At 44.2% G+C, this 63808-nt stretch overlaps 1 protein-coding gene across 3 annotated transcripts; it reads left to right on the top strand.

The window, feature by feature from the left end:
* The first annotated feature begins 27585 nt into the window (after nucleotides 1–27585).
* On the top strand, nucleotides 27586–60714 carry NRBF2 (nuclear receptor binding factor 2). 3 transcript variants are annotated; one of them, XM_036737047.1, is made up of 4 exons: nucleotides 27586–27790; nucleotides 51513–51597; nucleotides 57282–57322; nucleotides 59197–60714. In XM_036737047.1, exons 1-4 carry the CDS (start codon nucleotides 27761–27763, stop codon nucleotides 59884–59886), a joined length of 846 nt encoding a protein of 281 aa, XP_036592942.1. In that variant the 5' UTR covers nucleotides 27586–27760; the 3' UTR covers nucleotides 59887–60714. The 3 variants fall into 3 exon arrangements, with proteins under 3 accessions (XP_036592942.1, XP_036592943.1, XP_036592944.1); XM_036737048.1 differs by lacking the exon at nucleotides 27586–27790 and adding an exon at nucleotides 49363–49544; XM_036737049.1 differs by lacking the exons at nucleotides 27586–27790; nucleotides 51513–51597 and adding an exon at nucleotides 52515–52573.
* The last annotated feature ends 3094 nt before the right edge of the window (nucleotides 60715–63808 follow it).

A 63808-nucleotide genomic window follows, 5' to 3' on the forward strand; every position in this document is an offset into this window, starting at 1 on the left:
AAATCTAAAGAAGGAGAATAGGATAAGGGGAGGGGGAGACCCTCTCCATTCTTCTGCAGTACATTTACAGTAAAGGAAAGCAGGTCACGATGACCCTGTTCTTACTGAGCAAATCTTTAAACCAGAACCAGAAGAAAGAACAAAAAGCTTCAGGGTGAACTTTCCCAGAGGCTGAGCCATCAGACTCTCACGGTCTCAGCACAATTTTCCACTTCCCTCTTTCCCTATTTTTTGATTTTTAAACATTTCTTAGTATAGATATAGATGTATATTTATTCGTATCTTCCCTGTGAAGTCTTCACATTTTCTTTACCTCACACATAAGGGATCGTTAGCATTACTGTGAAGAATAATGATATAATGATTATATCTTCACTGCATTGTAATAATTATATTCTTGTAGTAATTACAATAATAGCCAGCATTTAAAGGAACTTCTGGTTTTACTTTATATATATTATCTCATTTGATCTTCACTACTATGTTGGGGGCTAAGTGCTATTACTACCCCAATTTTACAGATGAGAAAACTGAGGCTGAGGGAGGTTAGGTGATTTGCCTGGGGTCAGTCGTGCTGATAAGTAAGTGCCTTAGGCAAGATTTGAACTCAAGTCTTCCTGACTTCAGGTCCAGCCCTCCTGTAGAGCAGGGTCTGAGGGCTTCTCCAGACAAGGCTGCCTAAGTCCAAGATCCTGCAGTTCAGTGACTGTGGTCATCAAAGACTGGCCAGCAGAGATGATCCAAACCTGGAGCTGAGGCACGGAACTGGGTGTGAGGAGGAGAAGGGAGGACCAAGGGTCCCCAAACAGGCAGCTACCTACCAGTTCAATGATCCCGGCAGGAAGATGGTTTTCTCTCACCAGTGTTCCCTCGAACTGGGGCTGCAGAAAGACACATCTCCGTCATCTTTCTCGGATCAGTGGGTACGTGTGGTTCAGGAATTCCCGGGCCTCAGCAGAGCTGGGAGGGCACCAGCAAAGAAGCTGGGGACATGGCCAGAAGCGGTGCCTTTATGGAAAGGTGCTTTACTTTCTTCCTTCCATTTTTTTTTTTTTGCTATGTTCAATAAACTATACCAACAGTATACATTGCAAATCTCAGTCATAGGAATGCAGAGAATTGCAATAGAAGGGAGGGTCCAGGTACAGGGTGGAAGCTCCAGACCTGTAGTTTTCATTTTTAAAAATATATTTTGAGCAATATTCCATATCATCTCCTAGCTCAGGTTCTTCATGCGTTTTGTCTTGTGAACACCTTTGTTTGGTGAAGCTTATGAACTCCTCAGAATCATGTTTCTAAATGCATAAAATAAAATTTACTGGATTACAAAGGAAATCAATTATACTGAAATACAGTTATCAAAATATCTTCTAAAACAAGTTCACAGAGGCCAAGTTAAGAATGCCTGTTCCAGCTCAATTCCAAACCTAGCCAACGTATGTTACGGCCAATGGCTCAGCACAGTTTTTGAAAGCTACACACTACGACAATGAGGGAGCAGCCCAGGAGTTTGCAGGCCGAGCACCTCCTTGTGGTCAGAATGGATATTTCAGACTTTGGGGAGGCTATCTCATGCTTGCATTAGGGAGAAACCGAGTTGGCTCTTGGGCAAGTGGTTCAAGGAAAATGTCACCTGATTGAAGACTTGGATATTATAATCCATGGCTGGATAATTAAGAGAGTGGCATGATGGCACCATGTAGGATTAAGGAAGGCCAATCTGAACTGCTGCCACTCCTACAGAGCTGCAAGCATCACATGTGGGACTCCTAGGCAACACAAAAAGAACCAGCTCCAGCCTTGGAGAGAGGTGAGTTTGAATCCTGCCTTAGACACTAGCCGTATGACCCTGAGTGAGTCATTTAACCTCTGTAGACTTAGCTTCCTCCACTGTAAAATGAGGATAATAATAGTGCCTCTCCTAGGATTGCCATATGGATCAAATAAGAAAATATATGTAAAGTACTTTTCAAAGCTTAAAGAGCTTTATGAGTCAGCTATTGTTATTTTAAAGTCTTAGAGAGTTGCCCAAGGCACTGAGAAGTAGTGATTCACCCAGTTTCAGTTTATTTGTGTCATTAGTGGGACTTGAACCCAAGTCCTCCTGATTGGAAGGCCAGCTATCTATCCACTTTGCCTATCTTTGCTGCTTTAACTAGGGGTGATTTTTTAAATAGATTTTTTTACATTAAAATGAGTTCTTTACACACTCTTCTGCCTAACCTCCCTTCCCCCCCAACTCTCTTGAGTCAAAGAAAAATAAACAAAGCTACTTTAGCAACTATGAAGATGGTGTATCCAAACTTAGCTGACCTGTGCCTTTAGTGATGGCCTTCATTGTTTAAGAATGGGGGGGGGGGGGGCGGGGCATAGCTAGGTGGCATAGGGAGTAGAGCACCAGCCCTGAAGACAGGAGGACTTGAGTTCAAATCTGCATCAGACACTTGACACACTTACTAGCTGTGTGACCTTGCACAAGTCACTTAGCCCCAAATGCCTGCCTTCCCCCATCCAAAAAAAATATAAATAAAAAATAAGAATAGTGGGTGAATCTGCTCCTTTCTGCTCCTTCACCCCAACTCTCAGGCCTCTAACCTTAGGTCTCTCTCTCGTCTCTGATGGGGTACTTGGACCTTAATTCTAACATCACATTTCTCCTTAGCCTCTGCTTGGGTGCCTGTGCCTGGACCCCAACTCCCAAACCACATCCAGTTCTAAAATCACATCTTTCCCTAGCCTCAAAACACTATCCCTAGCAGTTTTTCTCTGGCAAAACAGAACAGCATGCCCTAGCAAAATGCTTATCTCTCCTCCTGACACAGTGGACATCTGCACCTATATACTCACTATATACATGCTGAACTGTCTGTGTACTGGATCATAGAGATATTCACTACTCACTGGCCTATCATGTGCATGTTAGACCTAGACAATGTATACTCCCTTACATTCATCTTGTCTAACAAGACATTGATGGAAGCAGCCTGGATATTTCCAGGTGGTCAGTCGGCCCTGACCGTTAGTTGACTTAGTGACATTTCAGGCCTAAAACCACACCTCCTGGGCTATTTCCCAGTGAACTCTGGGTAAGATACCTGCGCAGTAGATACAAAAAGTGCATGTTCCTTTAAGAACTGACCACCCCTTAACCACTCCCTAATCCCACCCCAAAACAACTAATTAACATATTTGGTAGGTTTTACTATCAGATATCCTATAAAAACTTTACCTGCACCCCTGTAAGATTGCAAGTTCCCTAAGAACTCTTGCCTGCTGAAAAAACATAATAAATCTTTGCTACCTTGATTTAAAGAGTCCACGAATTCATTCCAGATGGCCCCAACCCTCCCCAGTACTCGGGTCCTTGAGGGGTACTCCCCCTCAACTACCCTGTCTGGGAACTCCAGTTTTGGGGTTCCTGGACCTCATCCCCCAACCCCCAACTGCTCCACTCTGGTACCCTTCCTTTTTCATATCAAGAACTATAACACACCTTGTTATAAGAAAAAACTCACTTGCAATATTGTGACCCTCTGCTTTACATCCCCTCCTGGATTACTGCCTAGTCCTAGAGGAGAGGCTTTCATAGCTCAATGAAACTGAGCTATGCCATGCACAGGTTATAGTGGAGAGTTCTGACAAAAAGTGACCCAGTGGAGAAGAAAATGGCAAACCCTTCTAGTATCTTTGCCAAAAAACCCCATGGACAGTACTAAAATGATAGAAGTGACAGGAGAAGATGAGACCCTTGGATCAGAAGGTGTCTATCATGCTCCTGGGGAAGAGTGAAGGACAAGTAACTCCAGTACTAATGAAGCTTTAAAGGAAGCTCAACTGTGGATATGTCTGGTGAGGAAAAGAAAGTTCAAAGCTGCAACATATGCAGAGTACAGCATTCAAAATGCCCCCTGGATAAATCGAAAGCCAGAATTAAGGCTGCAGGGAGAAATATCACCAATTTCTAATAGAGAGATAATACCATTCTAATGGCAGAAAGTAAAGAAGAGTTAAGAAACCTCTTGATGAGGGTGAAAGAGGAGAGTGTAAAAGCTGGCTTGAAGCTTAACATTAAAAAAAAGCCCTGAGATCTTGGCAGGTGGTCCCATCACTCCCTGGCAAATAGAAGAATGGAAAAAATTGGTCCCTACCCATTTGCAGGCATGCCTGTTTTTTCCCACAACCCCAACAACATTTAGCATTTTCCTTTTCTATCTTTGCAAATTTAGTGGGTGTGAGGTAGAATTTGAGAACTGCTTTAATTGGCACTTCTCTAATTAGTGACTTAGACAAAAATGAACAATTTTGAAGACTTTTCTGAACTGATGAAGCATGAAATGAGCAAGACCAGGAGGAAATCTACCCCCCAAAAAAACCAATATTGTGAAGAGAAATGACTGAAAGTAGTAATGACCATTGACCATCCATAATTCCAGAGTAACAATGATGAAACATACAATCTACCTCCTGACAGAGAAGTGATGGATTTAGGGAGCACCATGAGACTTGCATTGTTTTCTTGACTATCCATGTTTGTTACAAGAAATTCTTCTTTTCTCCTTTTTTCAGTGGGGTGGAAGAAAAAGTGAATATTGTTAAACAGATGTTCATTTTTAAAAATCACTTTAAAATGGAGAAGTTGAGAGACACTATAGATGTGGAATGTTGCATGAGCTTTCAGATGAGATCACCGCACTGTGACTTTTTTGTTAATTGTTTTACTTTGTTATAAGAGAACTCTTAGGGAGTGGGAGTAATATGTAAATGTTTATAATATAAAAACAAAATTTGTTGATAAAATGTTTAAAATGTCAGTCCCTGCTCTCTGGACCTCACATTCTAATTGAAGAAACAATATGCAAAAAGCTATGAACACAATATATATGAGATTAATTGAAAATAATCTCAGAGGGAAGGTACTAGCATTAAGGGGGAATCAGGAAAGGTTTCTTGCAGAAGGTGGGATTTTAGCTGAGACCTGAGGGAAGCCAGGAGGTGGAGATGAGGAGATAATGCATTTCAGGTATAGGGTACAGCTACTTCCCCCCGCAGAATGAGTCTATGTGAACAATTTGTTCTAATGGCCTTGGCCATAAAGGTGGCTGAAGCAGGCATTTTGCTTAGAGCTTGATCAGACATCAAAGATGCCAAGGTCATTCACCGTATCACCAATCATGGCCAGTTGTCCTGACTTTTGTCCTGCCACTGGACTTCGATGGCTCTGGAAGAGAGAGTGAGGCTGTTGACTTTTTACAAGTCTGCCTCACTTAAATCCAATTTATGTACAAATCAAGATATCACCCCATGATATCACTGGTCCCCTTCAGAAATGAAGGATGAACAGAAACAGCTCCTGAAAATGCCCAGAGTTGAGAGATGGAGAGTTGAGTTTAAGACACAACAAGGAGACTGGTGTCACTGGAAAAGGGTTTGTTGAGTGGAGTGAGGGCTAGGAAGACTGGAAAAATAAGAAGGAGCCAAGTTATGGAGGACTTTAAAAGCTGGAGGATTTTATATTTGATACTAGACATTATAAGGAGCCCCTAAAGTTAACTGACTAGTTTATTTAATTTACACAACAAAATATGTTCAACCATGTTCCAATCAACGGACGCCCTGTTTCAATAATCCAGCTAGCAGCTGTTGTGGGGGTGAAAGCCCAACAACAAGAACACTACCAGCACACTGCAAAAGCACAGGTTCTTTTAATCTGCTTAACCAAGGAAAGCCACGTGAAGGGTTTGACAAGCTTAGTTCAACCCAGCATACAAACATCATTCACTTAGTTCAGGGAAAGAGCCAGTACCTTGAACTTCAGAGCAAATTACAAACAAATTACAAACAGACCAAATACAGATTCATAGTTACCAACATCTAGGTTCAGCCCGGGAGCTCAGAACAAGGGCTGGCCCAGAGTCACTCATGCCACCACTGCTGTGGGAAAGAGCTCCGAAGAAGAAAAATCCAACCCCTGGTTTTATATCTTTTTCAGTGTCAGGGGTGAGTCACACATGCAAATCACCCACGTTACCTAAAATCATCACAAAGAGGCGACTTAAACCCATGTGGTCTAAGAGCCTCTGATGTCCCAAACCTATCACTCAAACTCATGTGTAAAACTAGGCCCTCCCCTGAGTTAGCCCCACCTTGGGCCCCACTTAGTTACCACATAGGTTTTACACCTAATAGGGGTTTGGGCCTGGGGCTTAGTATCTAGTAAGGCTCAATGAAATACACTGAATTACTCAAAGGAAACAAAGGCCAACTAAGTGCTAAGAGCCCATTTTGCTTACCAACACACACCCACACCACTTCCAGTTTTTTGCTGCCATAATAAGTGCTTTTAAGGCTGTTTTTTAAAAAAAAAATGCTACTTATCTATTCTTCAAGAAGAAGATTCATTGCTTTCTTCACGAAGACTCCAGAAAGAAGTAACTTCCATTTTTAGCTATCATATGACATCTGATTTTTTTTTTGATCCAAACATGATTTCATTGGTCTAGGAGAATCACTCTCACTTTCTTGTTCACTTCACTCTTTATATTCTAATTTTTTGAAACAAGGCAGTTGGATGGATTAGACCTGTAAGACCTTTGGCCCTGGGGCTTCAAGTGAGGGGGAGAAGAAAACATTCATTTCATAGACCAACCCTTCAATATGCACACCCAGTGTACATGTCATTTTCCCCCACTTCCTTTAATAGGCCAACAGGAAGCAGGAAGACATACAGCCCACTCAGGGAAAACAGGAGGCTGGCAACCTCTCTAGCAGGTTCCATTCACCCAGAATGGTGGAGAAACTCCTTTTCCCAATGGGAATCCATTCAGGGGCAAAACTTGAAGTCTTGACTCTGAGGCCCAATTATCTTCTACATCACATTGACTCTCACCAAAAATATATATTTGTGTTATAGTTAATTATCGATCTACCACCTCCCCATCTAGACCATAAGCTTCTTGACAAGGAATGAGGGCTATATCTTATATATCTTTATGTTCCCCCACAAAGTCAAGTCTTAAGCGCACAATGCTACAGACCAGCATATTGGGTAGATGCCTTACAGTGGGTTTATAAGAGGATATAGAGGAGTCCTCTAGGATGAGAGTTCATAGAAGGGTGCCAAGCAGCACACTTAGAGGGACTGTACACCCTGGTGACATCATTTCTCACCAGATTATTACAACAGCCCTAACTGGTCTTCCTGCCTTGGGTCTCTCCAATCCATCCTACACACTCCTATAAAAGTAATTTTCTTTAAGCTCACTGCTCTACTCAACCAATTCCAGTGATTTCTTATTGCTTCTAGGATAAAAGATAAACTCCTCTGTTCGCTTTTAAAGCCATTTACAACATGGCTCCATCCTCTGCCACACTGGGAAGCTGGCCTTCTCTCCGTTCCTCACTCATGACACTTCATCTTCCATCTTTGTGTCTTTGTGCTGCGTGTCCCTCACATTCGGAATGTTCTCCCTCCTTACCTCTGCGTGGCAAAGCCTTTTTCTTCTTTTAAGATGCAGTTCAGGCCTCATCTTCTGCATGAAGCCTTTCTTGATTCCCAAATGCGACACTCTCCCAAACTACCTTGGATCTAACTACTCTGAGTGTGTCTGTCTGTGTCTATGTGTGCATAGCATTTGGGAGGATTCAAACCTAGATCTTTCTGGCTCCAACTCCATTGTAGCACAGAGCCTCATATAGAGTAAACACCTAACCAATGATGATCGGATTGAATAGAATCCTCTTTCCAAAGTTGGAAGGGTATCTTTGCCGTTTAGTAATTTTTCAATCGTGTCCAACTGATCATGACCCCATTTGGGGTTTTCTTGGCAGAGATACTAGGGTCGTTTGCCATTTCCTTCTCCAGCTCATTTTACAGATGAGGAAATTGAGGCAAACAGGATTAAGTGACTTGCCCAGGGTCACACAGCTAGTGAGGCCAGATTTGAACTCAGGTATTCCTGACCCCAGGCCCAGCACTACATCCACTGAGCCATCTGGTTGCTCCTGGGCAGCTGTGACCTGGGGCGAGATATTTAATCTCTCCCTGGATCTCAGTAAAATGTGGGGGGGTGGAGCTCATGATCCCTAAGGTCCCTTCCAACATGAACACCTGGAAAATTAGAGAAGGCTTCAGGAGAGCTGAGCTTTGAAGGAAAGTAAGGATTCCAAAAAGCTGAGTTTCTGAGGGTGAATATTATAAGCATAGGGGATGGTTTATGCAAATGTACAGAGGCGGGAAATTGAATGCCAAAGTCGGTGAATAGCAAATAGTCTGTTGAGTTTGGCTAGAACAACGAGGTAATTAAAAATAATAATTTGAAACAAGTGGAGCCTGACTGTGGAGGGTCTTACGTAGCAATGGCTAACATCTGCATAGCACTTTGATGTTTACAAAGCACTTTATCCTGAGCCATAGCTAGCACAAGTGTTTATCATTCCCATTTCACAGGTAAGGAAATGGAGGCTCAGAATCACGTAGAGAGTAATAGCTCAGGGTCATGAAGTAAGTAAATTTCTGAGGGAAGTTTCAAGCCCAAATCCCTTGTCGTTCACACTCTTCCCACTACATTAAGCCATCTCTCAAAATGCCAGGCTGGGTGGGGTGTTTGGATTCAAGCTTGGCAGCAACAGGGAGCCACCAACAATTTGTGACACCGTCAGATTTGGGCATTAGGAAAATGATTCTGGGAACAGTGTTCAGGGTCAATCGAAGACAGGAGGGACTGGAATCAGGGCAATTAAAAACAAACACAAATGGAGAAGCTGTTGCAATAGTCCAGACAATAGGGTTCAAATTAGAGTAGGAACATTGAGAGAAGAGAACAAACATAAGAAATGTTGTGGAGTTAGAATCCAAAGGACTCAAAACTGACTGGCTATGGTTGGGGAGGGGGAAAGTCAAGGCTGGTCCTCCAACTTTAAAAGCCTGGATAACTGGAAAAGGAGATGAAAGTGCTGGAGAAAACACAGACCACACCCCTCCTCAAAGTAACTGAAGGCAAGTGAGAGAGAGAGAGAGAGAGAGTATTCTAAAACTCTAAACTTAGGTTTCTACACTTGTCAAATTCCCAGTGTCTTAAGCGGAGGAGCAAGATCATGGCATGTTTTCTCTCAAATCACTCAGGGCAGACTTGGAATGGATTTTTCCAGCTTCGACGTCTCAATGCTGGCTGTCTTATAACAGTAACAGGAGTTGAAAGATAGGGGCCCTGGAATTTGCCATGGGGCAGTTACACAATCCTGGGTGTGAATTTTCTGAGTGTGAAATCTCACTCAGAGTCAGATGAGATTTCACAGGAGTTACTGAGGCTAAGTGTCTCTGAATTACCAGTAAATTTCAACCCAACCCAGTGTCAACATTAACTACATTCATTGGCCAAGTCTGCCACCATCTCAGAAAGCCAACAATTCACTGGTTAGTGGTTTCGCCCAACTTTCAGCTGCTTGGTTAATGTTAATATCATGCAATTGATACTCAAAACAGATCTTTTCCCACATTGTTTCAGGTTTTAACTGGTGGGTCTGATTAATGTTTGGTGTTAGTCAGTCCCAGACTTTGGCTAGAGTTGCTGGAATTTTTTCAGCACAGGCTGGATCACCATCTGTCAGGGAAAATGTCCGGAGTGGGAGATCGGACCAGATGACTTCTAAGGTTCCTTCCAGCTCTTAGGCTATATGACTCTATAATACATACAGCTGCCTGCTCTTGCCGACTGTTGAAATAATCCAGTAGACACCACGAGTCAACATCAGCATACTAGGTCAGGCAGGGATGTATGAACTTCCCTCTTTTCCCTCTAACCATCTCCAACTGCCTTGCTGCCTTCTCCAAAATCCACGCCCTTGAGGTTTTAACCCTTTCATGTTTGGAACCTGCACCGGGTCCTGATGACTGTCTCTCCAGATCCACCACTTCAGGAAAGCTCCTGCCATGATTCCCCTCACTTCTCGCTCTCTAACCATTTCTTCAATAGCCTTACCACCATCTTGCCCCCCAGCCCCACCCCACCTGCTCTCAAATGGATTTCTGGAACTGGGATCAAAATCATCTTTGTCACTGGTCCTGGATAGAGTGTGTCAAGCTACTCCCTCATAGCCCTACTAAATATCCCTGTAACTTTCAAGAACACTGGGCCCCTACCTGGCCACCACTCTGCTATATGTCCCCCTATGTATATGTAAGTTCTTGGAGGTTAGAGACTGTCTTTGCTTTTTTTAAAAAAAAAAGATTTGTATCCTCAGCACTTGACAAATGCTTGCTGTATAGTCTGAGCATAATGAATTCTTTTTTATACATCAGTCAGTCAGGCAAACATAAGCAGCATCTCATCGACTTGGGCTTAGAAGAAGAAGCACTGGTCTAGCAATCAGGAAACCTGGGTTTGGGTCTCAGCTCTACCACCAATGAGCTACATGGTTGGGCCTTTCTTTGCTGGATTTGGGACATCTTCTTGCACTGGTACACAGCCTCCCCCAGGCAAGAATGCTCTGTGGGGCCAGTAGACCTCGGTATCCTCCTGAACAAAGTGTCTGCAAACCTTTCCGTCTCCCTATGCTGTCTTGGGCTAGAAAATGGCTCATTGTGGTTTTATTTTCTTGGATTTCCCAATCTTTCTTATAAATCTCTCAGTTTGGTGTGTTTCCTAAATTTGTTTGGAGGTGTTGTGAGGGACAGCCCAGCTTCGTTCTTCTACTCTGCCATCTTGGCCCCACTTTGTGTATATCCAGTGACTTTGGAGGACTTTTTGGCACTTAGTCTAAAGCCTTTGATTGACTGACTGAAGGAAATGTGTTCCTACCTGATAAATGTGCTAAATGAGGTGTTTTACCCACCTTTACAAATACAAAAGGCCCTTATGATTCACCTTTGTTTTCTTTCTAACTTGGCTAAATTCAGAAAAGAGATGAGCATAACCATAAGCCTTAGGGTGGAAAGAGACCAGGATCCCAAGGGCTCTGCTTTGCTTCTATTCCTCCTTGTCTATTCTTTCCTGTCTTCAGTGAAGGAGTACTGTAATAGACCAACCTGCAACAATACTGCAAGCTTCAGTTATTTGGAAGAATAAGTGAGCAGAATTCCAGTAAGGGAGCCCATGCAGGAGGTTACGAGCAGTCCGGCCCAGTGAGGAGTGAAGCCCCCATGTGACTTGTCTGACCCAGCCCAGCAGGAGATTTAAGGCAGTCCAAAGAGAGTAGTTCATACATTGGCAGTGAATTTTGTTGTGAATACTTTGTACCAACTGCTTTGAGTTCAAGCCGACCTTCCCCTGGGACTGTGGTATGGAGAAGACTATTGCCCCAAGGTGTTGAGGTGGGGGTGGGAAGAGAGGATGTTGTGCTTCTGTTCTTGCTATATCTTATCATTAAATATCCCTTGGTAAAAGTTAATTGATGTTAACTAGTTAAATGATAGATACTGGAGCACTAATTACTGGGTCAATTTCTTAAAGGTGATACTGGAGATAAAACACCAGAATGGAGGCTTGAGCCAATGGCATTAGAAAAATACCCTAACACCTCAGGAGCACCCCTAGAATCCAGAGGGGAAGATGTCGTCCTGATCTGACAAGCAGTCTTTTTAGCGTGAGTAGTAGTTAGGCCATATTCAATTTGGAAGCTTTTTTTTTTAATGTATATTTACTGATCACAACAATCTTGTGAGATAAGAAGTAGAAATATTTTTATTCTTATTTTGTAATTAAAGAAACTGAGACCTGAAAAGGTTAAATGACTTCCCCAAGCTTCATACAAGGAGTATGAGGTGGTGCTGGGATTCAACAGATGCACATTAAATAAAAGGGGGTGATTTAGAGTCAGAGGTTTGTTGATCTGAGAGTTTGGTTAAAGTAGGCAAACAAGCTAGGTGGTAGAAAAATTTATATTACTTATTCATTTACTCCCCTATGCCAGCGATTACGTACATGTATGGAGCCAGACAAAGTCTGACTGCCTGAACAAAGGAATGAGAAAGCTTATATACATTATTTTTAGCAGACTCGGCATGCCTGCATTACTTTACTTTTATGATCTCCATATATGTTTAACCATGACACAAGAAAAGGATTTTCCTTAATGGAATAGGTTGTAAATACAATAAGTCAGGATAGTTGACAAAGTGTCAATCGGAATTACAACCCAAGATCTCTGTGTTTAATTTACCATTAACATTCCATAACACAATATATGCCCATAAAATATTAAGAAAAAGTCACATAATTCAAGATACTGTCTGGGGTCAAGGCTCTCACCCTTAATGGCCATGGACAGAGGAAAGAATGCTCCTAAGTCAGCCCCATCTGAGCTTGTTAACACAAGAAGAGGCATTTTCTGAGTTACTCAGAGAACAAAGAAGCTGTTAGGTCCAAACTCTTCTGTTTGATTAATTCAGGCTCTGGTTCTTATTGGGGTTTCAAATTTAACATAAAATGATTATCAGGTTTTAGGTTCAGACCCTAGTCCTGATGCTCACTAGCTTAATGACCTTGGGCAAGTCACTTAGTATCTTTGGCCTCAGACTAATCACCTGTAAAATAGCGAGGTTGGACTCCTCTAAATGCTTTCCACTACACAAGGCTGCCTCTCTGCTAAGTCTGTTAGGAAAGTAGTTTTCACAGACATCCTTGCTTCCGCAGGCAGGAATTAGCCAGAACAAGTGGGGCAGATGGGATGGAAATCTTCTGATTGGGAAAATACAATCTTGGGGGACACGCACCCCTGTAAGCTCTTGATTCTGATTTAATGACAAGGGCAAAGGTCTGCTTGGGCACAGAAGCAAATTGTCTCTGTAAAAATGGCACAGAAGAGAGAGATAGGAACTTCTATGAACTTTTAATGAGGGAAGTGCAGACGGCTGAATGGAGCGTTGGAAAAGTGGGTTGGAGCCAAGTTGGGAAGGGCCCAAACAAGGCTGGGGACCAGAATGGGAGCGCTCCCAGGTATTGAAACTCCCCCTACAGAGGTAGGCTGTTATCTTCTTTGAAACATTATCTTAGAGAATTGTCTAGAGCACTGAGAAGTTAAGTGACCTCTCCAAGGTCACCTCATAGCCAGCGCATAGCCGAAGCAGGAGTTTCCAAGTGAAAACTTATCAGAGAGCAGTAGAAGTAGGAAGGTGTCAACCTCAAAAGAACCTGACTTAGAGTGAACAGCCTTCACTAACAACTGATGCTTAGTTTTGATGGAAATGTCTCTATATTTTTTTCAAATCCTACTCTCTTGTATCTTTTTAAAAATCTATTTCAGAAGGGCTAATAGTGAATCTTAGCTAAGTTATTTTTTTAACAAAGAATTCATTATTACAGAAAACACATAATTTTGTGGAATCGTGCTATTATTTAAGTGAGGAATGGCTAAACAACCTGCCCACGAGACCATAAGTAGGAGCCACCATTAGTCACATGACTGCTGTGTTTGATGCCAGGGGACAGAACGAGGGACAAAGGGGAGAATCTGAAGGGACTCATTTCTGCTTTTTCTAAGTGTAATGAAGTTACTAGCCACATCCCACTTTTAAGCTTTTTCAGTCATTTTTCAGTTGTGTCCCACTCTCCCTGACCTCATTTGGAATTTTCTTGGCAAAGATACTGGAGGGGTTTGACGTTTCCTTCTCCGGCTCATTTTACAGGTGAGGAAACAGAAGCAAACAGGGTTAAATGACTTGCCCAGGGTCACACAGCTGGGAAATGTCTGAGCCTTCCTGACTCCAGGCCCAGGCTCTATCCACTACTGTGCCACCTAGCAGCCCCCTTTTAAGTTTAATCTCCATTATAAACATTTTCTCCATCACTGTCTTAAGTGATCAACCACCAAACCCTGATTTGTGGTTTGCTAATTTCTGAGGTGTAAATACTCACCCTGAAAATTTAACAAGTGGCTTTTGCACCACTGCATTCCCTCCTCCTCCTCAGCACTGCCATCTACTTAGGAAAGAGGATCCTCAGAAAGTAGAGCTTGCTTAGGCTGTAGAAGGTGAGCCTGAAGGTGAGCCGGGCAGGGCTCAGCCATGGGTCTCCTTTGCTGGCTCACCCTCTATATCGTACCTAAATGGTGATGGCCCCCACAGGTCTGTCCTGGGCTCTCTCCTCTCCCTCCATTCTCTCAGTGACCTCGTGGACTCCCCCCAGGCTCAGCTCTGGAGGCTGCTGAGGTGAACCACAGCAGAGTCAGATAGCCAAGACCTGGGAGGATCCTTTGAGGTGTTCTAACCCAAAGCACTCACTTTACGCTTAGCCTCCAGAGGCTTCCAGCCTCACCATTCAACCAAAACTCCAAACTCACCAAAGATCTTTTCGTTGTCAAATCTGGTGGCCTTTTCTCAACACTTCTCCTTCTTGACTTCTCCATGCATTTCACTGTTGACTATGCTCTTCTCCTTGCGTTCTCTCCTAGTTCTCCTTCCCTGTCCCACCATCTCCTTTGCTTGCTCATTACCTATAATATGTCTACCTGTAGGTGTCCCCAAAAGCTCTGTCCCAGGACCTCTTCTCTCTCTTCATTCTCTCTCAGTGACCTCATGGGTTCCCAGGAGTTGAATGATCATCCCTATCTGATGACTCCCAGGTCTCTCTCCTGAACTGAGTTCTGTATCAATCCATGTCACCTAATGCCTATTGAATAGGTTGAACCAGATGATCTGAGGCTTCTCAAAATCAGCATAGCCAAAGCTGAAATTGTTATCTTTCCTGTCTTTCTTCCAAACTTCCCTATTTCTGTCAAAGGTGTCCCCATCCTTCCAGTCTCCCAGTTTCAAACCCTTGGTGTCATCCTCAAATCCATATCCACTGACCGTCCTTTCCACCACCATGCCTCTCACATCCTCTTCTCTCTACTCACACAGCCCCAAACCCCTGTTCAATCCCTTAGCTCCTCGGCCTGGACTACTACAACAGCCTTCTCTTGGTCCCCCTAGCTCAGGTCCCATCCTTTGCCTATCCATCCTTCACACAACTGCCAGACCAATCTTCCTAAAGCGCAGAACTGACCCTACGACTCCCCCATTCAATAAACTTCAGGGGCTCCCTCCGACTTTCAGGATTCTGTTTGGCAGCATGACAGGGGATAGAAAGGTGACCTCACAAAAAGGAGGACCTGGGTGCCTGCTTCGGCTATGCGCTGGCTATGAGGTGACCTTGGAGAGGTCACTTAACTTCTCAGTGCTCTAGACAATTCTCTAAGATAATGTTTCAAAGAAGATAACAGCCTACCTCTGTAGGGGGAGTTTCAATACCTGGGAGCGCTCCCATTCTGGTCCCCAGCCTTGTTTGGGCCCTTCCCAACTTGGCTCCAACCCACTTTTCCAACCCTATAGCCCATCGCTTCTCCTCACGCCCCCTTTAGTCCAGCCAAACCTACCTTCTCACCACTGGACGTATCTCCCCAGTCTATGCCTTTGCTCACCACCTGTCCCCCAAGCCCATGACACCCTGCCTGCTTACCTCCCTCTCTCAGAACCTCATCTTCCTTCAAGGCTCAGCTCAGTCACCATCTTCTGTGTAAGGCCTTTCCTGGTCATCTGGGCTGCTAGTGCCCCCATCCCATGCACTTCAAATCTACTTTGTATCAGCCAGCAGATAGATAGATGCTAATAATAGATGTATAGTACTAATTAATTGATTACTATGTGGTGGGCACTGTACTAAGTGCTTGGGATGCAAATACAAGCAAACAAGATGGCTGCTGTCCTCAGGGAGTTTATGTTCTAATGGAGAAAGATACCATATAAGGGGGAGGAGAAAAGAGGGCTTGGGGGAGGCCATCTCCCTGGAGGTAATGTGGCTGTCCAGGAAGAGGAGGAGGAGAAAGAGGTGCATCGAGAGTTAGTTGAAGCACGAATGGGGCCATTCCTGAAAGAGTGGTGGGGGCCACATTTGATGCTTCCAAGCTTATGATGGCCCAATGGGCAAGGCACTGACATTCTCTGACCCTTAACCTCTCTGCTCAGAAGGTGGCCTCCAAACCTAGACACATCCAGCTCAGCACAGACAATAGTTCAAAGCTCAAGAAGGAACAAGCACAGAAGCTGAAAAAGCAACCGGGGCCCAGGTGCAAACTCTTCTGGTAGTGTCCATGCACCCTCTGTCAGGTGGGCACAGTCGCCATAATGCCGGGGTGGAAGCAGGCTGGCCACCCTTCACTGGTAGCCTCAGAGTTCCTTCCATGCTCCTACCTGGACTCTTGAAGCAAGAGAAACTGAGCCAGGAGGTATCTCTTATCCACTGTTATAATGATCTAGGAGATGATCAAAGCTATACCAAAGGTCAGAGTCCTCTAAGCCCTGGTCCCCCATGGCCTGAAGTATGCCCCAAAGCTCTTATGTGGTTCTCTGGAACATGCTCCATGGGGCAGCCCATGTTACACTCAGATGCTCAGTATCATTTTGTTATGTTGGATCTGTGTTCTATTTCCCTATTGAAGAATATTGATCATATCCCATTAGGGCTAGGATTCCATCCTATTTAATCATTGTCATTTCCTCTTCTCCCCCTTAGTAGAGGGCTTGGCACCCTGTAGGCCAGGGGTGGGGAACCTGCAGCCTCGAGGCCACATGTGGCTCTCTAGGTCCTCAAGTGTGGCCCAGTCCCTGCTGTAGGCACTTAAATGATTATTGATCACAGATTTAGAGGCCAGCTAGTCTAATTCTATAATTTTATACATGTGAGTTCAAGTCCCAGCCATGTCCCTTACTATGTTTGTAACCTTGGACAAATAACTTTTCTGGGCCTCAGTTTCCTCATCCGTAACATGAGTGCCTGGTCAGGTACTGTCTAGTTCTAAATTCCTTGATTTTCAGCTTCTTACATCTAGTTAACAATCATCATTTACCCTCATCGAAAAGTGACCTTGTTAACTGTGGAAGCATTCAGGACAGGATGGTGAATTAACTTTAGTCAGTCATTCAACAAGTACTCCTGAAGCACTTAGTGTTTGTGCAGCTGGAGATTACTAAATGTTTATTGAATTGAATCTCATTATCGTAGCAGAAAAGCCTGAGGGTCTATTTCTCCATTTCCTTTGTCCACCATGTTTTCCTAAAAGAAAAATGAGCTGTAAGTAAGAATAAGGGAAACGGCAGTCACAGTATTGCACAGTTCATTCAGAGACCTTCAAATTTTAGAGTTAGCGAGAGAGGAGGCCTCAGCCCAGAGCAGCCAGCGATAAAGCTTGGCCTTGGCCCAGCTCTGCGGTGAAAATTCTTTGGCCTTCGACCTGAAGTCATAACAAACTCCCTGGTTGCATCATCCTTCCCGCAGTGGCTTCTGAACTGACTGGGCTGCGTGGAAGTAAACACTCAGGCCAGCCTGGAGTGTGAGGTGTTGTCTCCTTTCTTTTGTATTTGAGGGCCAAAATAGCTCCAGGAGAGTTTCCTCCCAAGGGAACTCAGTTCTCGGAGGAGGCATGTGAAGGGCTGTGAAAAAGACAAGATACCAACTGTTAGGGATGGTCTAGGGAGCAGAGGGAAGGTTCTGTGTTCTCTGGTCTATTCTAGCTTTGGTCCACAGTGCCCCTGTTCCCTCTCATCCCATGGCTTCCTTAAGCCTACCAAGATGGATGCGTCATGCTTCAGCTATTGTGGGAAGGTAATAGCCCTAAGTATAGGCCCTGGGTGCAACAGGAAGTGTCTAAACAATGGATTCTGGGATCTTGGCTGCTATCAAAGAAGTCTCTTTAAGAAGAAGGAAAAGTTTTGCCAGAAAACATGAGGAAGAAGAAGATGGAGGAGGAAAAGGAGAAGCAGGAGGAGGAGGAGGAGGAGGAAGAGAAGAGCTAACATTTATATAGCATGTCCTATGTGCCAGGCACTGTGCTAAGCATTTGACAACTACCCTCTCATTAGGCATGGCAGAAGGGGCACAGGCCTTGGAGTGGGTCCCAGGTTCAAATCTCAGCCTTGTCTCTTCTTAGCTGGGTGACCCTCACCAAGCCATTTTCTCTCTAAGTTTCAGCTTCCTTACTCATGTAACAGAAATAATAACCTTTGCATTATCCACTTCACAGGGTTGTTTTGGAGGGGGAAGGGATTGGAACCGTCATTTCAATGATACAAAGAATTCCCAAGTGAGGACACTTGCCGGTGGGCAGGCCAGCACATTCTCTCAAACTAAAAGCTTGCCTAGAACACTGAAAGATGAAGGTGATTTGCTCAAGGTCACTCGGTCACTCTGTTTAGAGGCGTGACTAGAACCCATGGGTTCCTGGCTCCAAGGATTATTCTCTATACACAACAACACCATTTTGAAACATTGCAGCAGCATGAAATCCCCAAAGAACGATAGAAACACGCAGGCTACGATTCATTTCAGGAGCTCCTCCCCAGCTGATTGTGCTACATACAATACTAGAAATCATGGCAGACCCTCACAGTCACCTCTGGAGCCGGAAGTCTTTGGAAAGCAAGGGAAGCTTGGGGGAGGGAGGATTGTCTCAAAGGAGAAGCTGCAAATGGATGGAAAAGCATTTATTCCTCATTTACTGAGCTCTAAACACTGGGGATGCAAATACAAAAGCAAAGACCTTTCCCGCTTGCTCTTAGATTTTAGGAGGGAAAGAGTCTTTGAGTCATTTTGACAAATATCATTCTCATTTTGATTGAGAAAGTTACAGGGATGGTGAGTTGAGCCATAGGGGATTACATTCACAAGGAATCGCTCATCTTTTTCCATAAACCCTTCATTAGGCCATCTATTCCTTGTTCTGGAAGCCTCCCTAGAGGCCTCTTCACATGTCATCGGTACTGCATTTGAACCAAATGGGATAATGAACATAAAGTGCTTTGCCAACTTTAAAGCGCTACGTAAATACTAGTGATTAAGACTGGGCTGGCACTTCATTAGTCTCTACTCTAAAACAGTACATTTCTTGGAGGAGATCCCTTCTTGCACAATTAATGGTAGCAAGCACGGTTTGATTTGTGACAGTGTATTCCCAGTCTGTAGTAAGTATCTGGTAAACACTAGATAACTAATAAACTCCTGTTGATTTGAACTGAATTGAATTGCAAGTCAATCATCTCTGGAAGCCAAGAGGGGCCGACTTATTTCAATGATGTGGTTTTCAATTGATCCTAAACCATGGGGTCTTTATCTTCTTTCCCATCCTATTTAGTTATTCCCTGGGTCGCCTACTGTCTATTGCTCCTGCCTTACTCCTCCCTACTTGGACTATTGCTGTCCATCTATATTCTAGACCTAAACACTGGACTTCTAGAATCCATGCCCTAAGCCCTGAGGAAGTTAGTCCACTTGCCTTTGGAATCTTCCAACCTTCTTATCCTAGGGCCCAGCCTTCTTGATTGGTGGCTGTGCTACTGCAAACTAGCCCACTTAACCCATAACAAATAGCCTGTCCTAGACTCCATACCATATCTCACCTTCATGTCCCATCCAGCTGGCCACCTAGGCCATCTAAGCAACTGCCTGCCATTCCACATGCATCATTCCCTCTTCCTTTCCACATCTTGCTCCGGGTATCATAATCAAATCAATACCACCATTGCTTCTGGAAATGGTTTGATAATAACTGCCTTATAGACCAACTTTTCAGATCAAAACTCATTTGCCTGGACACCATTCCACTACACAGGTTGTCTTTGCCTATTAGAATACATACATTTAGGGTAGAGACAGTCTCCTTTTTTGTTTTTGTATGCCCAACCCTCAGCCTTGGGCAGGCACAGAATAAGTGCTTAATAAAAGCATTTTCATTCATTCGTTCATTTGGATCTTGGGTAATTTTGATTCCTTGGGAGTCATTTAAAACCAAACAATGCTAATATTGTTTGAACCAATGCTGATACCCACTGCTTCTTCCATACTTACCAACTTTCCAGACTAGCACCTTCTGCATTCTGGACCTCAGTACTGCACTTCCATGCCCCTAGTCCCCGGGGAAGAGATGCACTTAGCTTTGGGATCTTCAGGATTGGGAGACAGGAAGAAAATGACAGGCATTTGAAGAAGGCAAGGAGCTTGGCAGAGGGATGGAGCTTGGTGGAGGTGTACTCCCTTGTGCTACTCTGAAAAGAATGGAAATGAGCCAGTCCCATGATTCCAGAGGTAATAGTTGGGCTCCCAGGACTGTGTCAGGACCCCTGGTGACTCTCTCCAGACCCCCAGTTTCAGAGCCACTGAGCTTGCCTAGGCTGAATTATTCATTTGACAAATGTTTCCTTTTGGCCTGACCTCACACAAGTGTCAATTTACTGGATGAGAAACTTGGCCTCCGGTCTCCTGAACACCATTGAGCTGACTCCTTGGCTGGCTCTGTTCACCCCAGCTTCTGTGGCAGCCGGCATCAGTATAAGCATGCCAGAGCCCCCAGGGATTTTGCTGGCAGTCTCCTCAGATGTCTGGCTCTGTCCAGACCTTGGTCTGTGATCTGTGCTTGATAAACAACCCTATGTGACTGCACCTTACCTTACGTCTTTTGGTGTTCATAACCTTGAACCTAAGAAAGCTAACTAGCCTCCTTGGTCACAGAGAACTGGGACCTGCTGAGGGACAGTGGCATGTTTACTGGCTTTCTGTATGTCACTTCCAGAGGACTGTTAGGTGGGAAAGCCCTAGGTCAGAATGCCACTGGTGACATTTACTAGAAAGCTGTATGAACTTAGGTACATACTCAGGCAAGATTCCTAGGCAAGAATCTCCATTTTCTCGTACTTTTTCCTGACTCTTTTTGGCTAGTATTTATACTAGCTTTAAAATGTACCATGTCACATATATGATCTTATCTGAACCTCACAAACAACTCTGAAAGGTAGATGTATCCCCACTTTACAGATGGGAAAACTGGGGCACAGAAAAGCTAACCAGTTTGCCAAGGGTCGCACAGCTAAAACATGTTTGAGGCAGAATTCGTGCTCAGGTCTCCCTGACCCTTAAGTCCAGCACCACCTATTGCTTTACCTCACAAGGCAGTTCTGAGGATTGAGCTCAGTAATGTATGCCAAGCACCCTACAAGCCAGAAAGCCCCTGAAGGTCAGTAGTTCTTCTTTTCTTCCTCCCCCTCCTCCCCCTCCTCCTCCCCCTCCCCCTCCTCTTCCTTCCCCTTCCCCTCCTCCTCCCTCTCCTCCCCCTCCCCTTCCCCCTCCCCCTCTCCTGCTCTCTTCCTCCTCTGCCCCACACAGGCAGCTGGCGTCACAAGGCAGAAAGCACAGGGCCTGGAGTCAGGACGATCAAGATCCTTACCAGCGGTATGACCCTGGGCAAGTCTATTCATCTCCATCTGCCTCAGTCTTCTCAACTATAAAGTGGAAACAATAAATAATAGCACCTGCCTTGCAGGATTGCTGGGGAGACCACATGAAATATTTGTAAAGTGCTTAACCCAGCGCCCGGAACTGTAAGCGCTAAACGATGCTTTTTGCTTCCCCTTTACTTATTCCTTCCTCTCCTGATTGGTAGTTTATTCTTTTCCTCTTGTTTGATGGAGTTCAAATAATTAGGCCCTGCCTCCATTGGCTAGTCTGGAAAATGGGGATGATTTCACAACCACAAGGATCAAGTCAGGATCAAAGGGTTATGTTTTTAAGAAGCGTGGACATTTCCTGACTGCTCTGTGCCATCTCCTGGCCAGGCTCCAGCCTCTGGTGGGCAGTGGGAAAAGGAGAGGAGTGGAAAGAGGGGGGCCTCACCATCCAGAGCCTCCAGCCTCCTGTGGGAAGAGAAGGATCATTCCACCAGAGCAGCCTGCAGAGCTGAGGCCCCATTCCATCAAGTTTCTAGGCTGATCCCGGCCTTGGTGAAAGGAGAGTATCATCACTCTTTACTCTCCGACTTCTTGCTCCCTCATTAAACTACCCAAGGCTCTGAAAGGATTCTACCCTAAGGTCATAACATCATTGACACTGAAAACCTTCCTAAAAATTTCCCTTAATAAGAAACTCCACTCCCCACCCATCATACTCCCCCGTCCCAGTGAACCCCAAGCAATCATCATTCAAACCTCAGTCCCCATAGCCTGTTTCCTTATTTCAGTTCTCTTTAACCCACTGGCCCACCTCCCATGTCCCACCCCAAAGCTGCCCACCTGCCACTGTGCCCTCTGGAATGCCTAATCAATATGCAGCAAACTTGCTTTCATTTTATCTTTTCCTTTCCCACTCTTTCTGTCTTCTGGCTCCCCAGGAGACCTGGTTCCCTCCTGATGATACGGCCTCCTTGCTTCTCCTTTCTCCCATGGGCTGCACTTTCACTCATTCCCCTGGCTCCTTGGTGGAGGCAGGGAAATGGGAATACTTCTTGATCTCCCTTGCCACTCTCCAGCTTACCCCTTACTGACATCACTTAGTAACCTCTCTTCATTTGATCTTCAGAAAATCCACATCTACTACTCAATCAGAATCCTAGTAGGTTGTCTATAGACCTCGGGGAAGCTCTGCTTCTGGCCTCAATGAGTTAAATATGTGGCCCCCAACTCCTGTCCTGTCCTAGGAACTTCAATATACAGACTGATCCTCCTTCAAAAACCTTAGGGTTCCTCAACCAGCTCCTCAACTTACTTATTTCCAGTGACCTCCTCCTCTATCCCACGTCAGTCACACACCAACACCATCATATCCTTCATGTTGCCCTCATCCACAAATGCCATTTCCATGTTCATGAACTCTGAAATTCCCTTATTGGATCACAGTCTATTTGCTGTCTACCTTTTCCTCTGCCTTACAACCCCCAAGCCTATTCTTTGTCCATACCGTGACCTTTGATCCCTTTACCCCTCGGTTCTCTGCTAGGCCATCATCCCTGTACTAGCTACTTTCTCCTCTTTTCCCCATTTTGATCCTTTGATGGAGCAATTTAACTCTACGTTGTCTTCTTAAGTCTCTTTCTCACTTATATAATTCCAGTTGACCTCTGCCAACCCTCAGTTTTGGAGCACTCCAACCATCTGCTGCCTTTACTCCTATCCCGAACAAAGGTGGAGAATGTGTCCACTACAAATTTATGTTATGCACTGTCATCTAGGCTCTCCATTTTGCTAGGCAATCCTGTCTTACATACCTTCCTAATTGACTCACTATTCCACTCACCACAGCGGCTCTTCCAAACCTCTCCTCAAAACGTCTAGGGCTTCCCCTCCTGTCCCCTCTCAGCTGAGAACCCTGCCTCATCTTTTACTGAAAAAAATTGAAGCTATTTGCTAACAGCTCCCTCTTCTCCCCTGCTCCTCATATCCCAAAGGGCCTTCTTCCATTACCTTTTCCTTCATCCCTGCCTCACATGATGAGGTGGTCCTTTTCCCGGCCAAGCCTAACCCTCTACGTGCACAAGTGATCACATGCCATCTCATTTTATCCAGCAGATAGTCCCCTTTATCATCCCCACTCTCTCATTTATCTTCAATCTCTCCCTGTCTACTGGCTGTTTCTCTACAAATATTCCCGTCTCCCTCATTCTCAAAAACTCCTCACTTGATCTCTCCATCCCAGCTAACTATCACCCCATATCTCTCCTGCTTTTTGTGGCTAACTTTCTTGACAAGGCTGTCTATAATAGGTGCTTCCATTTCCTCTTCTCTCACTCTCTTCTTTACACTCTGGCTTGTGACCATTCAACTGAAACTGCTTTCTCTAGAGTTACCAATAATCTCTTAATTGTCAAATCCAATGGCCTTTTGTTAGTCCTCATCCTTCCTGGCTTCTCTCTAGCCTTTGACACTGCCAATCACCCACTTCTCCTCTATACTCTTCTCTCTAGGGTTTTGGGACACCACTCTCTCCTGGTTATTCTTCGACGTATCTGACCCCTTCGCAGTCTCCTTTGCTGGATTTTTGTCCAGGTTGTGCCTGCTAACTGTGGGTGTCCCATATCAAGCGTTTTCTCTCTCTCTCTGTATTCTCTTCATCCACCCACCCATCCCCATCTACCATCTCTTTCTCTCTCTTTCTCCCTCTCTCTCGCTCCCTTCCTATCTCTCTCTCTCTCTCTCTCTCTCTCTCTCTCTCTCTTTCTCTCTGTCTCTCTCCTCCCTCTCTCTCTCTCTCTCTCCCTGCCTGTTCCCCTACATCCAATAATCTAATCTGTTGCCAAGGCCTATAGAGTTTACCTTGATAACATCTCTTGAATATGCTTCCTTGCTGTCTTTCTGGTACAAGTCTCCCCCCAACTCCAATCCACCCCTACTGAGCCACCAAAATGATTTTCCTAACGTGTGAGTCCAAATATGTCATCCTCCACTCAATAAACTCCAGTGGTTCCCCATAAACCTCTAGAAAGAAACATAAACTCTTTGGTTTTGTGTTCAAAGCCCTTCCTAGCCTCTACCCCACTCCACACACCTTTCCTCCTTACCCTTCTCTCCCCCATTCCTCCTCCCCATGTACTCTTGGATCCATTGACACTGGCCTCCTGGCAATTCCCCAAACAACATACTCTAACTCCTAACTCTGGGCATTTTCTCTAACTAGCCCCACCCTCCCCATCCAGCCTGGAATGCTCTCCCTCCTCATTTGTGCCTTCTGGCCTCCTCCAAATCCCACCTTCTACAGAAAGCCCTTTGGGATCCCTCTTAATTCTAGTGCTTTCCCTCTGTTGATACTATCATTTCCTGTTTATCCTGTCTCTAGGTTGTTTGTACAACGTTGTTTGCATGCTGTCTCCCCCATTAGATTGGGAGCTCCTTGAGGACAGGGGCTGTCTTTGGCCTTTCTTTGTATCCCTACTCTCTTGCTTATCTTCAATCTCCCCCTTTCTCCATGTCTGCTTCTCTACTTAGGGCTCAAGGCAGTCTGCCCCTTCCATTAATTACTAGGCTGCAGCTGCAGAGAGACCAGCCTCCTTCCTTTTCTAGAACAGAGGAAGGGACCTGTGGGAGGATGAAGTCTACACATCCATTTCAGAAAGGAAGGGCATAATTAGCTTTGGTGTCATGCCAACTATGTGGCTAAACTGGGTGCACGTCATTCGTCTGAGCTGTCTAGTCAAGCCATGGCTCAGTGTTGTTCTGGAATGAGGGTGAAGCCTTCCCTCCTTCCAAGGGGGAAAAAGTAGTTCAGGCAGTTAGTTCCCTTTGCCCTCCTAGGGATGTCCCATGCCTAGCAGCCTTCCTTCATTCCATGTTAGGCTTGCCAGCTGGCCTTCTGTTAGGTATCACAGAATCATAGAATGTCAGAATTGGGAAAGAACTTAGAGATCATCTTACCCCTTTATAGATATGGGCACTGAGGTCCTGAAGAGTGAAATAATTTTCCCATGATCACACAGCAAGTGAGTGGCCAGGGTAAGATGCAAATCCACCACACTGTGCTTTGGTGCCAAACATCCATCTGCAGGTAGTTGTCACTGTATAGCCTTTATAATTCTGAAGACTTGGAAAAGGGAGGAGATATTGATGGGTGTGAGGTATAGAAATTATTTGGGTCATGAGGGCCATAGATTATATATATGTATAGATCATAGAATCATAGGATTTTATCTTGAAAAAACTTGGACAGCATCTCCTCAAACCCCCTCATTTTGTATATAAGGAAACAGATCTGAGGAAAGAGAAGGGACTAGTCTAAAGTCACATACCTTGTGGCAGAGCTGGGATTTAAACAGGTCTTGCAATCTCTAATTTAGCCTTCTTTGCATGTTGATAGTTGAATGGTGAGATTGGATGAATCTAAGAAAAGTGTTTAAATGAGGTAGGAAGCAAAAATAAGGGGAAATTGGAGATAATTCTCCATTAGAATGTTAACTCCTTGATGGCAGGCAATGTTTTTGTCTTTCTTTATAGCCCTAGCACAGTGCCTGACTCAAAAGGGATTTGTAAGTGCTTGTTAATTGATTGAGGTGATCAATAGGATAGGAAGGTAATTAATGGGGTGATGAGATGGTGAGTGGAGCTGGATGTGGTCTCTGGTGTATGATCTGGTCAGTGGGATGGAGGTGTGGTTAAAGGGCCTGGAAGGTTATGGTATGAGGTGGTAAATAATATGTTACATGCTCATGTGAATTGGCTAGGAAGTAGTCAATAGGGTTCAGGGTAGGGTGTTCGGTGGTCAGTGGGGTAAGGAGGTGGTTAAAAGTGTGTAAAGCAGACAATGGAACTGGAAACTGGCCAGTGTGGGTAGGGAAGAGGGCTGTGGAGTGGGGATACAATCAGTGGAGTTCAGGGGTGATCAATGGGTAGAAAGTAATTTAGTGGTTATTGAGGTAGCCGGGTAACCAGTGGGGCAAGGATGGAGTCAGTGAAGTAAAGTGATTGTTGAGTTGAGGGTAATTCACGGGACATGGGTAATGCATTGGTATGAGGTCATTAAGTGGTTGTGAGGTAGTCATTGGATCACTGGAGCTGCTAGAGAATTTTTAAATTATCTGATACAAGCTCCTCAACATCACAGAAGGAGGAAACTGAGACCCAGAGACTGTAACTTGTCCACAATCACATAGCCAGTAGCAGATCAGGGATCTGAGTATCACCTTCTGAGAAAGAAGAGAAGGAAGAAAGAATGTGTTACAGAGAATAGAGTTGAGGCAACTCTTGCTGGATACTCTGAATCTTCTGGAAGAGGGGTCAGTAAGGCTGGGAAGATAGCCATCAGAGTTAGAAAGGATTCAGTGGGTTGGGATATGACCAGCAGGAAGGGAGTTAATGAGGCAAGGAAGTAGTCAGTGTGTTTGGGCTGGGTGTTGGCCAATGGAGTGGGGAAGTTAACAGTATTGAGGAGTTTTGGTGACGGAGGAGTAGGATGGGAGTCTTGATGACTGAGGGAATCAGTGGGGTTGAGAAATAGCCAATGGGATTGGGAGTGAGTAGAAGAGGGTGAAGTCTCCGACGTAGGTAGGAGGGAGTCAGATGGGTACGGGACAGAGGAAGGTCAGGGATCTGTGAGGCCGAGAGGGTAAGACAAAAAGTCAATGGGCTGTGAGGTGGTTAATGAGAATGGAAATGAGCCAGCGGAGCCAGGAGGCTGTTGGGGACACGTGGTGATCATTGGGATGGGGGGAGGGGGGAATCGGAGGGATGAGAGGTGGTTTGGGAGGTCAGTGGGGCTGGAGAGGACATCAGCGGGGCTCAGATATGGTCCAAGGAGGAGCTCCATGATATAAAGGGGTCCACCACGGCTGCAAGGTTGTCAATACAACTGGAAAGTTGTCAGAGGTCGCCAGGGGGTCAGTGGGGCAGGGAGGTGACGTCAAAGGAGCAGGAGAAGGTCAACGGGGTGGGAAGGGCGTCAGCGGGTGGGAGGTCATAGCTCAATCTCACAGCAGCTAACGTGGCTGGGAGGTGAGGCGGGGAGAGGGTCAGTGGGGGTCAGTGGGAGGGGTGAGTGGGAGGAGGGGTCAGGGGTGGGAGGGGCGAATGGGGAGGGGGGACTGGGAGGTGGTTTGCAGGACAGGGTGGGAGGCTGCTCAGCCGGGCAGACATCCCCAGGGCTAGACCGTCTCCAAATCCCCACGTGCTCTAAGGCCGGTTTCCTCTGACTCCTCCCCTCCCCGCCCTCCCAGACGGGCCTCCACAAAGCTCTCGCGAGATCTCGCACGCGGAACGCGACAGAACGGGAATCGCGCTGGGGATGGGGGATTCCTCGGCCCTCCCGCTGTCGCGGCTCCCGGCGTCGGTAGCGTCTCCCTGCGCGTGACGTCATCACGCCTTGCGCGCGCGGGGGGCGGGCTCCGACGGCGGCGGCGGCGTCTGACGAGGGGGAGGAGGAAGCGGCGGCGGCGGCTGTGTTGATCAGGCAGCGGCGCCGACCCGGCTCCCGGGCCCGTCCGAGCGCTGCCCTCCCCCGGCCCTTCATGAGCCGGGGCGCCGCCGCCGCCGCCTCCCGCCCCGGCGTCTATGGAAGTGATGGACGGGCCCCTCAACCTGGTGAGTGCGGCCCCCGGGTGGGGGAGGGCCGAGGCTTGGGGAGGGAATGTCTGCTGAACTCCTCCCCTCCCCGGCCCGCGGGCCTCAGTGTCCCTCTCTGACAACTGGGGCGTCGGGCCTCCCCGACCTCTGCCCGCCCTCCTGCGGGCTCGGTTTTCCCCGCTGTAAGATGAGGAGTACCCAGACTCTGGGTCTCGAGGTGGCCCTGGCTTTAAAGCCCCTTCCCCGCCCAGGGCCTCAGTTTCTCCCCTTGTAGATCGAGGGCCTGGGCTCGGACTGGGCATCCTCCAAGGTCTGAGAGTGGGTCTCGCCTCCAAGGCCCTCCCCTGTGTGAGCCTCAGTTTCCCCTGTTGTAGACCGAGGACGTGTGCCCCGTAAGGCCTTCGTATTCCCCCGCCCCAGTGACAGGACCCCAGACACCCGCTCTCCTTTCCCGTGTCTCTGGGCGGCTCGGCGCGGACGCCCCCAGGGGAGGCTCGGACAGGTGGATGGGGGGGCGCGTGGGGCCGGGCCCGGGATGCCACGTCGCTGCCCCGTTATTGGGAGCTCGGGTGGGGGAAGGGAAGGTCCTTTTCTACCCTTTTCCCCCAGTTGTGAATGGAAGAACCCTGGGCAGGGTGGGCCTCCGCTCCCCCGCCCGGTGCCGGGCCCAGAGAGCAGAAGCCCCGAGACGGCCGGGGCTGAAGCCCACCGTGTGCCCCTTTCCTCTGGCCGAGAAATTAGAGGGCTCCCGTCCCCCTCCCTTCATCTCCCAATGCATAAACAGGAGAAACTCCCCATAAAAAGGACAGAGTATCTAGCTCCGGCTTTGGCCCTCGCTCCCCCCTCGAGGCTTCTTAGGACCAGGGTTTAAACCCTCTTTCTCAGAACAGGTGCTGGCCAGGTGTGGTGGCAAGTGTCTTGGAGACCGGGGATTTGGGGTCAGCTCCTTCTACTTGTCAACACCCTGTGATCTGGACAAGTCACTGGGGGCATTGATTTCCTCTTCTGTCAATTGAGATGGCTTGGATCAAATGATTTCCCTTCTAGCTCTAAATCTCAGGATGTCAGCAGTCTGCTTTTCTTTATTCCTTCGTCAGTTTTCCTCCTACAACTTAAGCAGTGGGTGAGTTGTTTCCAGCCCAGACAAGACTTATCTTTTTGACCAGAGAAGATCTATTTATGGCAAAAATGGAATTGTAATCTTAAGTCTAATTAATGGGAATATATTGTCTAGAGGGAGGGAGGTTGATAGAGCCTCACTGGAATATAGTTTGGGATGTTGCATTTTAAGAGGGTTGGACAAGCCAGAGAACCCTACCACCCAGCTGGGGGAGTGTGACCAGAACGGTGAGGGAACCAGAAACTAGGAGTAGAATCTGAAGGAACCAGAGACGTTTCGTTGGGGAAGAGAAGCTTATCCATTGGGGTTGAAGGGAACCTTTGAGGCTGTCTTGTCTAACCTTTAACAGGCCTTGAGATGTTAAGAACTTGCCCAGAGTTACATAAAGTAATCAGCTAAAGTGGAATTGAAACCTTTCTCCTCTGACTCCAAATCTCTTGTTCTTTCTATTGCCTTGGACTAGGGTAGTCCAGGTTCTTGTGAATTCACGACTCCCCAAGTATCTGAATTGCTACAGATAGAATAGAGAGGAATAGCGATAATAACTTGGTGTTTCTAGATGGTGCTTCAAAGTTTGGAAAGGGCAACGTTATACCTGACTGAAGTTATAGAGGGCTTTATTTCAGCCAGATAGAATAGAAAACTTCCTAACAATGAAAGCCACTTAAAAATAGAATTAGTTGCTTCAGCAAAAAAGACTTCCTTGTCACTCTTCAGAGAAGAGTGGGAATTCATACTTCAGATATAGCTTGAACTAGGAGATCACTGAGAATCCTCCAGTTGTGTGATCCTTAGTCTTCTGCTTGGCTCCTTCCATGTCATTACCTAAGGTTACTGTTGCCTTCCTGTGTTAGGCTGTTAGGCACAGGAAATCAGACTGGCCAGTGAGAGTCCTGAAAATGGTCACAGTTTGCTCTGAGATGGAGGGGAAGGGAGAGGCAGAACAAGGGAAGCAAAGGAACTGATGGAGCTCTTTTCAGAGCGAGAGAAAAAAGAATAGAAGAATTATTTTTATTCGCAAATTCTAATGACCGTGGTATAATGAAAGAGCACTGAACAGGGCACCAAGAAACCAAAGTTCTTGATCCAGTTTCTTTCACTAATTATGAGCTCAAGTAACTCTGGTCCTCTGTTTCCTCGTTTATGATCAAGCATTATTAACACCTGAGCATCAGCCAGGATAGAAATACAAAGATATGGCAGGGTCTGCCTTTAAGGAGTTTAAATTCTCCTCTAAAGACCAGAGTTGTTAGACTAAATGAACTAGATAGCCCTGAAATTATTTAACATACTTCAATGAATGTGGGAATTTGTGGCTTTATAAGACGGGGGAAGGTCAAAGATAGCACCTTTGGTTTTTAATGTGACAGATTATATTGTCTCCTATGAAGCATCATTGACTTTTCAGTGCTAAAACTTCATAGGGATATCCTCAGAAATGATAAGACATTTACAGAGTACTATTTCAAGAAATAAGGTATGGTCATTCATTAAGGTCTCTAGGGTGGACTAGTTGATTCCACTCTGCCCTTTGGCTACAGCCTGCCCCATTGCCCTAGCCTGCCTTGCCAGGTGAATAGACCACGGGTCACAGGATAAGAAATGTAGGTGAAGTGGCACAAACTTATCTTTTGGCATTTTAGAAAAGTCATTCATCTTTTGGGTCAGTAGTCTTCCCTTTTTGTATGAAGCCCAGAATATTGTCTGATTAGAAATAATGAAGTAAGGTTTGGAGCTAGAGTTTTTACCATTGTTGAAGAGATATCCACATTGGATGCAGGTCACCCATAGGATCACAGACCTGGGATCAGATGCCTAAGGAGAGAGTCAGAGGCATGCATTTTCCATATTCAGCATTCTAGACTATGATATTTGATATCAGGAATTCTGCTAATTGGTTATTGGAAATTTTGGTTTCTGGCTTAGTTGATTAAAAATATAAATTTTTTGTGGGGTTTAGAGTGGTCAGGATAGGCCACATGGGAGGGAGTAGCTTTGATGTTTTTTATTTCATAATAACAGTCACAAGCCCAGAAATGCTACTCAGTCTTGGAAAACTGGAGCCAGTCTGTGGTATGTTGTAATGTAACATGAGGGAAAAATGATCAAAATGTACCACAAAATAAAATGGCTTTGTAAGGCTTACTGAGTACCTAGAATATATAAAGCAACTACATTAGTAGGTACTTAATCAGTGTTTGTCAAATTAAGAATGTGAGCTTCATGAGAACAGAAATGATTTTTTTTTTTGGTCTCTGTCTCACCTGCCCCTAGCTAGCACAGTACCTGGAACTCAATCAAGGCTGCATGAATTCTGGTTGATTCGATTCTTCCTTTCCTCCTTCACACCTTGAACCTCCAACCCAAACTTTACGAGGGAATACTTGGTTCAGGGAGCATGCCACTGGCAACTCTCTTGCTTTTAATAATTGTTATTCCTTATGTTCCCAACTTGGGTTTAGAGATGCCCATCCCATTTCAGTGGCATCAAGGGTGCCATTCCATTTTGTGTCCTGTCCCTGGAAGAGACTACTTAGAGGTAGGCTGAAGGTTGCTTAAATGCCAAGGAGATGTTGGTATTGGGATGACAGTGGGGAAAATTCCAGGGGTGGTTTGTTTTTTCTACTAGAGAAGCACTAAGTTTGTCCAAAGCTGTTTTATAAGAAGCTTTGCAGTGATGAGTCTGTAAAGCATTCCTCCTGTAAGTTTAGTAAGAACTAGATCCCATTTTTTAGAGATGACAAAATATAGGCATAGAGAAGGAAAATAATTATCCAGGTCAATGACTCATGAACACATTATGGATCACAAACTTATTTGGACTCGCTGACCTTTCCTCCTTCATTTTTTTCAAGCTGATGAACAGGCTAATTTTAGTGTCACATTTCCATACTGCCAAGGGGTCCCAAATGTGCATAGGATTAGTAAGTACTATTTAGATCAGAATTTAGTGCCTTGGAATTGATTTGGCCATTGTCAAGTTTGCCACTGGGATCTGCAATCCTGTTATCTTATACTCAGCATAGGGTTGAACGGAAAATAGGTTTGAAATATCCTGTTAAATATAGCATACATGTTATGACTGTAGGTCTTTATGTAGGTCTTTACTTCTTAAGTCAACAGAAAAATAAAATGTACTGGGATCGTCACATAGTATCGTCATGTCTCTGTTTTGAAAAAAAAAATAGTCATTCACCTTTGTCCTTTGTGAACATAAAAAAAAGTGGGTAGTGATACTAATTCCAGCAAATTCAACAAATGTTTTTGTTGAGCTGCTGGTCAAGGTGCTACTTAGGATAAAAGATGGCATCTTTCCCCTCAGTTGTGTACATCTTAGATTCATTGTAGGAGATAAATTAAAATGTATGAGAATTATAATCACTAAGTGTGACCACATGTCAGTTCTGGAAGAGCTCATCTCTTCTACCTCAGATCATTGCCTGCCAGTGTGGGGGCAGCGGGGCGTCCGGTAGACTGGCCTGCCTCTTCTTTTCCTCTTCTAATGAGTGCTTAACACTGAATCAGCTGAGATTTGGGGTTAGATCCTGCCTCTGGCACTTAGTGGTTGGACAACCATGGAGAACTTCACAGAATCTCAGAATTTAGAGCAAAAAGGCACCTTAGAGGTTATCTAGTCCAACCTCCTCATTTTGCAGGTTAGAAAAGTGGGGTTCAACAAAATCAAATGATTTGCCCACGGTTACACAGGTGGCATGACAAAAGGCAATATGTGGCAAGGGCCTGTCCCTCCAAATCCAGCGATCTTTGGACTTTCTAAGATGCAGTGCTCAGTACTTGTTCAGAAGTTATAACTCTTAATGGTAATTTCTTTTGCCAGCGATAAAAAGGTATAAGATCTTTAAATTCTTTAATTAGTCCAGAGGTGGATTGATTTATGGGAGAAAAAATTTACAAACAAGTTACCTAACCTCTATAAAATAGATAATGACCTCTATTATCAACCTCACTGGCTTGTTAGGATTAAATGGGATAAAATGTCTGTAAAGCACCTTGTAAACATGACCATGCTGCCTAAATGTCATCTGGTAACTACTACTGTCATTACTCATGGTCTGGCACCTATTTATTTCCCACTTCACCTGAGGAGAGAGCAGAGCCTATTTCTGCACAGGCCTGGAAACCAGGATGGACCAGCCTGTTCTTTTCCACTTCTCAGTTTCGAGTTGCCCTTTGGCAGCAAAGTTGCAATGAGAAATTTCAATTTTGTTAGACTAAGCAGTGGCCACAGAGCTGGCCCTGGAGTTGGGGGGATTTTGTTGCAAGTTTCGCCCCTCATGCTGCCTGGTGACATGCGGCATGCCACTTAACCTCTCAGTGTCCCTGCTGAGGATCTCAGACTTTAGCAGGTGTGTGTGCTAACTTCATGTCATTCTGGCCTTCCCTATACTGGGGGATGTCCAAACTGAGCAAAGCAAAACAACTCTTTCTTATGTTAGACTTTCCTTATGACTGTATTTCTCATCTTGTTTCAGTCAGCTTTAGTGTCTTTTGGTTACAGTGCGCGCTACATTGGACACAGGCCCTGACGAGCCATGGGTCAGATACAGATCACACACAGTTAGCACCAGCTACATGCTCACCTTTCCAGACATCACAACAGCACAGGTGGTGGATAGAACACTGGGTCTGGAGTCAGGAAGATCTGGCCAAGCCACTCACCCTCTGTCTGCCTTAGTTTCCTCATCTGAAAAAAGGGAATGATAATAGCGCCTCTCTCCCAGGGTTGTTGTGAGGACCAGACGAGACAATATCGGTGAAGTGCTTTGCAGACCTTAACGTTCTGTATGAATTCTGGCTGTTGTTATTAATGTCGATGACGTGACTCCTGCTTGTAATTTCCCCTACTCGTTGTACTTGTTGAAATTATTTTTATCACTATTGTCATGGGAGCTATCAGCTTCTGTCTCACTGTCACTGAGTAACATCACCAGTGTTTTACATCTTGATTAGTAGCTCTCAGTAAATTCTTTGACCTCTGTGAACAATTTTTCGTTTCTTTAACTAGGTTTTGACCCTGGGAACCCTGGGAAAGTCACTTAGTCTTTCTGGGTCTTGGTTTCCTTATCTGTAAAATAAAAGAGATTAGACTTAAATGATCTCTAAAATCCCTTTGAACTCTCAAAAATCCCATGATTCCTGTAAAAAGAAATCTCTGTGGTTGTGTCTCAGGTCACATGAAATCCTGTCCTTCAGCACTTCCCCATCTCCATCAAAACTTAAGAAATTTGCTTGATATATTGACCATCTCAAACCCTGATAGCAACATGATCCTCACTGTTTACTTAGGATTTTCAAAGCATTTCACAGAGGTGACTTCATTTGGTTTTAAACTGAATTTGTCTTCGGGCTTGGCCAGAGATGCAGCCTAAGTGCCTTTTGCTTGTTTAGAATTACAGAGGTTGAAATGTAGCTCTACCCCTTGCCTACTTTCTGTGTCCAGTCTACTAGATCGATATCTGTGGATTTTGAGGTTATAGAGCACAGCTCCTGTTGATGAGGGATCTGAGGCCCAGAGAGGTGAAATAACCAGACCTGAGATTAGAACGCAGTCTTCTGACTCAATCCATTGCTTATTCCAAGCCTCAACAAGAATTTAGGCCATAAGAGAAACCAAGACACTGACGTGGACTTCCCCTGGGACAAATTAATTTCTAACCTGATAGTTAGCACAAAATCTACCAAAGAGAGTTAAAGAAAGACTGAATCTGGTGGTATTAACTGCCTTAGTTTTTAAGAGTGAAATTCATCATCTGTACGCCTAAACCTGCTCTGCTTCTTAACTTTTAAATATCTATCAATGGCTTTGTCATCTTCCCAACTGACCATATTGATTTTTTTCCCCTTCCATCTCCTTAGTCCTACATGTAATTGGTATAGGCTATGTGCTTTGCCGCCCTCCCCCCCCAAAAAAAGCATAGGTTATTGAGTCTTACCTCAGACATTTGCTAGTTATATGACCATGGGCCGGTCACAACCATGCTAAGCCTCAAATTCCTAATCTTTAAGATAATACTTATACTACCATAAAAAGCTGTAGCAGTGTGCTTTCATTATTACTGATCCTATTTCTTCTTTTCTATATCTCCTCTCCTCCCTACCTCTCTGGTATCATGTTGCTCCATTTCATATTGCTTGAACTGTTAGAACAGGCTTCCTTATGGGACTCTCATCCATTCTCTACATCTTATGTAACACTGCTAGCACTGGTTCTGCAGAAAATCTGGAACCAGGCTTGGAGGGGCTTGAAATCCAAAAAGAGGAGGGTGCATTTGCTCCTAGAGGCCAGCCACAGTTGTTTCTTGGGTAGGTAAGCAAGACGGTCAGATCTGTGCTTTTAGAATCTCCCATTGGCAGCTGTATGGAGAATGAAGCCTTGAAGCAAGGAGAATATTGAAGAAGGTAGGCTGTGCTGAGGGCCTTTACTAGGGTGGTAGCAGTGTGAGTACAGGAAAGGGGGTGGGTGGGAGAGAGACTTAGTGACTTACTGCATACGAGCGGGGAGGGGAATGGAAGATGACTCTCTAGACTTCAGCCTAAGCATTTCTAGCACAGAGAATGCTCCAAACATAGTTGGCTATCTGACCTGACCGCCCACATGCCCTCTAATACTCTACCAGAAGATAATTTGATATAACATAGGCTTGATCAAGGAAAAGGTCACAGTATGTTAAAATACAGTTTGGAGTTAAGGGTCTACTCTAGCTAATGGGACTGTAGTCACTTAATCTCCTTTTGACTACTCAGTCCATTCTTTGAACTCTCCTCTCAAGCTCTGAGGGGAGTTCCTCCCTGTGATCCTGATTGCTTCTAAATGGAAAAAGAGTACTGCCCATAATTAGCAAGCATTAAGCACCTGCTTCGTGCCTGGCACTGTGCTAAGTTTTGGGGCTACGAAGAAAGGCAAAAGATAGTCCTACTCAAAAGGAACTCATAATCTAATGTAAACACATGCAAGCAACTGGACAGACAAGCTGTCTGCACAATAAACTAGAAATAATCAACAGAGAAAAGACACTGGAATTAAGGCAGCTTGGCAAGGCTTCTTGTAAAAGGTGATTTTGTCTGGTACTAGAAGGAAGACAGGAAGAGAATTCCATGCATGGGGGACTGTCAGTGAAAATGCATGGAGTCGGGAAATGGAAAATCTTGTGTGAGGAACAGCTGGGAGGCTGCTGTCACTGGGGGAGGAGGGGTGGAAGGTGTAAGAAGACTGGAAAGGTGGAAGGACGGGGGTGGGGCTTTGGTAAGCAGAATTTTATATTTGACCCTAGAGGTGATAGGGAGCCCCTGGGTTGGGGGTAACATGGTCAGACTTGAACTTTAGGAAATTCCCTTAGATTGGAGTGGGGAGACACTTGGGCCAGGCTGACTAGCCAACAGGCTCTTCTAATCCAGGAGCAAAGACATGATCTCTTCATGGCCAGAATCTGATGGCCTCTGCACACTCCTCCTTTGTTTCCCTGCGGTGTTTGTTGCTGGCTAGCACTCTTTCCTGAGTGTTTTCATGGTACCTCTTCTGTTCTCCTGAAGGTCTAATTCAAGTTTCCTTTGCTTTATCCTTGTGGATATCCTGCCCTCCCACCTGTTGGTGTACTATAAGCTCTACGTTGGACCCTCTGTTCTCTCTACACTGTCGTCAAACTACTGGCCACTTAGAGCCGGCAGAGAGAACACTGGGCCTAGAGTCCGGAAGACCTAAGTTCAGCCTCAGACGTTCTTCTAGCTGTGTGACCCTGGATTAGCCAACTTTCCCTGTTCGCCTTAATGCATTGGAGAAGGAAATGGCAAACCACTCCAGTGTTTTTGCCAAGAGAACCCATGCACAGTATAGGCATGCTGTGTTCGGGGGGGTAGACACAACCAGACAACAACAATCCTTCTCAACCAGTCTGCAGCATTTGATACTCTTCACCACCCTCTCTTCTTGTAAACTCCTTCCTCTGATGCTTTCCTCATGACACTTCTTTCCTTGTTTGCATCCTCTACCTCCTCAGTTTCCCCTGCTGGCCATCATCCATATCATCCACCTTACTGTGAGTGGTCCCCGAGGTTCTGTCCTGGACCATCTTCTCCTCCTATACTTTCTCAATAACCTTATCAGTTCCCATGAGTTTAATTGTCTTAATGCATGCATCTCCCAGATGGTCAATCTCAGCCTCCTTGAAACTTCAGATCCGGATCAGCAATTGTCTATTGGATGTTTCAAACAGGATGCTCCAGAAACATCATTAATTCAACGTATCTAAAATGAAGCTCTATATTTCCCCCTCCGAATTCCTCCCCCCCATTCCAGACTTCCTTATTACTGTGAGGGTCACCACCATTCTTCAGTATCTCAGGTGCATATCTCTGAGTTATCCTGGACTCCTCCCTCTCTCAACCCATACATCAAGTCCACAGCCAAATCTTGCCATTTCTCCCTTTACGACATCTCTTGCATCCTACCCCTTCTCTCCACGCGCAGAGCTACCACCTTAGTCCAGGCCTTCCTCTCCTCTCGGATCATTGTAACAGCCCCATAGTCTCCTGACTCTCATCCATTCCACATACTGCTGCCAAAGTAATTTTTCTTAAATGCAGATCTGACTGCGTGACTGCCTTTTGACTTTAAGTTAAATTATAAACTCATATAACCTCCTTTCTGAGCCTCATTGGTTTCTTTCCTGCCCTCTGATCCTTACACACCCCACTTCATCCTTTGGCCTGGTACCTTTGCTCTGGCTGTCTGCATGCCCAGAATATGCACCCTCTCTACCTCTGCCTCAGAGATGGCCTGTCTTCCTTTTAAGGTACATCTTAGTCATCTTCTGCATGAAATCTCTTTTGATTCTCCCCAACTGTGGTTAGTGCCCTCCTTCACAGACTACCTTATATTTTTGTATATATCACTTAAATAATAATTGTGTTAACCATTTAACTGTTTATTAACTTTATAGTGCTTTGTTATCTACCCCATTAGAATGTAGGGTCCTTGTGAGTAGGGATCATTTCCTTCTCTATATTTGTATCTATAGCACCTAGCACTGTGCCTAGCACAATAGTGGGTGCTTAGTAAATATTTATTGGTTGATTAATTATCTAGGGAGAGAGTTTGGTGAGGAGCCAGGCTTGGAGAGAAGAGAGGATTTTTGTGTTGTCCTACCACCAAAGGAGACCCAGCTTTACCAAAGGAAATACATGATACCTTTTTAGGGTGAGAAGTACCTGTTCTTCTTTCTGCCCTGAGGCAGCATTGTCCCCCATCACTTTTGACTACTCCTGTTCCCCCTTTCCTCATTTCTCTTTTCATTATCCCTCAAGAAAATGTACTTTTTTTTCCTTAGGCTAATAGCAGAATATTGCTCAAATGGAAGAAGTACAGTTAAGATTTTGCCTTTTTTAAAAAGTAAATAGTAAATGAAAAGGAGACCGTCCCCAGACGTGTCCTTTTTAAGAGCAAAAAGTAAGACTTTTAAAGCATAAGCTGTAAATGTATTAATTTCATTAGACAGAATAGAATATATATGTGTGTATATATATATATATATATATATATATATATATCACTTGTTCTTTTACAACAACAACAAGAAATAGCATTTATTGAGTTTTTTAAGGTTTGCAGCGTTGTTTTCACATTTCTTGTTCAAAAAGTGCTATCCACATTGGTTGTACTATAGTTATATTGACTTGTGCAGAATAGGTGGGCTATTGGAGATTTTTTTGGTAATCCTCCAAATAGTCCAGTGGTTATTAAATTTGCAGTAGAATTCATTATAATTAGCTTTAAATTAAACAGGAAGATACTAAATAATATAATTTGAGTCTCCTTGAGAACAGGTTGCCTGTATATACCTAGGCTGGTATACTGACTGAAATAAACTTAATGCTTATTGAAAAGAAAAACAGCCCTTTTAATAGGTAGGTGGTAACCCTAAATGAAAGGATGTCTGTCTCAGCTCCAAAAAGAGGAGTCACCGCTCTCCATGCCAGTAGTTTTTTTGATAAAGCAGTCCAACTGGGAACAGGACAGTGAAAAAATGGAGCTGGGGAGGGAAGGGCAGACTAAGGTGGGGAATGGTTATGTTTGTGTTACAGGTAAATCACAGCGTCAACAAGGCCAAACAAATGTTTGCAGCCTGGTATTGGAGAGGGAACTTTTGTTACCTGGGTATCTAGTTTGGTTTTTTTTAAACATTTTCAATCCTGAACCAGGATGAGGTTAAATATTACCAGATTCATTTGTAAAGTAACTAGATGCTTATTCACAACTAATTCCAAAAGATTCCTGGTTAATATTATGGCAATTAACATAATTGTTTACAATTCTAAGTAGAATTTAAGCCCTATGAGAGAACAAGAACCTTTTTTTTTTTGGCCTATTTTGGCCTTGCATGTTAAAGAGGGTCTTCCCCACTCAAGATGCTTGCCTTTGTAGAAACTATTTTGCTTTTAGCACTCCTGGAGTTCCATCTGATCTTCCTTTCACTTATTATGTTATTTAATTCAAATTACTGAGTCCTTATTTGAATATTACTTATTTCTGACAATATCTAGGGTGATTCTACTTGGAAGACCGAAAGCACTCATTTCCTTCTTTGACTTGTACTTTTAAAACTACATGTGTACATTGACAAGTCTAGCTATTTAACAGTATAAACCAGGATAGAAGAAAAAATCCAAGTCCCAGTGTGCAAGATTTAAAAGTTAGGCTTGTGCCCATAAATTTAAGCTCTTTGCTGGTTAACTTTACGCCAAAAATGTCTAGATTAACTTAAACCTTGTTTTAATGAGCTTTTAACTTCTTAGCTGTATCTATAAAATGGATTAAGTGGCTCATTTTCTGCATGTACTTAAGAGTTCAGTGGCAAATCGATATTGAAAACAGCTTGGTTTCATGATAAAGAAGTGATTTAGTTAATGTGGTTTTACAAATCACTTTACACAAAACAATTCTGTGAGGTAGATATGACAAGAATTAACCCAGTTTTATAGATGAGAAAATGGAGGCTCAGAGACATTACTCAAGGCAAGATTTACCCAGGTTCTCACAAACAAGGAAAATCTGGAACTGGGATTTGAGCCAGGGCCCCTTGACTCTGTATTCGACTCTATGCTGCAAGAAAGGACACTTGACCGGGTGTCAGAAGACACAAAGTTGAAGTCAAAGCACTGCTGGGATTTCTTTAAGCCTTGAAGCTTCAGTTTCCTTGTCTATAAAATAAGTGTGATGAATACCTTGCCAGTCATTGTGAGTAAAGCAATAAGTGTCCCAGAATTCTTAGTGCAGTTTTAAGCTTTAATAGCTTCAGAAGTATACATTCTATAATCTTTTTAAAAACATAACATTTAAAAGGTTTTTTATTTACCTTATTAAACTGTTGATTTATTAATTAAAATTTAACATAATCACTCTTTTGTGTTCTTTAGTCAGTTTTTGAATTTTGTAAAAAACTTTTCTTTAGCTGCTGCTCAGTGATTGAAAGGATTGCGTTTGTAATCTTGTCTTAAGGTCACCCAAAGAATGAGGTTTTAATTCACTCTGGGTGGTTTTGACGGTCCTGAGGTGGCCAGGTGAGAGGACCTCCACCACCAATTCACCCATATGAGAGAGGGCCATCCAGCTTCTGTGGCTGTACTCCTTAGACTTGTCCACCCTGCCTCCAGCAGAGCTAGCCTTGATTTTTATACCTCCTCTGGACCTTCTGCTCCTGGGACCCTGAATGACAATGGAATGAAAAGTGCTCTTGCCATCTCTTCATTTCCGACTCTCTGTGCACCCCACCCACCAACTCCGCTTTGAGCTTCGTTTTGGGTGTGCTCTTCTGCATTCATTTGTAAAGTGCTTGAGGGCAGAGACTGTCTTGCTGTCTTTTCAAAAATTTTCCTGTGTTTGTATTCCTAATGCTTAGCATTGTGCCTAGCACGTAGTAAGCACCTGTGTGTAACAGTTAAGTAGTTTAAATTGTAGAACTTTAGGAGTTTTACAGAGTTTAAAACTGTACTTAAGATTTTTGTTACACCCTGTATTGTAATGTGAAGTGGTGTTGGTTTTTGTTAGTAGTCAGATCATTTACTTCATTTTAACACAAGTTTCCTTATAAGTCTTCAGTGATTGCCATTATGTTACCTTTCTTGCCTGATTCAGTACTTTTCAAAATTATTGATTTCCGGGAGCCAAGATGGCGGCTGGTAAGCAGGGAATAATGTGAGCGCTCTGTACGGAGACCCTCCAAAAACTTATAAAAAATGGCTCTGAACCAATTATAGAACGGCTGAACCCACAAAACAGCAGAGGGAAGTAGGGCTCCGGCCCAGGACAGCCTGGATGGTCTCTGGGTGAGGTCTATCCCACACGGAGCTCGGAGCTGGGAGCTGGGAGCTGGGAACGGAGTGGAGCAGAGCCCAGCCTGAGCGGCATGGACCATCCAGACCAGAAGCCAGGCGGAGGGGGCCCTAGCGCCCTGGATCAGTGAGCTGCGGCAGTTACCAGACACCTCGAACCACAAACACCAAAGACTGTGGAGAAGGTTAGTGGGAAAAGCTGCTCGCGGTTCGGCTTCCAGCCCCGGGGGCAGCGGAGGTGGGGCAGCTACAGCTGTTGTTACTTCCGGCTCCAGGCCCACCTGGTGGGAGGAATTAAGTGGCGGATCAGAGCAGGGGTGCACAGCCTGCCGAAGATCTAAGCCCAGTTCGGGTTGGGGGTTGGGGAAGGAGCAGTGCTGGGGTGGCAGAGCTGGCACCTCCCCCCCAAACGTGGAACATAGAACTCTGTAATCTACAAGCAGTCATACCCCACTGAAAAACTCATAGGTCAAGTTAGTTGGCTGGGAATATGGCCAGGCAGCGAAAACGCACCGAGATTCAGTCTCAGACTTTGCATTCTTTCTTTGCTGACAAAGAAGACCAAAACATACAGACAGAAGAAATTAATAAAGTCAAAGAGCCTACAACAGAAACCTCCAAGAAAAACAGGAACTGGTCCCAGGCCATGGAAGAGCTCAAAAAGGAGTTGGAAAAGCAAGTTAGAGAAGTAGAGGAAAAATTGGGAAAAGAAATGAAAAGGATGCAAGAAAACCATGAAAAACAAGTCAATGACTTGCTAAAGGAGACCCAAAAAAATACTGAAAAATACACTGAAGAAAACAACACCTTAAAAAACAGACTAACTCAAATGGCAAAAGAGCTCCAAAAAGCCAATGAGGAGAAGAATGCCTTGAAAGGCAGAATTAGCCAAATGGAAAAGGAGGTCCAAAAGACCACTGAAGAAAATACTACTTTAAAAATTAGATTGGAGCAAGTGGAAGCTAGTGACTTTATGAGAAATCAGGATATTATAAAACAGAACCAAAGGAATGAAAAAATGGAAGACAATGTGAAATATCTCATTGGAAAAACCACTGACCTGGAAAATAGATCCAGGAGAGATAATTTAAAAATTATTGGACTACCTGAAAGCCATGATCAAAAAAAGAGCCTAGATACCATCTTTCAAGAAATAATCAAGGAGAACTGCCCTGATATTCTAGAGCCACAGGGCAAAATAGAAATTGAAAGAATCCATTGATCACCTCCTCAAATAGATCCCAAAAAAATCTCCTAGAAATATTGTCGCTAAATTCCAGAGCTCCCAGATCAAGGAGAAAATACTGCAAGCAGCCAGAAAGAAACAATTTGAGTATTGTGGAAACCCAATCAGAATAATCCAAGATCTGGCAGCTTCTACATTAAGAGATCGAAGGGCTTGGAATGCGATATTCCGGAGGTCAATGGAGCTAGGATTAAAACCTAGAATCACCTACCCAGCAAAACTGAGTATCATGTTCCAAGGCAAAATATGGATTTTCAATAAAACAGAGGACTTTCAAGCTTTCTCAGTGAAAAGACCAGAACTGAATAGAAAATTTGACTTTCAAACACAAGAATCAAGAGAAGCATGAAAAGGTAATCAAGAAACGGAAATTGCAAGGGACTTACTAAAGTTGAACTGTTTTGTTTACATTCCTACATGGAAAGATGATGTGTATGATTCATGAGACCTCAGTATTAGGGTAGTTGAAGGGAATATGCATATATATATGTTTATGTATATATGTAAGTGATTGTGTATGTATGTATGTATCTATGTGTATATGTATGCATGTGTATGTAGGTATATATATGTGTGTGCTTTTATATATGTATATACATATATGTATATATATATGTAAAAGAGAGAGAACAGACACAGAGTGAGTTGAAGATGAAGGGAAGATACCTAAAAGAAATAAAATCAAATTAAGGGATGAGAGAGGAATATATTGAGAGAGGGACATAGGGAGAAATAGAATGGAGTGGATTATCTCGCATTAAGGTGGCAAGAGGAAGCAGTTCTGTGGGAGGAGGGGAGAGGGCAAGTAAGGGGGGAATGAGTGAACCTTGCTCTCATCAGATTCGGCCTGAGGAGGGAATACCATACATACTCAGTTGGGTATCTTACCCCACAGGAAAGAAGAGGGAGGAAGATAAAAATAAATAAAAGGGGGGGGATGATAGAGGGGAGAGCAGATGGGGGTGGAGGTAATCAAAACAAACACTTTGGAAAGGGGACAGGGTCAAGGGAGAAAATTCAATAAAGCGGGATGGGTTGGGAAGGAGCAAAATGTAGTTAGCCTTTCACAATATGAGTATTGTGGAAGGGTTATACATAATGATACATGCGTGGCCTAGGTTGAATTGCTCAACTTCTTAGGGAGGGTGGGTGGGAAGGGAAGAGGGGAGAGAAGTTGGAACTCAAAGTTTTAAAAACAGATGTTCAAAAAAAAAGTTTTTGCATGCAACTAAAAAATAAGATACACAGGCAATGGGGCGTAGAAATTTATCTTGTCCTACAAGAAAGGAAGGGAAAAGGGGATGAGAGGGGAGGGGGGTGATAGAGGGGAGGGCTGACTGGGGAACAGGGCAACCAGAATATATGCCATCTTGGAGTGGGGGGAGGGTAGAAATGGGGAGAAAATTTGTAATTCAAACTGTTGTGAAAATCAATGCTGAAAACCAAATATGTTAAATAAATAAATTATTTTAAAAAAAATTGTTGATTTCCTTTTTGGAAGATGTGACAATTTCAGGTGTGTTCTTGACTAGGGTAGAGACCTTCATTGCTCCTTTTTTTTAAATTCTTTGAGCACCTTGTGCTATTCTTTAAATACTTTAAAAAAAAATAGGAGCCAGTTAGTACTGAGTAGTTTTTCTAGTAACTTTGTGTTTTACGGTTAAAGGTCACAACTTAGTTCTATGTGGGTCACCCACAGTGCCTAGTGGTTCATCCTTTGTTTTTGAAGAGGATCAGTGACATCATGGTTGGTATCTTGACTTGATTGTGAATTAAATTTAAGTGAGGCAGAATTGTGAAAGTCAGCAGCCCAACTCTATTCCTGAATCTTTGAAGTCCAGTGGCAGGACAGAAGTCAAGAAGCTAGGCAGTGATCTTGAATGCAAGTTGACCTTGTCTCCAGTGTTTGACCAATGACCAAGCCGTTGGTTACCCTCAACTTGGTTTAGCCCATCTTCAGAGATGGTTTACTTAGGTGTGGCTGCTGGTCATACTGCAGCTTCTTGGATCCGTAGGTAAGAGTTGAGTTCCAGGTAGAGACTAAAGGCGGATGTTCAGCCCTGAAAAGGGCTTAGCAAGCCCTCATACCAGAGGTGCTTGTCCTCCCCATACCACCACAATGCCCACTATGAGTCCTTATACAAACAAGGAGGCATGGATACCAAGATGGCAGCAGCTGCTCAGAGGAAATAGAGTCCATCTGGCATGGAAGGGGGGCAGTTTGGAAGAGACTGGAGTTGTTTTAGGAGTAGAATGTTGTTCCTAAGCAATCTTTGTTTGTAATCTAACAATGCTGTTGCCTCATTGGTGAATTTTTGGGAGGGTGGAGGGGCCTTCTCCCTGAATTTGAACTGCCTCCTTGTTGTGAGGCAGTTAACATGATGGGATTAACATAGCTTTGCTCTAGTTTCTCCCGGTGGGAAACATTTCCCTAAGTGTTTAAGCTTCCCTTTCTTGTGGTTTACTAGTTTAAAATTTAAGCATAAAATCTCATTGGTATGTCTACTTCTATTCTTTGCATTTTCAAGCTTTCAGTAACTGTTAGGCTCCTAAGAATACAAAGACAAAACTGAAAAATTTCCTGGCCTCAAGGAGCTTACCTTTTAACAAGGGAAACCTACTTAAGTGTAACTAAAATATATACAAAGTAAATAAAAAGTCATTTTAGAAGGGAGGCAGTAACAGTTGAGGGAATGGTGAAAAGCCTCCTAGAAAGTGAATGGCACTTGAACCTCTAGAACATTCAGGATTCTGCAAGGTGGAGAGAAAGAAGAATTATGCCACAGGCTTGATGATGAGGGCTCAGGGAAGGTCAGACAGACAGCTTGTGCTGAGACTGAGTTGGGAGATGAAGCGTCAGGGATGAGAAGCTGCATTTTGGTTGGCATATGGAGTAAACGAAAGGGAGTACTCTAGAAGAGGACTTTGTATTTGATCCTCGCTTCAGTAGGAAGCCCCTCCTAGAGGTTTGGGAGATCTGGAGAAATCTTGCTTTGGCAGCTGTGTGGAGAATGGAGAAGCTTGAGGCAGCAATCCCAATTTAGAGGCTTTTCCAGTAGTTTAGGTGAGAAGCGATGAGGCCCTGAACTAGGGTGGTGGCTTGTATAAACACAGAAGGGGGTGGGTGGAAGAAATATTATGGAGATGGAACATGGGAAGACGAAGGAGAGTTAATAGTTGAAGATGTCTTGGAGGTTGAGAAACCTGAGCGAGTAGGAGAGCAGGATCTTCTTGTATTACTCACTTGGGTGATAATAAAGAATGTGATCTACTGTGGAATATTCCTCGCAAAAAGCCTACCTGTTCCTGTTGATACCTTCATCTAAAACATTCTCAAGCTGGAGGTAGAGGTACAAATTTTCATAAAATTTGTACGTAAATGAGAAAGGAGGAATAATTGCTACTTCCACAGTCATGATGCCATTGGTGTGGAAAGGGAGGGAGAGGAGAGAGTCCTAAGAATCACAGTTTTGAGACAGTTTTTAATTTGCTACAAACTTTAACCTTATTTTACTATAAACTTTATAACCTTTAACTAGAGTTATTGATACACTTTAAATGTCAACATCTTGTCCAGTGACTGTGAAACACTAAAATTTGTCACTTTCAGCATTCTTGCTATAACAAAACTAGAAGACAGAAAGGAATCGCTGCACGATGGAAGGATGTCTTAGACATCAAGGAGCTGGTGGAATTGTTTTTATTGTGCATCCAAAGGCAACAAGGAACATAATTGCATTCAATTCTTATGGTGGTGGTGACGATGACAATGATGGCAGTGGTGTGGTCTTGCAGCCCCTCACTCTCCTGGATATGCTCCAGTTTTTCAGTCTTAAGTCTGAAATGTGGAATCCAGAACTGAGCCCAGTCGCTGCATTGCCATGTGTGGTTCTGCCAGTGCCACCGCTGCCATATTCTGGATTTTGATGCATCCGTAAATACATCCTAAAATGACACGAGCTGGTTTTTTGACTACCAGTGTGCTGTCTTGACTCATATTGAACTTTCAGACCTATAATACTTCCTGCTCCGCGCCACCCCCCCCCGATTTTTTTTTCATATGAACAGCTGTTTTAGTCACACCTCCCTTATCTTATGCTTCTGAAGTTGATTTTCTGAAACTAAATACAGAACTTTAATATTTATCTATCAAGCTTTACATTCTTGATTTTGCCCTGTCATTCTAACCCATCAACATCTCTTTAAATCTCTCTCTAGGCCTCTGTTTTCTTATTTGTAACATACAAAGGTTGGATTAGAGCAGGAATTAAAAGAATGTCATAGACCTCTTCAGCAGGTGGAGGCCTCCGGATGCCTCAGAATAATGTTTTTAGATTAATTGAAGTAAAAGCTAAATTTCAGTTAGAAGTTAATGAAAATATGTAATTCATTTCCATCCAAGTTCCTGACCCCTCAAAATCTATCCATGGACTCATAGACCCCCAAGTTAATAAGCATTTACTAAGTACTTATGTGCTAAGTGCCCGGCACTGTGCTAAGTGTTGGGGATGAAAAAGAAAGGCAAAAGACAGTTGTTGCTCTCCAGGGTATCATGGGGAGATGACGTGCAAACAACTTTGCCCAAACGATATATACAAGATAAATTGGAGATCCTCAGCAGAAAGAAGACACTAACATTAAAGGAGATTGGGAAGGGCTTCTTAGAGAAGTGGGTTTCTGTGGGCCTTGAAGGAAGCCAGGGGCATAGATGAGGAGGTGGAGAATTCCAGGCATCAGGCACAGCCAGTACACATTCCCAGAGTTGGGAGGTGAATGAAGTTTCTGGTTTGAGGAACAACAAGGAGGCCAGTGTCATTGGGTTACAGAATGCAATCAGGGTGAGGAAAGTATAAGAAGACTGGCAAGGTAGGAAAGGGGACAGGCTTTGAACAACAGATGGGATTTTATATTTGATCTTGAAGGTGATGGGAGGGCGGAGGCTGCTGGGGTTTATGGAATGGCCAGGGTGTGTGTGTGACGTGATCAGACCTGCTTAGGAGATCTCTTTAACAGCTGCGTGGAGGATGGATTGAAGTGGAGTGGGACAGGAGGAAGGGAAGTAAAGCAGCAGGCCATTGCCGTAGTCCATGTCAGAGGAGAGACGGGAGCACATGGGAGATGTTACCAATGGATCATCTTCTGGGACCTGACAACAGATGGGTGTGAGAAAGTCAGAGGATGATGCCTAGGGTAGGAGCCAAGGGGAGAGATGGCGTTCCCCTTGACAGGAAGAGGAAAGTGGGGGGGGGGGGGCGGGGGAGAAACTCGTTGAGTTGAAGATGCCTACAGGATGTCCATTTGAGCTGTTTGTTACTAGACAGTTTTAGGTACAAGACTGGAGGTCAGCAGAGAGCGTGGGGCTAGATACTAGATTTGAAAATAATCCACATAAAGGTAACTAAATCCATGAAAGGAACAAAGAAAAAAAAGGAAGGGGGGAGAGAAGGGAGAAAACAAGCATGCATTCAGGTGCCAGTATGTGCCAAGCACTGTGCTAAGCACTTTACAGTCTCACTTGATCCTCACAACAGCCAGGCAAGGGAGGTACTGTTATGAGTCCTATTTTCTAGTTGAGAAAACTGAGGCAGGCAGATGTCCAATGACTTGCAGTAAACCTGAGAGCTCTATGGGACACCTGTGGGCCCCCAGGCTTAGTGGGTGTGACCTGGATCAGGATCCATCAGAGGAGACTGAGGAGTGGTCAAAGAGGTAGGAGAAAAGGACCAGGAGAGAGAGGTGTGTCCGAGGCCAGAGAGAAGAGTCTCAAGGAGGAGAAGGAGGCCGCAGAGAGCTTGAGCACACCTCCACCAGCTCACTTTCTAGATCCGTGAAACTTACAGAGCAGCAGAATTGGAACAGGGTGGGCTTGGGGAAGAGGCATGTTTCCTCCCTTTCTTTCTACACTTGTCTCTGTCCAAGTGGAACTTGCCTTTTTTCTTTTTTCCACTTTTTGAATAGTGTTGAATTGGATTGTCTGCTATATTAAAATTTCTTTCAGGACCCAAAACACCCTCTTCTTTACAAAATACTCAGAAACTTTTTGAAACTTAATTATAAACTGAACTGAGATCAGGAGGAAAGAACCAGTCTGTTTCATTTCAACAAGCATTTAGGTGCCTGCTGCCTTGTTCTCTGAATTGGGACAGAGCAAAACTTAAGCTAATACTAGGTCTGCTCTCTATCTGTTAGGAGGAGGATAGTCTATTAGAGCCTGAAAGGGGCTCATGTGGGCTGGAGTGGACTGTGGGTTGGGCAGCCCCCTTGTTATATGGAGATGAGGAAACTAAAGATGAGAGAATGAAGAGGCCTGCCCAATGTCACAGCTTTTAAGTGCTCTTGATTCTAAGAGCCTCAGTTTCTTCATTTGTAAAATGGAGTTGAACTAGATCTCCAAGTTTGTGCTTTGTGAAGGCTTCAGGTTATTAATGACTGAGGTTTCCCATAAAGCTCTGCCCCTGCCTGTCAGTAGGTCATTTTCATTTAACCTTTCTGGGCCTCAGTGTACTCAGAGATCCCAACTCATTCCTAGCATTTTAGAGCTGAATGGGTCTTAGACATTCTTGACTTGAGGTCTGTGAACTTGGATGGGAAAACGTGATGTGTCCTGTGTGTTTTATATCCTGCATTTAAAAATATTCTGAGTAGGGGACTGTAGACTTCCCCAGACTACCCAGGGGATCAATGACTTAGAAAAGGTCTAGCCTTTCTCATTTTACAGATCATCTCTTAGGTTCCTTCCCAGTTCCATTGTCCTCTGATCCCAAAGTGTACTGCTCAATTCCACGGGATTCTTGAATTATGGAAACTTTCTTGAAAATGATTCGAGTAATTTGCTGCATAGCTGACGGAATACATTTTGTGTGACCGTTTCATTTTCAGTTTGAGAAGCTGTCTGATTAACTCCTTCATACAATTCTTGCTTTCCTCGGTGTGGATCTTCTCTCCACAGTCTTAGGAGATTGTTTCATGAGTTAAGTGGCTAATGTTCCAGTGATGAGCCTCTCACAGCTTCACTGATCTAGTTCTTGGAATACTTAAGACTCCATCAGACCTGGCATATAGTAAGTGCTTAATAAATTTCCTCTGCCTGTGCTTGGCAGGCCAGGCCAGAGCCTGACTCTGCCACAGCCTTTGAGAACCCAGAGTCTTCTCCACATCCTGATGTAGCATTGGGCTAGGATTGTAGGATCCTGTAGCTGGAGGTGCAATGGACCCCTCATTGTACCGATGAGGAGGTTGAGGCAGTGAAAGGTAAAAAGGAGTGCCCCATCACCTGGGCTAGTATATCTGACACAGGATTTGAGCCCAGGTTTTTCTGATGCCCAAGTCTGGCTCTCTATGCACAACACCGTGATATTACGGAGTTCAGTGGAGAATTTAAGTGCTAAAAGTGAAAACTAAAAACATACTAAATGTGATCTATGTTGATGCAGTTTCTAGAGTTTTTCCTTTTGTGGTAACATAACTAAAATATCTCTTAATTATAAATTACCCATAAAATACATAATAACTAGGAATTTTGAAATAGTAACTTGGTAATGTAGAAAGGAGTGTGTAGGGCATGATGGTGCTGTGCTGTAATGAGACTGAGTATAGCATTAAGTTCATACAGGAGCAGAGCCATATATTTTTCAGGATGGTCTCATCTGAAGAAGTCCTTTTAAATTAGGAAAAAAGGCAACATTGATCATCTGATAGGTGTATCTGAGTAATATAATTATCAACTACCAATTGTTTGACAGCTAGTATTTCAGACCTGTTGGGGTTTTCTTTAATTGCTTTTCGGGTCATTTTGCTTACTTAGTACCTCTAGTAGTAGGAGGTGAGACAAATGAATATCATAACATTTTTATTTATTAGTTTACATCTTTGAGGAATAAAACTGATAGTAAGTAAGCTTTTGTTATTTATAGATTTCAGTTTACCCTCATGTATTGGTAATTAAGGTGGGACTCTTACTGTTTTAGAATGCTAAATTAAGTGTCTTTGATTACCTCTTACTAAGTGTAAAGCCCTGGGCTCACACCCTTTTTCGATTAGGTGTGAATCCTTTAAGCCCTGAACAGAGTATAAAAACTCAAGAGGTTAGCATTTTGTCTGGGACTCTCACTCACTGGAAGAGTGGCTTGTGACTCTGGGCAAGCCATTGTAATCATGCCCCCCTCCCATGCTGCCCCCCCCCCCCACCAAGCCTTGCCAACCCAGATGTATTTGGTCTGTTTATAATGTATGTTTATAATTTGTTTGTGTTTGCTCTGAAGTTCAGGTTGCTGGCTTTTCCTCCTGAACTAAGTGAGTTTATATATGTATGTTTGATTAAAGTAAGATTGTCAATCCCTTAAAGTTACTTTCCTTAATAAAGCAGATCAAAAGAACCTGTAGTAGCAGTTTCTGTTGCTGGTCTTGTTGGGTCTTACACCCCTGCAGCAGCTGCTAGCTGCATTGTTGTTACACCTCATTCTCTGATCCTTCCCTCCATTAATAACTTTCTAATTTAAGAGCTAGACAGGACCTCAGGAACCGTTTGGTCTAACTAGTTCCTGAACAGAAATCCACTCTACAACACTCCCTAGAAATGGTCTTTAAGCCTCTGCTCAGAGATTTCAAATGAGAGGAAATCCACTGCCTTTGGTGGCCCACTCCACTCTTGATTTCAGCTCTGAGTGTTAAGGAATTTCTCCATCTCTCTCCATTTTCTCCCTGTTCTCCTAGTTTTGTCTGCCTTGTGGGGTCAAGCAGAAAGAAGCCTTAATCCCTCTCGGACATGAAAGCCTCCAATTGCCATAAAGCACCTTCCTCTTTTTCTAAGCTCAGTGTCCCCAGCTCCGTCAGCCCACCTCCAGTCCTTTCACTGGGCTGGTTATATGGTGTGGGCCCATTGTACCTTATCATTGTCTTTTCTAAAACATGGTGCCCAGACCTGAATGTGGCCTTGTATTCCTGATGTTCTGCACACGACGTTGTTGCCTTGGCTCATTGCTTGCCCAGAGTCCCCTCTTTAGTGGCCCTCTGGAATTTTTGTTTTCCAGGCTCATCAGCAGAGCAGGAAAGCAGACCGGTCGTTAGCTGCAGGAAAATACGAAGAGGCCATTTTGTGTCACCAAAAGGCGGCTGGTGAGTGTTCTAGAAGAAACGTTCCCTCTAAATGATACTAATTTTTGTGCTAACTTGAGCAGTTTCACTTCCCCTCCAGGTCTTCACAGTCCTTCTTTATTTAGAATGGAAAGAGCAGTAATAACACTCTGGCCTTCACATATAGACTCTCCAGTGGAACATTTGTTTTTCCACCACTGATGATGGCTGTGTACTGATCAGCCTCTTGGACTTGTTCCTTCTTTCCTGGAAGAGCTAATCTTACGAGAACCTGTGGTGGCATCCTGAGGCTGGTCAAAGATTATTGAGAAATGCCATGGAGCCTATTGATGTGTTAAGACAGAAACCGATTGTAGGATGAACGGCAGTTCATTGACTGCTGGAAGGTGGGCTTGGATTTCAGAGAGTTGACCCTTAGGGGTTCTGAATGTAAGTTGCTGAACCAGTAAGTCACCTGTATCTGCTTTCTCATTTCTGAGAAGAACCCTCAAAATGCATACCTCAAATACCCCTTTTGGTTCTAAAATTCTGTCCTGATTTTTTGTCATGTTCAGGTGTAGAGAAATTAAAGGAAGCAGCCTGCCAGAGCTTGTCAGCTTAATTAAGAGACATTACTCAAGTCTGATTAGTAAGTCCCACAAAGATAATTGCCTTAGATATGGGGTGGGGTGGTTTTCTTGGTTTTAGTCATTTTAAGCCAATTAGTAGCTCTCTAGTGCTCTGTTGTGGTATTCTAAGTATAGCAAGTTATTTTGACTTGAAATAGATAGAATTAGACACCCTCATGTTTTCTAAAATGAGGTGCACGACATAACTCATAATGACGGTCCATAGTGGAAATTATTAATCTACAGAAAAGACATTCTGTGAGAAACAAGTTAGCATTTTGAACAGCAGTCTGAAGTTCAATCCCTGTTTTAGGATGTGGGAACAGGAGAGATTTAAGACTCTTTCGAGGCCATTTCTGAGGAACCACCAGGAGCTCAAAGGTTCCTGGGTGAGTACATTCAGGAGCTCCAGTTCTGGGTTTCCCTCCTTTTAGTAACGGGTACAGTTTCTATCCTTTGTGCAGAGTGACTAAAATGCCTTCATGGTCTGGCTGTAAGCCTTTAGTTTGTAAATGAATTGAGACAAGGAACTCATGTGAGTTATGGTTCCCCTTAGGAGCCTGCTGCTGGAAATAACTGTAAGTGTAGTTGTTGTAAAGAAACAAGCTAACCAGTAAACAGTGGGGTCAGGAGCAGAAATGCTTTTAACATTTCACAAAAAGTGACATTACTTTGGCTTATAGGAAAGGGAAGTTTGAGAAATTTTGGCACACTCTTAAGAAGGAATTTAGCAAAATTAAATGGGCACAACTCTGCTGGTGGTTTGGCTTCCGGAGGTCATGCTAGCGCTTAACAGGAGAGAACATACGGCAGCTAGCTAGCAGGCTTTGGATCTCAAGAGAGGTTCAGAGAGGGAACCAACTGGGTGACCCAAGAACACACTGAACATCTGAAAACTGGTCTGACCAACTTTTACATGAAACAAATCTCTGCCTTTCTCTCGTCACATGGCGGATGGAGGGAGAAGCTGTAGAGAGAGGAAAGCTGAGGACAATGGGCACATTGCATTTATACTAGAGCAGATCAGTGTCCATCATTCAGGAGGCATGTTTTGCTGTGTTTCTGCAATCAGTCTGCACAATTATGGCTTTGTGCTTTGGTAACAGTTTAACAGATTGCTGATAGAATTTTAATAGATGTTGCTTTAAAAAAAAAAAAAACAACACAGCAGGATGCCTGAGAATTAGTCCTTTTTGCCTGCCAGTTAGCCTAAATATACTTTAAATACTGGGTTTGAGTACCACATTTAGTCAGAATGAGGGGTAGGGAGGAGAATGGAGAGCAATTTCACCAGACTTTGTGTGACTGAACATTTTGGTGTTTGAAATGTGGCTCAGTTCTGTCATGATTGAGCTGTGTGACCTTGGGCAAAGCACAGAAACGTCTCTGGTTCTGTTTTTTTCCTTTGTGAAAAGGGGGGTGTTGAACTAATTCTCAAAATATTTTTTCCAACACTTTGACTCTTAAGCATATGGTTCATATGAGTCTTTAAACAAAGCTCTGAACAGGACTGGGAGAAAAGCGTGGATTTGGGGTCCTCCCCCTGCCACATAATGCTTTGGGAAGGTGACTTCTCCTCTCGGCCTCAGTGTCCTCATTCACAGCAGGAGAAGGTTAGACTCAAGCACTTCTTAGCTTCCAGCCCCGAAGCCTGTGATTCTGATGGAAGTGGTTGGTGTGTGAAATGTGTTCATCATATTTTACTTCAGAGAGTTTTGTTGATGGTCACTTTCCTTTTTCTGTCCCTTTTCAAAAATTATCACCTTGAGGCTGCTGAACAAATTATATAATGGACTTGAAATGATTTGTGTATTTTTAGTAAATAATATGGTTTTGTAGTAGTAATCCTTTATTCTTGATTTTCGGTTTTGTTATTCATGGGCTTCTGTGATCATGAGAAAGCAGTCATTTATTTTGCATTCCAAATGAATGTGCAGACATGAAGACAACATGGCCTTAGTTGGATCAGGGGACTTCCTCACTTAAAGTGTCCTTGATGGAATGGTTCTCTCCTTTTCAATCCTCCTAGATTCCAGAACTGGGGAGCAGAGCAAAATGTCAAGTCAATGTGTTCAGTGCAAATATACAGTGTGGGATGTGAGGCAGTGGACATGTACAAGGTGTAGCCAAAACATGGTCCTGCCTTTGAGGTCGTTAACTTTAAGAATAAGATGACCACACAGGTAGCTACACTGTTCAGTGCAGCAAGAGAAGTGCATTGGAAAATTACAGGGTGAAGTTTGGGGGGAAGAGGGCTACCAGCCAGGGGAAAGTTCCATGGAGATGGTGACATGAGAATTACGTTTTAAAGGTGGTAGCAATTCAGTGAGTGAAGAGAGGGGAAGGATGTCATGTAAGGCATAAGAAGTGGCCTGAGCCAAGGCCTCAAAACCAAAGAGCATAAGGGCATGTCCAAGGGGTTAACTGAATTATAGAACGTTTGGAGGGGAATCGTGTGAGGTAATAGGAAGGTAAGGTGGTTCCAGGCTGTGGAAGGCTTTGAATGAATGGTGGGCAGAGAAGTTTAAACTATATTCAGAAGTGAGTAGGAGACTTTAAAGTTTTTGAGCAGAGGCATGGATAACCAAATCAGTGTGCAAGAATTATTCTGGCAGTGATAAGATGAAGACAGATTAGAGGCATCTTTAAATTATCAAATCCATCCTTCTCGTTTTATAGATTAGAATATTGAGGTCCATTAGAGGTCAGGTGACTTGTGTAAGGTCATATAATATAGGTAACAAATGACAGATCTAAGAGAGTCCACAGGGCAGAAACACTTCCTTTTTTTTGTCTTTGTATCTCCCTCCCAGTAAAATACGATGTCTGTGAAACCAAGGGAGGAGAGTGTATCTAGTAGGTGGAAATGGGTAGCAGTGTCCAAAAATTAAAGCAGATTAGGACTGTATTTCTTATAGCAGCTCAAGAGTAGGAGAGAAGGTAGGTGCAGACAAGACCCAGAGTTGAGAGTTGGCAGGTTGTGAATGGTGGAAAGACCAGAAGACAGAAGATTTAAGGGCAGACTAGAATAGTCAAGTCTGAGAGGGGGCAAAAGTGAAACCAGAAAAGGAGTAGTGCTGGGCTGGGGGATGCCATTGAGGGAGGAGGAGATCACAGTGATGATAACCACTTGATAGTTGAGATCCCAGGAGAGGTTTCCTGGTGGTGGGTGGTGGGTGGTGGTGGTGGTGGTACAGGTATAGCTAGAAAATGACTAGCAGGAGACACAAGTTTGATGAACTTGGAGGCTGGATTGTTTGAGGGCACGTCAGCATGAATGTGGAAGACTCCACATAGAAGAGCAGAGGTCAAGGTGCAGAGGAAAACTATGGAACAGATACTGAATTTGAGAGAGTGAACTGGGCCAAAGAAAGGAAAAGGCCACAAAGTGCAGAACTGTTTATAATGAGCATTTTTGTAGTGGTAAAGAACTGGAACAGGGTACCTATCAATTGGGGAGTAAGTGTCTGGGGCCACATTTGAGCTTGGGAAGATGAGGCTTCCTGACTCCAGGTGTAGCAGTCTCTCCCCTGCACTACCTAGCTGGCCTATAAGTAAATGTAGTGGGATGCTGTTGTGCTGTAAGAAGTGATGAAGGGGACGGTTTCGGAGACACTTGGAAAGACCTGTATGAACTGATGCAGAGTAAGGTCAGGAGAACAATTGATTCTTTAGCATCAGTATTATAAAAATGAACAGTTCTGAAAGACTTAAGAATGCTGATCAATGCAGATGATCAACCACAATTCCAAAGCACTAGAGATGCCGAATACTACCTGTTTTGTAACAGAGAGCTGATAAATAATAAGACATACATTTTTGGATATGGCCAATTTGGGAATTTGTTTTACCTCACTGTGCATATTTGTTACAAGACCTTTGTATTTAGTGGAGGGTCTTAGGGGAAGAAGGCAAAGAAAAGAAATGCTTGATAACTGAAAAAAAGAGTATCTTGAAGGGTAGTAGAATCTGGATGGATGGATGGATAAGCTGCTCCAAGGTTGCTGACCAATGGGAATAAAGGAGGAGGGTCTGTAATAGAGCACTGGGGACCAAGGAGTCATTGGACTACTCCTTCCCTGTCCCATGTATCGCAGGGGCATTGAGAGAATCAGCAGCCAGCAATGTAGAGGGTTGCCAGGGAGGAAGTGTCTCCCAGAAGGAGCCAGGTTTCCATCATTGCAAGAAAATGGAAAAGGTGTGAGAGATGGGAGGACAAAAAGAAGTTTGTTACTGATAGAGCAGGTAAATTCCAGGGGTACCGTGGAAAGGGTTGAGCAGAGGAGAAAGGGGCTGGTTCAGATACCACCTCCTACAGGAGACTTTCCCTGATTTACTTGTTAGCCCCCCTCCCATCAAAAAAAAATTACTGGTATAATAGGATTTTGAAAGCAGAGATCTGTTTTTGGTTTGTCTTTGTACCCTCTTCTCATGGCATGTGCCTGACATGCTTCCTAAGTACGTTTTGGATTAAATTAACCTATAATTCTAGTTCCAGGTCAAGCAGGCAGATCACTTCTTAATTTCCCCATCTTCACCACCACAGTTCCAGAGAGCAGTTCAGGATGTTGCAGTGGTGTTGTTCCTCAGCTGGCTGCCCCTCACATTTCTGTAGCTTTGGAGGTAGAGAATTGAGCTTCTAGCTGGTCAGGCCAGACATCATGGAGTGACAGCGGTGACAAGGCCTTTAATCCTAAAATCCCAAAGACCATTGAGGGCAGGAGCTCCACACTTTAGGCTCCTTAGTTAGGGAAGACACACCTGGTACTAGAACTGCCTAATTCCCCTGCACTAGTAGTTCCTAACTGAGAGTCACTAACTCTGGAGCCAAGTGCTAGAAGAGGCTTAGAGCACTTGGGATTAAGGATATAGGCAGAAGGTTTAGCATTAGTGAGCAGTAGGGATTATGTAGTAATAGGCCCACAGGAGAAGTGATTTACCCAAGGTCACCCTGTTACCACCATCTTTGCTGGAAGGCATTTACACAAGTGCAATTTTAATATCAGTGTTTTTGACAGTTGATTTTTTTTTAATTTATACTTATTTTGTTCTTTGCAAAATGTTTTTTTTAATTAATGTGTTTCTCTTTTTATATAGCATATCTTTCTGAAGCCATGAAGCTGACACAGTCTGAGCAGGTGAGGTACTTTACTAATATTTGCAAGAATGGGTAGTTTTACAATTTAGTTTAAAGTTGAGATTTCCTTCTAGAGGCCCAGGAATGTCACATCAAGTCTGGTTACCTAAACTTGTTCTACGTAAAACACCATGCCTGGAAGCCCTCGGAGGTGCCTTAGGAAGGAGATGCATTTGGAATGGTTTATTGATTCTGGAGGTTTTGACATCACATTCTTTTCTGCCCAGCGAGCCTCCTCTTGTTATGAAGAGTTGAGGGGAGAGGGAGCAGCTCGGCACAATTTTGCTCCTTTCTTCTCTGGCGCTGTTTGCTTACCATAAGGCTTTTTCCCTGTCCCCTGTCTCCCCTCCCCCCATTTGCATCGCTGTAGGCATTGTGTGTGTTGTTTTCCTGATTCGTTCTTTGCATCAGTTCATTTGCTTCCCAAACTTCTGAATTTTTCATATCCACTGTTCCTTGTAGCTCAGTTATATTCTATTACATTCATATAGCACAGTTTTATTTCTTACCAGCTAATGAGCATCTTTACTGCTTCCAATTTGCTATCAGAAAAAGTACTTCAGCAGCCCATTGCAGAAATATGAATCTGTTTGCTTTTTAATACCTTGCCAGATGGCCCAATCTCTGTTGGGAGGACCATTTAGAGTCATTCTGGACCTTTGAAACATTGCTTCCTCGAGCTAAACACACCCTTGTCCAAGAGGAAAGAGAGGGACTCCCTTTGTTGGATCCTAGGTGGACCAAACCAGAGATTTGAATTGAGAGGTCCTCAGCCCAATGGCCCAAGCTCTTCATTTTACAAATGAAAGACCTAAAGAGCTGAAGGGTGAAGTGCCAGCCACTAGGGCTTCCAACCCTGTGCCCCGTTCGAAGTGTGCTTGGCTTCCATGGCATTTGGTGGTTCTGCCCACCTGGTAAGTCAAAAATGCCTTCTGGATTGATTCTTGTGTGTGCTTGGTGTCTCAGCAGGTAAAGCTTTCCAGATTGTTCAGAGAGGAATTTTAAATGGTATCATTAGGTAGAGATTTAGTTCCTGGGTTGCATTTATAGGCCTTTGGTTCAACTGATTTATTAGTGGAAGCAATGGGCTCCTCCTTCCTGTTGCTCCAAACTGAAAGGAGTGATTTTAGGATTTCCATTGCCTCTGGACTTACAGAGTCACTTCCTAACTCTGAGAGGTCCAGGTTTGCTACCCTGTAGATCAGTGGTTCTCACAGTCTGTGCTGTGGCACAGCTTCTACTAGGGGTCCCCCAAATTCGCCCAAACTGAACTTGCAACCTCCGTTTGACACATGAGCCTTTTGACTCTCATATGGTATAGGGATTCATCCTGTAATGAATAGCATGGTGCTTTGAGAGCCGCTGTCATAGACCAGCCTTTTTATTAGTTGTCCCCTTTATGCTTGTCAGCTGGCTGCAGAAGGAAAAGCTTTGTCCAAATGGCCCTGAGAAAAACCATCACCCTCAGATTTAAACGTTGGTGGGTAGGGGAATCTTGGCTGCTGGAGCAGATGGCTCTGGTGTGTTTTAAGTACTTTGTGAAAAATAGATGTATCCGGATGTTCTTCATTTATTTGGGAAAGTATGTTATTGGAATTATGTCTCTTTCCCTAGATGAATTGATAGCCAGCCTGTCCTTGAGCAGAATTTTCAGGCTTTCTAAATCTTGATAAGTTTGAAATTTTTTTCTCATTGGTTCTTTGATTAAAGAGATCTATGATCTATCTTATTAAAATGATTATATTGTAGTTTTCCTTTATGTAACACATTATTACCCGATTAGACCCAAGAATAGGGAATTTGAAGGGATTGTTGGGAAGCATTGAAGTGCCTTAGCTTTGTAACTTCTGGAAGTGACCATTTCCTTCTTTCTAGGCTCAGTTATCACTGGAATTACAAAGGGATAGCCACATGAAACAGCTCTTGCTTATTCAGGAGAGGTGGAAAAGGGCAAAGAGGGAGGAAAAGTGGAAAGCCCCGCAGACTCCTGATGGAGCCCCTAATCTTCTGATGTCGAGCAGGCCGCTGGTGGAGGATGGGTCTGAGGGCCCGAGTGTACCCAGGTCTCAGCAGTTCAGTCCTGCCACAGTTCCAGGGGTCCTCGACAGGGACCCAGACACTCTTCTTTTCCTCCTTCAGAAGAGGAAAGACCCAACAGAACCGTGTCCTGGCAGCAAAGTCCCAAAAGATGACAAAACAACAATAGAAGAGCAGGCAACCAAGATCGCTGATCTGAAGCGACATGTGGAGTTTCTTGTGGCCGACAACGAAAGGCTGAGGAGAGAAAACAAGCAACTCCGAGCTGAAAAGGCCAGGCTCCAGAAGACTCCACTTGAAAAGGAATTGGATGTAGATGCTGACTTTGTAGAAAAATCTGAATTATGGAGCCTGCCTCCCCCTGCAGAGACTGCTTCAGCCTCTTCTCCCTGGCAGGAATTTGCAGCCAACACAGGGAAAGCCAAGGACATTCCCATCCCCAACCTGCCTCCCTTGGACTTTCCATCCCCAGAGCTCCCACTTCTGGAGCTCCCTGAAGATATTCTGAAAGGACTTATGAACAGTTAAATGGAAGGTCACAAGGGGCTAAAACGGTGGTGGTAAGGGAAAGGAAATCATACAGTGAAAACAGCAAAAAGGGAAAACCATGAGGCTAGGGACGGTCCGGTCCAGGTGGAGGATCACCGGCCGGACCAGGGTAGGAGAAGAGCCCCGGCCATGCCGTGGAGAACGATCACTGTGAAGCACCCAGCACAGCCTCGGGATTGGCCGGGGCTCAGGAAGCTGGAGATGGCAGTCGCTCACTTCTTGAGGGTCTCTCTACCAACTCAAACCAAATGGCGACCCGGAATCACTTTCTTCAAGCAGCAGTTATTTCCTTCTCTTAACTTCAGGGTTATGCTATCTGTAATAATTAATCTATAATGCCATAAAGGATAATGCAGAATCGAATTAATACAGGAGCCCAAGGGTGGCCTTGTATTGGAAAGATGCTTTCTATCATGCATTGACTGCATGCATTTTGTTATGCACAATTTATTAATTCTAATGAGGTGTGTCAGTTACATGCCTTCCTAGATGATCCCGTATGTGCCACATTTTGCACTACTCCTAACGTGATGATAACCTCAAGATTATCAGGAGAAATGTTTAAATTTCCACTTTATGAAAAAAGGAACCAAATTATTAGTTCTGCTTTTTTTTAATTATCAGTTTACATAATTAATCAGGGTGCATCATAAGTTTTAACTTTCTGTTTGCTGTATTAAAATGTTGTGCATCATTAAAAAACACCCAAGGAATTATCCCTTTGTTTTGAATGGTGCATGAATGGAAGTAATGCTAGCCGGCAGTATTTGATTGCAAGAAATCAATAAAATAATTGTGTTTTATGAGCCTCGTTGAATCTGATTGGCAGATGTAAGAAACATTTGGTGCAGCTCCTCCCTTCCGTCAGTCAGTATTGAGTGCCTTGCTTCCAGCTGACACTGCTTTCATGCACTCAGGTGTGCTGAGTACAGATTCCTCAGGGTTGGTGATACTTCTCCCTTGGTCCTCTGTTGCCATGGTGCCACTACCACAGGTGGACCAAAGCAGTGTGGTCCTAAGGGATGCCCTGACAAATCTCCTTGGGCCCAGAAGGGCATCTAGCACTGATTATGAGGGCTCCTCTGTCCCCAGGAAAGCATCCTCCGTGTGAGCTGGGGGAGTAGTCGCTGCACACGACCTACTCTTCAGTGTGGACGGATGCTATTTCCTGTGTGTTTCTAGCATTGGCAGCTTTTTACACAGTGAAACACAGTGTGGACAGCAGGGTGACAAAGTGACTCACCCAGAAGTCACCGCATTTATTTTTCTTCTTGTCATTTCCCTTCCACCGAAACCAAAAATGGATCCAAATCTGGGAGGGTCTAATAGGGAAGGCAGAAGGTTAGTGATGACATTGGAGTTTTGAATATCTCACATGAAGCCTTTAATAAAGTATGCTTTCCCAGTGATGAAGAAAATGGTGAGGGGAGAAGAGCCATCCGTTAGCCAGGACTAGTCCAGATCCTGGTGCTTCATCAGGCTTGTGATCTGTGCCCTACATAAGGCAGCTCAGCCCTCTAGACTTTTTGGCCAAGCCAGGCATAACTTTTACCTCCTGCCTGTGGGGCTCAGCCTTCAAGGTGGCCTTTCCAGTCAGGTATATATTCGAGCTCCTGCTATGTATCTAGAGCCCTTGATTGTTCCGACAAACTTTAGAGCTGAAGAAGTGTCAGACACACCACAGGTGGCCCATAGCAGTCCCAAGTGCATCCCAAACCAGAATTGGGAAATATTTAGCAAATAATACAAATGCAGTTAAACATAGGTAATATTTCATTTTCAAACTAAATGACCATGCAGCCTGCAGCAATCCCTCTGTGTGGATTAGTGGACCCCATTTCTTTTTGGGTTTGACACCCTTGCCTCAGAGTACATCTAACCCTTTCACCATGCAGGTAAGTTAACTGAGCCCCAGAGAAGTTACGTAATCTGCCACACTCAGGTAGTATGTGGGAACCTTTGGAGGAACTAATTGAAGGTTTGCTTGCTGTCTAGCCTCGAGAAGGTTGTTATCTAGTTAACATCCCTTTCTTCCTGCTCTCCCTCTCCCCTTCAACAGCCCTATGAGCCAGGTGAATTTGGCCAATTCTCCCTACTTTGTGGTTTGTATGGCTCTTTTGCGTACATAGGGACCAAGGGATCCTGAAAAGCTGAGGATGAAAATCCAGGGCCCCACTCTGCTTCTCACATGCCCCAGGGTTCTTGAAGCTTATGCCAGGGGAGCAGGAGCTGGCAGGTTCTACCATGCTGGGTAGGCATCAGTAATTCTGTATCCACAGTTCTAGAACCAGCCTAGGTCAACGTGGCAAGACATGCCACTAGAAATGCAGCCACCCTCGGGGCGGGGGTGGGGGGGTGTTGGCCGATGCACACTCATAATTTGATAGAAAGCTGCTAAAAGCCAAACTGTTTTTAGCGGGGCCTTTGTCAACAGCTGTTACTGGTCTTGTCTTTGTCTCTGGAAGTTTGTCCATGAAGCTTGAGCTTCAGAAAAGCCTCCTTTGATCAAGAAAATGCGAAGATGATAATAGCGTTTATATAACGCTTTCCATAAGCTATCTTCTTGGTTCTTACCAGAGCCCTGTAAAGTAGGCGCTGTTTTTGTCTCTGTTTTGCTGTTGAGGACGCTAAGGCTGAGAGAAGTTCATGACCTGCCTAGGGTTATACATAGCTAGTTAAGTGTCTGTGGCAGGATTCAAACTCGGGCCTTCCCTTCTCAAAGTCTGCCTCCAATCCATGCTCTCCATCCTGAGTCTCTGCTGCCCCTCCCTGCCCTGCCTCCTCCACGTTGTCTAAAGGACCTGTGGCAGCTAAACAAAAGTTAATTTTAATGCACGAAGAAATCATTCTGTTTACCCCTTGGACATTGCTTTGTACTGTTTTACAATTCGTGATGCGTTAGATGGGGGCATAAAATCAGAGTGTGGAAGAGACCTGAGCTTTACTGCAATAACATTCATTTTCACAGAGAATGTTTGGATTTGCAGAGTGCTTTCTGTGACCACCCTGTCGTTTAGGAAGTATATGGGGAATACTCATTTATTTCAAACTAATCATTGACAGACAACAGGCATCTCACTGACAGAGCAAAAATGAGCATCCTATGGGAAACAACTTGTCCGATGGTTTAGGTCCCATTTTAACAGGATAGTGACAAAATTGCTGCGTCTTCTTCTGAACCTCAGTTTCCCTACATTACAGATGAGGAAACAGGCTCAGAAAGATGAAGTGATTTGCTCCAAAGTGACCCAGCTAGTTAGTGTATGAGAGAAGACTCAGTTAGAAGTTTCCTGTTTCCAGCTCTAGCCCTCTTCCCACTGTTAGGCTTGGACGGGTAGGTACGAGGCTCCAGGTGCCCACCTGTATCTAGTCATGGAGCTCTGCTGATGGCTTCCCTAGTGAGGCTGACTGCTGTCGAGCCCCTTTTATAAAGTAAATGTTTTTAACTCCCCCTCAGCGTCCTTCCCTACTCTTCTCCTTTGCTCTGCAAACCCCGAACCCTCAACCTGTACCCTGGAATCCCATTCCCTCCTTTCTTAAGAGCTGCCTCATATCCCCTCCCTAAATTTCACTCTCTCCTTAACCTTAGTAGCTTCCTTCCTTACTACTTGAAAACAGTTGTTTCCCCCATCCTTAAAAAAAACTCCACAAATCCTATCGTCGCCTCAAATTGAGACCCTATAGTCTGCCCTTTATAACCAAACAACTAGAAAAATCTCTACTTTGGTGGTGTCAAGCTCAAATAGAAGTGGGGGTCTCTGAAAGGTACGTAAGGATTCCTGTCTACATGTTGACTCAGAACACAATGTTACTATGTGGTTTTCTATTGTGTTTTCATTTATAATCTGGTTCTGCACTGGCAAGTGTTGCTGGCCCATGGTGCGTATTGCCTCTGCTTAGT

Source organism: Trichosurus vulpecula, chromosome 8 (genome assembly GCF_011100635.1).
Source record: "Trichosurus vulpecula isolate mTriVul1 chromosome 8, mTriVul1.pri, whole genome shotgun sequence".
Classification (NCBI taxonomy): domain Eukaryota; kingdom Metazoa; phylum Chordata; class Mammalia; order Diprotodontia; family Phalangeridae; genus Trichosurus; species Trichosurus vulpecula.

What these genes read in the sequence shown, in the direction of transcription:
- NRBF2 (XM_036737047.1), top strand. Translation starts at nt 27,761, where the DNA reads ATGGAAGTGATGGACGGGCCCCTCAACCTG. An exon ending in TGGACGGGCCCCTCAACCTG is followed by an intron (nt 27,791 to 51,512) that starts GTGAGTGCGGCC and finishes TTTGTTTTCCAG; the next exon opens with GCTCATCAGCAGAGCAGGAA. An exon ending in GTGTCACCAAAAGGCGGCTG is followed by an intron (nt 51,598 to 57,281) that starts GTGAGTGTTCTA and finishes CTTTTTATATAG; the next exon opens with CATATCTTTCTGAAGCCATG.